General features: G+C 47.8%; 1 protein-coding gene across 1 annotated transcript; it reads right to left on the reverse strand.

The window, feature by feature from the left end:
- Positions 1-15,411: 15,411 nt before the first annotated feature.
- On the reverse strand, positions 15,412-53,402 carry Cmtm7 (CKLF like MARVEL transmembrane domain containing 7). Its single transcript, XM_042666564.1, has 5 exons — positions 53,208-53,402; positions 30,935-31,108; positions 25,321-25,419; positions 20,458-20,539; positions 15,412-15,935 (listed from the first exon to the last, which is right to left on the reverse strand). The coding sequence occupies exons 1-5, from the start codon at positions 53,349-53,351 to the stop codon at positions 15,922-15,924; spliced, it is 513 nt and encodes a 170-aa protein (XP_042522498.1). The 5' UTR covers positions 53,352-53,402; the 3' UTR covers positions 15,412-15,921.
- Positions 53,403-60,948: the final 7,546 nt, after the last annotated feature.

The following is a 60,948-nucleotide window of genomic DNA, read 5'->3' on the forward strand; positions in this document are numbered from 1 at the left end:
GAACTACAGGTGCACCCATTAAATCTCCCTGTACTTTGATAGGGGGTTCATAGGCTAGATTTTCTCTGAAATAATGGAATCATGTTTCCAGGGATACATTTTAATGTCCCCTTTAATATCATCTTTTTAGTTTTTCAGCTGTGTATTTTCACGCTTAAGAAGGGTTTCAGTTATATGCATGGCTCAGAAATGGGTCAGACATGGCTCTGTTCTGTGTTACTGAATCTATAACCAACTTGTGTCAGAATGTAAGTCCTGGTGTTAGTTTTGGCATCACTGTTGCCTGCTTGGGACATAATGAAACCAATGACAGATGTTTTTTACTGGGCTTGTCATTTAAGCAAGGAAGAAGAGCTGGGCCTTGGGAGCAGAGTAAAGACTGATTCAAAGGTAACCAGTTAACTGTAGGCACCTGTAAAATTTCACATCGAACTCTGCTGTTGGTCATTTTGAATGTCACTGACAGCCATTTAGATCTCACAGCAACTTACACGGGCTATCTCACTGTCTTCGTCTGTGACAGTTTTCTATTACCGCAACAATATACCCAGACAGCAAACTTAGGAAGAAAAGAAGATTTATCTTGGCTCAGAGTTTTGGGGATTTCTGTCCATGGTCACTTGCCCTGTTCCTTTTGGTGTTGTGGTGAGGTGTACCTCAGGTGGGGAGTGTGTGATAGAGGAAGTTGCTCACCTCATGGCATCCAAAAGCAAACAGAAAAAGTCAGAGACTAAGGCCCTCCAGTTGCCTCCAAGGGCCTAACACCTCCCACTAGCCCCACCAGGAAAAGTCTCCAGCACCTGCTAGCTGTGTCATTCTGGGGAAGAAGCCTTTGGGGGCTGTGGCAGCACCTGTGCTCTGGGCTTGGTGGGGATTGGCAGGCATTCCAGTAGCCGGCCTCGCTGCGGCAGCTGCTCGCTCAGGTTTCCTTAGAGCAGAAGAGGCTTCTTGTTTGCACACTCAGTCTTATCCTTCTAGAAAAGTACTTTGTTTACTTGTTTGTTTGTTTTTCCACTCTTAGAACCTTCCATTTATTCTGTTGTGAAAGGAGATGGATTACAAGGCCCACTGTAGTAATAAGCATGCTCTCCAGGACTTGGGACCAGAAGTGGGCAAACCTTAGTAAACTCAGATATCAAGTAATTTTTTTTTTATTAACAGCTGTGGTAAATTTGTTACATTTTATAGAAATATTTGTTTAGAATGCTTCTTAAGAATTATAAGGGAATATACTTACAGTATAAAGTTTTATAATTACTATACTTAAATTATGCTTTATTTGGGGACTGGGAAATGTATTTTTACATTGTTTATGGCCAATCATTTTTGTATTTGTCAATTTAAATCCTGTGGGTCTTTTTTTATTTCAATGTCAAATTTTGAAGTGTACTTTTAAATAAATCCATTTAATTAAAATGTTCTCTTTCTGTAGACATTTATTAGTCATTAATAAAATCATGACATTTAATAAAGCACTGTTTGTAGTTGTAGGAGCTGGCTGTACAACTTTCTCCTCCTTCTCCTCCCCCCCCTCCGCCCCCCCACCCTTCCTCCTCTTCCCACCCTTCCTCCTCCTCCTGGGCTTGAACTCAGAGTTTGGGAGTTCTCCCTTAGGTGTTTCACTCAGAGAGTGTGCTCTGTCACTTGAGCCACTTTACTTCTGGCTTTTTGGTGGTTAACTGGAGGTAAGAATCTCATGGACTTTTCTGCCTGGATTACCTTCAAACTGTGATCCTTAGATCTCAGTTTCCTAATTAGCCAGGATTACAGGTATGAGCCACCAACCCCTGGCTGTACAACTTTGTTGAGTGCCTGTGTAGAACGCTAAAGTGTGGGCCTACCTCCCGAGGTTAAGGGGAGAGGCTAGAAAAGAAAAAGTACGTTTTTATGATGAGCAGTTCCTCTTGTTGGGAGGTTACATTCACATTTACCAGTTTTCTTTTTCTTTTGTATTTTTTGCCTTTGTTTGTTTGTTTGTCCATCCTAGACTGGAACTCAAACTGTATCTGACACTTGTTGGCCGATGCTCTAACACCTGAACCATACTTCCAACCCTCACCTAACATTTTCAAACAATTTTTATTAGCTTCCATTTGTTACCTAGAGGGGGATTTCACTGTTACATTTCCACATATGTTTACAATATATGCTGATCAATTTCACCCCATCTGTCAACCAATGTAAAATAAACATTTTTACTGGGTGTGGTGGTAATAGGCTTATAAACTTAGCATTTAGAAGTTGAGGCAGGAGGGCCCTGTGAAGGTTGGAGCCTAGCCTTGGCTACATAATGACTGTCTCAGGAAACAAAAGCAAACCAAAAACCCAGAGTATTTTAGGGGGCCACACTCAAAGCTTTATGAAAGAATGTTACCATCTCAATGCCTTTAAATTTCAAAGAAGTGAATTTGGACTCAGGCACATTTCCAGACCTGGTTAAACAATGTAACGAACAAAACAGGCACATTCTGTTCACAACCAGTTAATGACTGTGTAAGGGGGAAACAAAGCTGGGGAGGCTCTGGTGAGGCTGGAACTATTTGTGCAGTCTGCAGAATTCCTGCCTACAGTGGGGTTGAGAATAACAAGGTCTTTATACTCATCAGGAACCCACTGACTTTGGTACATTCTTCCGAGTTTGCTGTTTGGTGTTGAGGGAGAGCATTGTGTCAATACACAGTGTGCTGTAAGGAACAGAAAACCTAACTCAATGTGTCTTAACCAGGAAGGAAAAGTTCTTTCACAAGCAGTCTAGGAAGGGCATCAGACTCAGTAGCATGGCCTTTATAGTTCAGCTACTTATGAGGCTAAGACAAGGGGATCACTTTTGAGCCCAACAAATTTACCAGGTCAACCTGGTAAATTCAGTAGCTCAACAAGGGTCACTGTGGACCCAAGTTGTTACTGTGATGTATTTTATTGTGGGGTTTGAACTAAGGGCATAGGCACTGTCTCTTGAGTTTTTGTGCGGAAGGCTAGCGCTCTACTACTTTGAGCCACAGCTCTACTTCTTTTGTGTATGTGTGTGTGTGTGTGTGTGTGTGCACGCGCACGTGTGTGTGTGTGTGCGGGCGTGCATGTGTGTTGGTGATTAATTGGAGAGTCTCACAAATTTTCCTGCCCACGCAGGCTTCAAACTGCAATCTTCAGATCTCAGCCTCCTGAGTAGTGAGGATTACAGGTGTGAGCCACCAGCACCTGCTGTTACTATGATTTCTGCCCATCATTTTCTGCTCTTAGCTGCTGCTGCTTTATCCTTTGTACAATGGTGACAATGTGTCCAGATTTCATTGGCTGGCCCAGGGTCCAAAGGAGAGAAAGAAATGTTTGGTCTCCTGTGTTTCCCTTAGGATGTTCTTTTTCACTGAATCTCAAAAATGTGTGTGTGTGTGTGTGAGAGAGAGAGAGAGAGAGAGAGAGTACTAAGTTGAATTCAGGACCTCATGATCTCACTTGGCTCTTTTGTTCAAGCCTGGCACTCTACCACTTGAACCACATCTCCACTTCCAATTCTTTGTTAGTGTGTGTGTGTTTTCTGCCCAGGTTGGCTTCAAGCCACAATCCTCCAGTCTCAGCCTCCTAAGTAGCTAATATCACAAGCATGAACCACCAGCACTAAGCTTATTGTCTGGATTTTTAGAAGTATCTGAGTATAGAATTCTAAGTTGATAAGTGTTCTTCCTCATGTGGGAAAAAAAATCTTTTCTATCAACTCAAAGTTGCCTTCATCTTATATATTGATATTTCCTGGAATGATTTGCTTTTTGACTTCAGTTGTAACTATTATCTGTACTGTTTATGACCTGTCAGCCATGTTAGGAAGATAAATCTTTACCAAAGAAGATGTAAGAATAAACTGTGTGCTGCTTGGGACCAGCTAATCATATTAGGAAAATAAACCTTTATCAATGGAGTTAAAAGGAATAAGAAGACCCCTTTGAGTGGGGGCTTTTTTTCCCCTTTCAGTTATAGACTTGAACTCTGGGCCTGGGTACTGTCCCTCTGCTCTTCAGCTCAAGGCTAGTGGTCTACCACTTGAGCCACAGCACCACTTCCAGTTTCCTGGTGGTTTATTGGAGGTAAGTTTCACAGACTTTCCTGCCCAGGCTGGATTTGAACCGTGTTCCTCAGATCTCAGCTTCCTGAGTAGCTAGGATTACAGGTGTGAGCCACTGGCGCCTGGCTGAGTGGGGGCTTTCTACTGACGCCATCAACCTCCTCCCACTCTGTCAGCACTCTGTTCCCAGTCCTGCTCCCAGCCAGCTGTGATGGGGAAAAATGTAAATACTTGATAATAATTACCTTTCTAACCTTGGTAATCAGTTGTTAGACAGTGAGCCTAACTTCTTGATAAGGAGGAGAGAATTTGGATTGGGATAAAAACCTAGCAGACTGCCTTATCTGGTGTGCATGTCTGGCTCTGGATAGAATAGTGGTATGACACCCTTTTGTATAAAAGTAGATTGCCTTGATGAAATCTGTATCTCTTGTGTGTCTATTCTTGATACTGGACAGGAGTTGTGTATTTCCAACGCTCATTCCTTCAGAGATGTTATTACGTAGTCATTTGGTCTCTGCCAGCCTGTGTTCAAAACTCGTGATCTCTGGTTCTTGTCAGATTTTACTTTTCATTTGCTGTTGAGTTTCACCAAGTGGACTTTGTTTTTTTCCCTTGAGATAGGATCTCACTGTGTAATCCAGGCTGGCCTCCAACACTTAATCCTCCTGCCTCAGCTTCCTACAATTGAGGAAGATGACAAATGTACACCTCTGTGCAAGGCTTGTATATATTTTTATGTTTCTTGCTGAGGCTGTGGAATGCTACTTTAGTTTGAAGATTGATGTGCTTCTCTTCTGGAAAATTCTCATCGGTTTGAAATTCCCTTCCTAGCCAGTGGCTCATAACCTAGCTACTCAGGAAGTTGAAATGTGAGGATCAAGGTTTGAAGTCAGTTTGTGAGCAGGGGCTGTAGGTTTCAGAGGCTCAGCCCTTTTTATTTGGTCCAAAGGTTTTGTCGTCACTGCTTATGCAACTTGCCCAGCCACTGTTAGCTGTCTGTCTCATCTGTGTTCAAGAGCATTAGCAGAGAGATGGTTCTACCAGTAATGCTAGCACTTTCCTCTCCAGGGCAGGAAGAAGTCTTTATTTATTTTGGTCCGGTCGTGGGGCCTGAACTCTGAGCTGTCCCTCAGCTCTTTAGCTCAAGGCTAGCGCTCTACCACTTGAGCCACAGCAACACTTTCAGCTTTTTTCTTTTTGCTTATGTGGTGCTGAGGAATCGAACCCAGGGCCTCGTGCATGCAAGGCAAGTGCTCTACCACTGAGCCACCTTCCCAGCCCAGGAACAAGTCTTGAGTTGAGGAGGTGGAAGACTCAGAAGAGCTGGAGTGTTCTAATTGGCTCTGTACCTAGTCACAGATGCCTGGAGTTACTTGAGGTGTGAAGGAAGTAGAGGGTCTCAAGCTGCTCCCTGGACTGTGTTTAAGATGATTTTTTTTCTTGCTGGGCACTGGTGGTTCACACCTGTAATCCTAGCTTCTCAGGAGGTTGAGATCTGAGGATCATAGGTCAAAGCCAGCTAAGTCAGAAAAGTCCAAGAGACTCTTAGAGCTCCAATAAACTACTCAGAAAAAGCTGCAACTGGAGCTATGCCTCAAGTGGTAACAAGCTAGCCTTGAGCAAAAGAAGCACAGAGACACTGTCTAGTCTCTGAGTTCAAGCCCCAGGACTGCTACCAAAAAAAATTGTCCTCACTCAGTCTGGTCATGATGATGACTTGGGATAGAGACCATAAGAATATCCCTGCTTTTAAGCCAAGACTAGTTGATGGCTCATACCTGTAATCCTAGTTCCTCAGGAGGCTGAGATATGAAGATCATGGTTCAAAGCCAGCCCAAGGCAAGAAAGTTTGTGAGACCTACCTCCAGTTAACCACCAAAAAGCCCAAGTATAGCTGTAGTTCAAGTGATAGAGTTCCAACCTTGAGCAAGAGAGCTAGGAGACAGTGCCTAGGCCTTTAATTCAAACCTTAGTAACAGAACAAAAAAAGGGGGGCACTGGGAATGAAGCCCTGGGTTCAATTCCTCAATACCACATAAGCAGAAAAAGCTGGAGGTGGCACTGTGGCTCAGTTGGTAGAGTGCTAGCTTTGAGCAAAAGAAGCTCAGGGACAGTGACGAGGACCTGAGTTCAACCACAACTAGCAACAACAAAAAAATTTTTTTTTTGCAGATTTGATGTAAGTGTCCAATATGTAGTCAGTCTGCTGTGGAAGTTTAAAGCCAGCTAAGAAGGACAAATTAGCTAGTAAAAAGTGCAAAGGGGAAATATGGCTCAGTAGAGCATCAGTTTTGAGTGAAAAAGCTAAGGGAGAGGTTCTTGATCCAGAGTTCAAGACCAGGACCAACACACACACACACACACACACACACACACACACACACAAACATACACACCCCAAGTTTACTGTAGGCCAGGCCAGGTGAAAGCAAACTCATATTCCTTCCACACAAGGACCATAATGCATCGGTGAGCTCCTAGACTGCAAACCTTGTAATACATCAATTGGCTTTTATGATGTCAGGCACTCTAGCAACAAAGACAGCTGTGTTTTGTGTATGCTTCCAAATGCACAGAAAGTGCCCAGCATCTGTTGGGCCAGACAGGATGTTCAACTTAAAAGAAGCTTTGCATGACACCCAGGAACATCACACCCCCTGGGAGAAGACCAGGTATTTCTAGGAAGATGCATTGTTCCGCTGGTTACCTTGTCAGGCTTAGTCCCTTGGCTATGCATCTGACCCTGACAGGAGCCACCGACAGGTCACCATAGTCTTCAAGGGCAGAGTGTCACCTGAGAGCAGCAGACACACAGAGAGACAGCCAGTCTCTAGTAACTGTGGATTTACTAGGTTTACTATCTGATTGGAGTGAATCAGTGACCCCATCCAGTCCTTGTCCCTCTGCTGTAATTTGGATTACAGACACAGGTCCTAGCTCTCCAGGAACTGTGGAGGCCACTGTTTTGTCTCTTTTTCTCTGAACTCAGGGCCTGAGTGCTGTTCCTGAGCTTATGGAACCTCACCCATTGGGAGAACAGTTGGTCTTCTGTCTGTGGGTTCTCCATGTGTGGATTCAATTGAGGTGGGAAAATGCTCAGGAAAAAAGTGCATTTGTTTTGAGCATATACAGACTTTTCCCCTACTATTCCCTAAACAATACAGCACGACAACTATTGATGTAGCATTGATATTATATTGGGTATTGTAAGTAATCTAGAGGTGATTTAAACATAGGATGTATAGCTGATGGCTCACACCTATAAGCTACTTGGAAGGCTGAGATCTGAGAATCTTGGTTCGAAGTCAGCCTATGTAGAAAAGTCTGATGCTCTTTTTTTTTTTTTTTTGCCAGTCCTGAGGCTTGAACTCAGGGCCTGGGCACTGTCCCTGAGCTGCTTTTTGTCAAGGCTAATATGCTTCCACTTGAGCCACAGCACCAACTTGTGGCTTTTTTTGCTTATGTGGGACTGAGGAATCGAACCTAGGGCTTCATGCAAGCTAAGCAAGCACTCTACCACTAAACTACATTCCCAGCCAGTCTGGTGTTCTTATCTCCAATTAATCACCCCAAATCTACAAATGTAGTTGTGGCTCAAGTGGTAAGAGTACTAGGAAGAGTACCCAGGCCCTGAGTTTAAGTCCCAGTACCAACATAATAAAATATATAAATGAAAAATGTGGGAGGATATACAAAAGCCATGTGTATGCAAATATGACACTTTTATGTAAGGGACTTGAGCGTTAGGAGTATTAGGGGACAACTATTTCTCTTTGTTTTTGTCTTTCAAGTCCAGCCTTGAGTAAGGCTGTTGCACACGCCACACCTGTTCAGCTTGACCCAACCTGTTCAGGTTGGTCCAGCTCAACTTCCTTGTCAGGTACGAAGCAGGGAAGAAAGTGAGCCAATCGAGAAGGCCTTTCCCAGCTGGCTTTTATGGACTGGCCTCTAAGAAGCTGTGTGTGTGTGTGCCTCTTTCTGTTCTAGGAAAGCGTAGACAATGGCTGTTTGGCAGTCTCACAAGCTGTCAAGCTCCTGCATGGCAGATTGCATATGCGTGGATGCCAAGCAGGTCCAGGACAGTGTCTCCAAGCCAGATAAGCCAGGTGCTGGTGGCTCACACCTGTAATCATAGCTATTCAGAGGCTACGATCTGAGGATCACAGTTCAAAGCCAGGAAAGGCCATGAGACTCTTATCTTCAATTAACTACTGAAAAGCCAGGCATGAAACTGAGATAGAGCACTAGCCCTGAGCAAAAAAGTTGATAACAGTGCCCAGGCCCTGAGTTCAAGTCCCAGTCCCAGTTCACACACACACACACACACACACACACACACACACACACACGCCCTGAGTTCAAGTCCCAGTCCCAGTACACACACACACACACACACACACACACACACTGCACCCAGATGTCAGGTGAGAAAAGTGAATGGATTCCAGGAAGTGGCGCTGTGGCTCAAATGGTAGAGCACTTGCCTTGAGCTGAAGAGTTCAGGGACAGCATCCGAGCCCAGAGTTCAAGCCCCATGACCGACAAAAAAATTGTTATAGTGAATGGATTCCAGCATGCTGTCAGGTGACATTGACATGAAATGGCCAAAGCCCTTGACAGCCTGGCACTTGATCCAGTGATGCCTGGGTTAAGGGAAAGGTGATGCTGGGTGTCTGTGGCTCACATGTATAATCCTAGCTACACAGGAGGCTGAAATATGAGAATCATAATTTGAGGCCAGCCCAGACAAAAAAGATCTTGAAACTGCATTTCCAATTGATGAGCAAAATGCCATAATGGAGGCATGACTTGAGTTGTACAATTCTATCCATGAATGAAAAAGTTGAGCAAGAATGCAAGGCCATGAGTCCAAGCTCCAGTTCTGGACACCCCTACCTCCCCTCCAAAAAAGAAGAGACCAATAGGATGAAAGTATTGCCTAGTGGTAAGTGAATAATAAGTCTTCCAGGATGACACAGCATGGTATCTTCAATTAAATACAAACTCAGAATTACATGTGCTTTTAGAGCAATCAATACAGCTACAATTGGATTCGAATAAGAAAAGCAAATAGGTGATAAGTGGGGAGTTTGAGAGGTGAACTTGGGAGAGGACAAGATGGAGAAGCAAGCAATTACATTTAAGTGTAGGTTCCTTCTATCCAGATTCTTGCTTCAGTGCTGCCTACATTAAAAGAAACAACTAGATGAAAGGGCAGCGGCCAGGAACTGACCAATCTTCAAAGAGTGTGCCATGAACAAAAGGGACGATGATGAATCTGTGCACTTAAGACTCACCATGAAATGTTCAAGTGCTGCCTTGATTCTGAGCCCTGGGAAGACAAAACATCTTTTCTAATATTACTCTGGCAGGACCAGGGTGGCAGTGCGCCCTGCTGGCCGCCAGAGGGCGCGCGCTGCTTGGAATGGATACGTAGGGCCCCACCTCGGCCACCTCTCCCAGTAGGGTTTGGTTTTGGCAACGAAAGCAGCACCCAGCTGGGACCAGAGGGGACAGGACGGCACACAGATGCAGATATTGGCAGGGGACTCCGGGGTTCCCCAGGGAGAGCTGGCCCGCTACCGGAAGCAGCTGGCAGACCAGCGGGCCCTGACTTTTGCTGACTTCCCCACTTTGCCCTTAGAACTGCTAGGACCTTGAACGTTGTTGTTTGAGGTCCCTGCTTGGGTAGGGGGACACACTGATGCTCCCTGCTGGCTCCGTCTACTTCAGACAGGGTTTTCGTTTAGTTTTTGGATGAGAGGGTATCTTTAGAAAGTTCATTCGGCAACGTTTATAAATTGGGAGATATGTAGGTAGAAAAAAAAACCCAAGTTTCCTTTTTTTCTGGGTCACTGGGGCACCTGGCAACGGTGCCGGGCTGACAGGTGGCCGGCGCCCCTCCCAGCACCCAGCTGATAGGCTGCGGCCTCGGTCACAGCAGTGCTCAAGCGCCCTTGCTGAGGCTCTTTCCACCCTTCCCAGCCTGATCTGATGACATATAGTTCCTTTTTTTCTTTGCATAACTCTGGGGAGTTAATTCTGTTTTTGTGTGTGTGTGTGTGTGTCTCCTTCCCTTCTCCTAGTTTTCTACTAACAAAGAAATGTCAATAAGAGCCTGACAACCACCAGCTGTCTCCATCTTCTTAGGAGGTCTAGAGGCATCAGGTGTCTCTGGTGGTCTTTGTCAGGAAGATCCTGTGTCTCCAGCCTCTTCCATCTGGACCACTGCCCTGGGCATCTTCCTGGTGCCTAGTGACAGCTTGACTGTCTGGAAATGTCTTATAGGCCAGTGGTTTCTAGACATTTATTTATTTTATTGCCAGTCTTGGGGATTGATCTCAGGGTATGTTTGGGTGTTGTCTCTGAATTATTATTATTTTTTAGTCATGGGCTTGAACTCTGGGCCTGGGTGCTGTCCCTCAGCTCTTTAGCTCAAAGCTAGTGCTCTACCACTTGAGCCATAACACCACTTCCAGTTTTCTGAGTGGTTTATTGGAGATAAGAGTTTCATGGACTTTCCTGCCCTGGCTGGCTTTGAACCATGATCCTCAGATCTCAGCCTCCTGAGTAGCTAGGATTATAGGCATGAGGCACCGGCACCCAGCCTGTCTCTGAGTTTTTCACTCAAGCCTAACCCTCTACCCCTGGATCCAAATCTTCACTTCCAGCTTTTTGTTGGTTAATCAAAGATAAGAGTCTCCTAGACTTCCCTGTCCAACCTGACTTTGAACCAGGATCCTCAGATCTCAGACTCCTATGTAGCTAGCATTACAGGCTACTGGCACACAGCTATTGTTTTTCCTCAGACAAGATCTCACTATGTAACCCAGGTTAGTCTAGAATTCATGATCTTCCTTAATGCTGAGATTACAACTATATACTCCTCACTACATCTGTTTGTAAACTTCAATTTGTGTGTCAGTACTGAGGCTTGAACACAGAACTTCATGCTCTTACTTGGCTTTTTCCTCTCAAGGCTAGTGCTCTACCACTTGAGCCACAGCGCCACTTCTGGCTTTTTTCTGCTTATGTGGTGCTGAGGAATTGAACCCAGGTCCTCATGCATGCAAGGCAAGCACTCTACCACTGAGCTACCTTCCTAGCCACCACTTCTGGATTTTTTGGTAGTTTTAATTGGATATGAAGAATCTCCAAGGGGGGGCTGGGAAGAGCTGAAGAGCTGAGGGACATCGCCCAGACTCAGAGTTCAGGCCCCACGACCGGACCCCCCCCCCAAAAAAAAAAAATCTCCAAGGGACTTTCCCACTGGGCCAGCTTTGAACTGCGATCCTCAGATCTCAGCCTCCTGAGTAACTAGGATTATAGGTGTGAGCCACCAGTGCCAGGGACTGTTTCATTTTTTTAGGCAGAGAAATCCTCTTTTCTATGTAAACTGTACATGAAAAAGCAATGTTACTATAAATATAAAACAGGAACTCTGTCACAAATAGCCATGGTTACTTTATAACAGTAAAATATTGATTTGTTGTAAAGATCGGTTCCTAAGAACTAAGCCTACAGTGTGGAGTGAGGCGATCACAGCCCAGTTGCAGCCAAGGCCAGTGCCAATTGCTTCCTTCACAGGCCCTGTGCCTGCACAGGCCCAGGGTTGATCCATCCCCTCTTCCAATGCTTCTAATATATAGACAGACTTCTGCGCATGCGTGAAATGTATGTTCACACCTTACCTGAGTGATGCCTGGTACAATGCAGGGATCACTAAGAAATGGCCAGTGCTGGCAACCACATCTCAAGGCACCTCACCTCGTAGACCTCCTTGGAAGCCCGCAACCGAGGGAGCCGATTTCTCCCTGCTGCTGCAGGACCATCATGGTGCTGGGACACAGCTCCAGCCCTGTCCTATCCCAGAGATCCCAGGCAGGGTAGACCAGGAGAGGCCCAGGCTCAAGCTCCAGCTCCATCACCAACCTCCCTTCCATTTGCTTTTCTTCCTAGATCTTCCCACCATATAGGTAGCTCCTCACATGGCCCAGAGTGACAAGGGTAGCTGCGTCTCTACCGAGACTCAGCCTGCACCTTCAGCACGCACTGACAGGCAGCGTCTCTGTTCTCTGCTGGGTGCTGAGAACACACCCTGGGCTGAGGCTTGCTAGTGAGGAGACCCTGTCATCCGTCCTTCCACCTTGGGGCTCAACCAGGCTGAAGGAGGCTCTGCTGGCCAGGCTGGCTGCTCGGATGTGTGCTATAGACAGATCAGTTGAGAACTTCCCTTGGGCTGCAAAGATAGGTTGGGGAGCCTCCTGGAGCAGTACCCATGCCCAGAGTTCAAGCCTCCCAACTCAAACAACAACAAAGCCAATATTTACTGGGTTAGGAGGGAGCCAGTAGGCCTCAGAATGACCATGACACACCCAACCCCATTCCAGCACGGCCTCCCTTCCTCCCAGCTGTCCCCTAGTTCAGTCCTTCCCCTCCCCACTCCACCCTCTCAGTCAGATGCTTCTGTAACATTTAAGGTGTTCCTTTTCCTGCAGGGTGCTGGCTGTTCACATCTGCAATCTGAGATTGCAGGCTGAGATCTAAGGATAGAGGTTCAAAACCAGCCCAGGCAGAATCAATTACCAAAAAAATCTGGAGGTGGAGCTATGAGTCAACTGGGAGCATGCTAGCCTTGAGCACTAAAGCTCAGGGATAGCACCCAGGCCCTGAGTTCAAGCCCCAGGACTCCCGTACTTCTCCCTCCCCACAAGAAGTTCTGGCACCTCTTTGGGGACTAAGGTTGGAGAGGCCACTAATTTAAGTACATTAGTACGTTGTTGAATTCCAAGAGTTCAAGGCTGGCAGTATGGCTGATTCTTTCTGGCACACACACACACACACACACACACACACACACACACACACATACACACACACACACACACACACACACACACACACACACACACACCAGCCTGTTTTTTTCCCATGACTTTTAGCTCTATTTGTTTGAACATTAGTGCTCTGACGCTGGTGGCATGACCCCCTTTATAAACAGCTGGCAGCCTGGAGCCTATAATCCTAGTTATTGAAGAAACTAAAATCTAGAGGATAACAGTTCAAAGCCAGCCAGGGCAGAAAAGCCCATGAGACTGGAGGAGTGGCTCAAATGGAAGAGTACTGGCCAAGTAAGCCAAACGAGAACAAGAGGTCCTGAGTTCAAGCCCATAAAAACAGAAAACAGACGATTTATCAGACAGTTCACTGGGAGGTGGTGGAAACCTCAGATCCCACAAAGGCCTTGTGTCCCCTGCAGCCACCCCTGCTGCCCCACCTCCCACCCCAGCCCTTGGGTCCAGCTGCTTCCTCCTCAGCCAAGTTCGTCAGCCAGTCACGCTGCTGCACCAGATCTGGAGATCTCACCCAGCCCGGCACTCTCTACTTCCCTTCCTCACTGAGCACGTCTGGCTCTGTGTGTGTGTGTGTGTGTGTGTGTGTGTGTGTGTGTGTGTGTGCGCGCGTGCGCGCGCATACTCATGTACCAGACCTGTGATTTGAACTTATTGAATTCAGGACTGGTATGATATCCTTGTTTATTTTATTTTAATTTTTATTCCACCCTCCCTCCTCCCCGCAGGGCTAGCCCTCTACACTTGAGTCATACCTCCATTTCTGGCTTTTTAAAAAAATTTTTTGTAATTACTTGAAGATAAGAGTCACACTGCTTTCCTGCCTGGGCTGGCTTCAAACCGTGATCCTCAGATCTCAGGATCCTGAGCAGCTATGATTACAATCATGAGCAACTGGTGTCTGTCTCTCTCTTCTTTTTTTGTACCAGTATTGAGGCTTGAACTCAGGGACAGGGCTCTCTCTTAGCAAAAAAGCTTTTTTGCTCAAGTCTACCACTTGAGCCACGGTTCCGCTTGTGGCCTTTTGTTGGTTAATTGGAGATAAGAGTCTCTTGGGTTTGTCTGCTTGGGCTAGTTTGAACCTTGATCCTCAGATCTCTGCATCCTGAGTAGCTAAGATTACAGGCATGAGTCACCAGAGCCTGGCTTTGTGCTTTCTGTGTGTGTGTTTGTGTGTGTGTGTGACCTGAATGGTCAAACCAGGCTCCTCATCCCTTGGTCAAACCTGGCCCCTTTGTGCATGGTTCCTAATAGCCAACCAAGCTGGGGCTGCCCAACCAGCTCCTGTTCCAGAGCCACGGTGCCCTCGTGGGTGCCCTGTGGTCATCACAACCCTGGACACAGCAGGGCGCTGCTTCCCCAGCTACTGCACACGCATCTCTGCCCCATGACCGGCACCAAAGAGAGCAGCCAGAGGCCAGGGCTGCATGAAGCAGCCCTGGGCACAGGAAAGGATGGCAGGGTGGGGCTGGGGGTGGGAGCTAATCTCCCCCTCTGTGGAAGAGGGTGCTTCAGCCTGCCCAGAGGCGCTGTAGTACAGTCTCCATTGCCTTTACCTTCCTCGTTCTAGCCAACAGAACAGCCCAAGTCTAGGGAAGGTGCAAATTTAGGACAAGATGAGCTGCCACTGTGTGACCACAGCCCTGAGCTTCTCCTTTCAAGATGAGCAAGTCCATACTACAGAAAAATAAGGGTGCAAACACCGTCTACAGGCTCACGCCTGTAATCCTAACCCCTCAGGAGGGCTGACACCTGAGGATGGAAGTTTGAAACCAGTCTGGAAAGAAAAGTCCATGAAACTCTTTAACTAACCAGCAAAACGTTAGAAGTGAGGCTGTGGTTCAAGTGATAGAGCACTAGCTTTGAGTGAAAAAGCGAAGAGACAGTGCCCAGTGCTCTAAATACAAGTCCTAGTGCTGGCACAAATATAAATTAAAAAACAAGCAAACCAACCACAAGCCGGATGCAGGTGGCTCACGCCTGTAATCCTAGCTACTCAGGAGGCTGAGATCTAAGGGTCGTGGCTCAAAGCCAGCCCAGGCAAGAAAGTCCGTGAGACTCTTACCTCCCAGAAACCACTAGAAAACCAGAAGTGGCGCTGTGGCTCAAGTGGTAGAGCACATGCCTTGAGCTGAAGAGCTCAGGGACAGCACCCAAGCTGAGTTCAAGCCTCACAATCAACAAAAACAAAAACCCCACAAAAACCTGAACATGGTTACCTTAAACACATCCTATTGCCATCTCCCCCCACCGCCAACACAAAAGAAAAAACAGAAAAGAGAACATAAGTCTCACCGGTAAGGCACAGACACAGCATGGAGTTGAGGGCATATTTGGATACAAAGTTCTTCCAGTGGAATAAGAGAGCTCTCCAATGGAAGCAGAGCTGCGGCTCAAGTGGGAGAATCCTAGCCTTGAGCAAAAAAGCCCAGGGACAGGCACAACAAAAGAAAACAAGAGCTTTCTGCAATTGGACAATGTTTTATTAAAAACCACACACACACACACACACACACACACACACACACACACACACACACACAGTGGTGACAAAGGTGGACAGGGAAGGAGGGAACAACAGGCTGATCACATGGGGTTTCTGTATGTACCCTGGCCAGAGGACCAGATGACGAGTTGGGGGAATCAGGGTGGCTGCTTCTGGGAGCACTTGGGAGCACGGAGGAGCCGAGGTCCTGTCTGCAGAGTGCAGAAACGCCTTGGTTGTGCTTAGTAGGGTCATCAGTACCTGAGGCGCCACTAAGAGCAGGAAGTGGGGAGGTCCCCAAAAGGGAAATGTTCTTCAAGGAAGATTGCAAAAACAATCTCTTGCAGACTCAGGAGCTCCGCAGACCTGCATGTTGGTAAAGTAGGTGGTTAGGGGGTCTTCTTGGCACCCACCAGCCTGTGCAGGACTTGGCGTAGGACTTTTCCAGAAGCCATGCTTGGTGTGCTTCAGTGTGGCAGGTCCTGCACCCACAGGTTGTCTTCAGAGGCCTGGGGGCCGCCCCCTCAGGCAGATGCATCTTGGGAAGGAAATGGCCACGTCAGGTCAGCTTGCCAGGAACAGAGACCATCCAGAAGGCACAGGCTGGACCCAAGTCCTGATCCATGCTCTCCTCAACCTGGCAATAACTTGTTAGAATATTTCATGCTTTTTTTGGGGGGGGGGGGCGGGGAGGGGTGCCAGTCCTGGAGCTTGAACTCAGGGCCTGGCCATGGGCCCTGACTTCTTTTGCTCAAGGCTAGCGCTCTACCACTTGAGCCACAGTGCCATTTCTGTTTTTTCTGTGTATATGATACTGAGGAATGGAACCCAGGGCTTCATGCATGCTAGGCAAGCACTCTACCACTAAGCCACCTTCCCAGCCCTATTTTATGCTTCTTAAATACATCTCTACAAAAGGTAAGTAGTGGAGAGGGGCTTCCTGTCCCTCCCCTGCCCTGCTGGAGACCATTCCCTGAAGGTGGTAACCCTCTAACTCCATTAGCTGCTATTTTCTCTTTTTTGCTCCCTCCCTCCCTCCCTCCCTTCCTTTCTTCCTTCCTTCCGGAGCCATTGGCCTAATTTTATTTTATAATTTTTGTGGGGTTTTTTTTTGCCAGTCCTGGGGCTTGAACTCAGATCTTGGGCACTGTCCCTGAGCCTCTCTGTGCGCAAGACTAGTGCTCTACGACTTGGGCCACAGAGCCACTTCCGGCTTTTTCTGAGTAGTTTATTGGAGATTAAGAGTTGCACGGACTTTCCAGTCTCGAATCGTGATCCTCAGATCTCAGCCACCTGAATAGCTAGGATTTTAGGTGTGAGCCACCAGTGCCTGGCTTTTCTTTTTTCCTTCTGTTATTGGTACTTGAACTCCAGGTGCTGTTCCTTGGCTTTTTTTTTTTTTTCACTTAAGGCTGGTACTCTACCATTTGACTCTAACTTTTAGGAAATTATTTAGAGATAAGCGTCTCACAAGATTTTTCTGTCTGGGCTGGCTTCTAATGCCATCCTCAGACCCCAGCCTCCTGAGCTACTGCGCCAGCTTCTCCATCTTTTTTTTTTTTGGTTGGTCATGGGCCTTGAATTCAGGGCCTGGGCGCTGTCCCTCAGCTCTTCAGCTTAAGGTTAGCGCTCTACCATTTGAGCCACAGTGCCACTTCTGGCTTTTTTCTGCTTATGTGGTGCTGAGGAATTGAACCCAGGGCCTCATGCATGTGAGGTAAGCACTCTACCACTGAACCATCTTCCCAGTCCCATCATATATATTTTTTTTGGTGGGTCGTGGGCTTGAACTCTGGGCTTGGGCACTGTCCCTGAGCTCTTCAGCTCAAGGCGAGCACTCTACCGCTTGAGCCACAGCGCCACTTCCAGTTTTCTAGTGGCTTATTGGAGATAAGAGTCTCCGGACTTTCCTGCCCGGGCTGGCTTTGAACTGCAGTCCTCAGATCTCAGCCTACTGAGTAGCTAGGATTACAGGTGTGAGCCACTGGCGCCCGGCTAGCCTCATGGTTTTTACATTGAGTCCTTGCATGACCATGTAACAATTTATACAATTAGTCTCCTTTTATAAGGGCATGAAGGTTGAGGTTGTTTTCTTGTTCTTTATTTATTTTTGGCAAGTCCTGGGGCTTAAACTCACAGCCTGGGTACTGTCCCTGAGCTTCTTTTGCTCAAGGGTAGCACTCTACCACTTGAGCCACAGTGCCACTTCCAGCTTTTTCTGTTTATGTGGTACTGAGGAATGGAACCCACAGCTTCATGCATGCTAGGCAAGCACTCTACCACTAAGCCACATTCCAGCCCATCTTTTTCTTTCTTAAATTACTATTATTATTAATGTGACTTTAGCTAAGTATCACCATTCCACAATACTGTGAAATTTATGTAATCACTTACTCTCAATAAAGGAATAAAAATAAGAAAATAAGTTACTAAACAATGCTGTAATGAACACTCTTGAAAATAGACTTTTACATACATTTCTACGGGTTTGTATCTCTTTTTTTGCCAGTCCTGGTGCTTGAACTCAGGGCCTGGGCACTGTCTCTGAGCTTCTTTTTGCTCAAAGCTTGCACTCTGCCACTTGAGCCACAGCACCACTTCTGGTCTTTTCTGTTTATGTGGTACTGAGGAATCGGACCCCGGGGCTTCATGCATGCTAGGCAAGCACTCTACCATGTAGCCACGTTCTCAGCCCTGGTTTTTATCTTTAAAATGAGTTCTTAGAAGTAGACTGTTAGGAGAGCTTGAGTCAACTGTTCTAATTTGTATCTTTCTTTGAGCCAGAACGTTTTTTCTTTGTTCTTTTTTAAAAACCACATTAGAAACAGCAAAGTCTAGCTGGGGGGCTAGAAAGGTGGCTCAGCGGTAGAGTGCTTGCCTTGCCTTGCCCTGTGTTCAATTCCTCAGCACCACATAAGCAGAAAAAGCCGGAAGTTGTGCTGTGGCTCAAGTGGTAGAGCGCTAGCCTTGAGCTGAAGAACTGAGGGACAGCGCCCAGGCCCAGAGTTCAGGGCCCACGACCGGCAAAAAGGAAAAAAAGAAAAGAAAAAAAGAAGAAAGTCAAAGTCTGGCTGGATGCCGGTGGCTCACACCTGTAATCCTAGCTACTCAGGAGGCTGAGCTCATCTGAGGATCATGGTTCAAGCCAGCCAGGGCAGGAAAGTCCATGAAATTCTTATCTCTAATTAACCATCAAAAAGATTGGGAGTGTAGCTGTGGCTCAAGTGGTAAAGTGTTAGCCTTGTGCAAAAGAACTCAGAAACAATGCCCAGGCCCTGAGTTCAAGCCTGGCACATATACACACACACATCACCACCACCACCACCAGAAATATAAAAGCCTGTGTGTTGTGATGAGTTGCTACAGAAGGTAGCCCGACAACTGACTCCTCCCAGCCCTCACCTCAAAACTCCTTCTGGTGGAAGTGGCGCTGTAGCTCAAGCAGCAGAGCACTCGCCTTATGCTGAAGAGCTCAGGGACAGCACCCAAGCCCAGAGTTCAAGCCCCATGACAAAAAACAAACAAACAAAAAATCTCCTTCTGGCTACAGGAAGCCCGAAGCCAAAATATCCAAAAATATCCAGAGCAGGCGATTCCACAAGGCAGAGCACAGACCAGTGTTTGCCCAGAATTGCAGCAGGTTGGTTTTGGATGAGTATTAATGGATATAGGGTTTCTTTCTGAGGTGATGAAAATGTTTTAAAATTGTAGTGATGTTTGCATAATTCTGTGAATATCCTGAAAACCACTAACTTGTACACTTTAGGTGAGTGAACTATGTGCGGTATGTGATTTATTTCCCAGTAAAGCTAGTTTAGAGAAAAGAAACATGAATGAAGCAGGACACTGGTAGCTCATGCCCGGAAACCTAGCTAACCAGAGGCTGAGAGCTGAGGATGGTGGTTCAAAGCTAGCTCTGGCAGAAAAGTCTATGAGAATCTTTTCTATAGCTAACTGGCAAAAAGCCAGAAGTGGAAGTATGGCTCAAGTGGTAGAATGCTAGCCTTAAACAAAAAAGAACAGCACCTAGGCCTTGAATTCAAGCCTGCTATTGACACAATTATAGGGGGCGGGGTGGGGGGGGGAATGCTGGGAAGGTGGCTCAGTGGTAGAGCGCTTGCCTTGCATGAATGAGGCCCTGTGTTCGATTCCTCAGCACCACATAAGCAGAAAAAGTCAGAAGTGGTACTGTGGCTCAAGTGGTAGAGCACTAGCCTTAAGTGAAATAAAACTCAGACATAGTGCCCAAGCACTGAGTTCAAGCCTCAGGACCAGCACCAGAAAGAAAAGAAAGAAAGAATCTGGGTGCTGGTGGCTCACACCTGCAATCCTAGCTACCCAGGAGGCTGAGATCTGAGGATCATGGTTCAAATCCAGCCCGGGCAAGAATGTCTGTGAAACTCTTATCTCCAATCAACCCCCAGAAAACTGGAAGTGGTGCTGTGGCTCAAGTGGTGGAGTGCTAGCCTTGAGCTGAAGAGCTGAGGGACAGCGCCCAGGCCCAGAGTTTAAGCCCCATGACTGACCAAAAAGAAAAAAGAAAAAAAGAGGTGGGGAGGGAGGGAGGGAGAAAGGAGAAAGGAAGGAAGGGAAAAGAAAAATGGGATGAAAATGTACAATGTATGTCTCTGTGCCAGTAGCTCATACCTGTGATCCTAGCTATTCAGGAGGCTGAGAGCTAGAGGATCACAGTTGGAAGCTAGCCTGGACAAAAAAGTTCCAGCTCCAAAATAACTAGCAAAAACCATCTGGAAGTGTAGCTCATGTGGTAGAGGGCCTAGCAAATACAAGGTCATAAGTTCAACCCCAGTACCACCAAAACAACAAAAAAAGAGCATGTAGAAGGGTTCATTAATATATAATGTCTAAAAATCATAAGTCTGTGTTTGTATAAATGCATTGGTTAAAGTTGTGGAGGAGTTACCAAAAGAAGCAGCTAATCCTTTCTTGCTCTACCTTGCTCTGAGCTGTCCGTGGGCCCGCTTCCTGGGGCAAAGGCCTACTTTTGAGTTGCTCCTGCTCCTTGCAGGAGGTGCTGGAGTACAGATGACAGAACTCACCTGCTGACTGCGTTCCGCAGGAGATCTTATAGGACAGCCACAAGCTTGCCAGGCACAGAAAAGTGGCCAGGAACCCAAAGATCTGCAAAGACAGGAGAGGAAGGCCACGGGCCTCGAGTCTATCACCACATCCTATCTGATGCTCATCTGTGTTGTGCTTCCCGTTCTTTCTGTGGCCGGAAGAAGACTTGGGAGTCATCTGACACAACCACCTTCTCCCAGCTCAGCTGAAGCCCACAGAGGCCCGATTACCAGCTTCGTGTCCTCCTGTGCCCTGGTCAGGCCTGGAAGCTGTGTCTCTGTTTCCACTCTAGGCAACCACTGGGTCTGGGCTCACATTTAGATTTATAACTGAGTTGGACTTTATTCTGGACCAAGAACTAAGGAAAAAATAGAACTGGATATTTTAATGTAGAATTAAAGTTTGTAGTGCTCCACTGGGATTTCGTGATGTGGTGGCAGTGTTAACATTTCTCTGGCTCTGCAGCCACGCACAAGGCAAAGGTGGAGGCCTGGGCATCTACTTTCATATTTGTACTTTACTGTGACACATTCAAAACTTTATTCCTAAGCTGCTTTTAGAACAAAGTTACATATCATTAGTCTTTTAATTATAGCGTATAAGCACACCATGAGTTATAAAGAAGACATGTTTGAGCCAGGGTGCTTGTGGCTCACGCCTGCAATCCTAGTGACTCAGGAGGCTGAGATCGAGGATCATGGTTCAAAGCCAGCTAGGGCAAGAAAAGTCCGTGAGACTCTTATCTCCAATAAACCACTCAGAAAACTGGAAGTGGTGCTGTGGCTCAAGTGGTAGAGCACTAACCTTGAGCTGAAGAGCTCAGGGACAGCACCCAGACCCCCCCCCCAAAAAAAAAAGATATTTATAAAAGAAAAAGCCAGCTGCATTCTGGTAGCTCATGCCTGTAATCCTAGCTACTCAAGGAGGTGGAGATTTGAAGATCACAGTTCAAAGCCAGCCCAGGCAGGAAAAGTTTGTGAGATTCTTATCTCCAATTAACCTCCAGAAAACCGGAAGTGGCACTGTGGCTCAAAGTGGTAGAGCGCTAGCCTTGAGCAAAAGAGCTTAGGGATGAGGGTGAACGGGGGTGTGGGGGGGTGAGATGGGAAGGAATGGTAAAGGGAAACAAAGGAGGCCACAATGCTTGATAAGAAATGCACTCATTACCTTGCCCATGTAATTGTAACCCCTCTCTATGGTATTTTCACAATTAAAAAAAAAAAAAAAGAGCTTAGAGACAGTGCCCAGGCCCTCAGTTTAAGCCCCATGACTGACGAGAGAGAGAGAGAGAGAGAGAGAGAGAGAGAGAGAGAGAGAGAGAGAGAGAGAGAGAGAAAGAGAAAGAACGAACCATGAGGACAGTTTAATAAGGTATCAAACCCAGCGTTAATTCTTGGGCTGGAACACTGCTCCACATTCTATATCTTGTTCCTACCCTGATTTTAGAATAGCAGTTATATGCCCCCCCCCCCCCCCTCTTCTTCTCCTCTTCATGCTGATACTAAGAATTGAATTCAGGGCCTGAACACTGTCCCTTCGCTTTTTTGCTTATGTCTGGCACTCTGCCACTTGAGGTACACCTCCACTTACAACTTTTTGTTGGTTAACTGGAGATGAGTCTTGAGTATTTGTCTTGCCTGGGCTGGCTTTGAACTGGAATCCTCAGTTCTCAGCCTCCTCAGTAGCTAGGATCACAGGCGTGAGTCCCCAGCGCCCAGCTGCATGCTTCTTTAATTGCAGCATGGAAGCTTGTGTCACAGTGCAGCGAGGATGGCGCTGTCTTCTCTTCTCCAGGCCCACCCAGGGCCTGAGCATGAGGAGGCCAGGCTGGGGCTCTTCATTCAGGGCGGGCCTGGGGCCTGGGAGAGAGCTCAGTGGATGGCCAAGGGCAGGTGGGGTGGGGGGTGGGGTGGGCAGAGGACTGGAACCACATTTCTTACATGGGACCACCACTGGCAGTAGGGCAGACATTAAGCACCTGCCAGGATCTAAGCCTTCAGGTGAATGGACTCCTTGGCCCTCACAGCTCTGTGTGGGGGAAGCTAGTGTTACTCTCAGCCCCTTTTTATGTCCAAGCTAAACAAATGGAGACACAGGAAGTCAACTATTTAGCCTAAAGCCACAGAGCCAGCCAGGGCTGGGTGCAGGGTTCCCAGACCCACACAGAGACCTCAGGGTCTCCATGCCACCACAGTGCAGGGCAAGTCTCCAGACTTATGGAAACAGTTCAGGGAGCTGCCAGAAAGGCTGCCTTTTCAACAAGAGTTGCTTTCCTTTTTCAGGCTGACTGCTGGTTAACATTGCTCTCCCCGTGGCACCCCACCCCAGCCTGTTACCCCCCCCCCCCCCAGAGCCTTTTCCCCTCAGCTCCCAATTGTACCAATTGTCTAGAGCACATAATTAGCCCATTAGAGCCTGGCCTGGCTGGGCTGACATTGTCTCTTTTGCACAATTAGCACATTACATACCATCCCGGGCTCCAACTGTCTGCACTACATAATTAAACAGTTTATTATTATATCAGTAGAGCATGCTATTCTAGGAGACAAAGCCTTTTGTACTAACTGTCATTCATGTGTACCCTGTCCTCATGTCCTAAGTCAAATGAACATTTCTTTTTGTTTGTTTGCTTGTTTTATTTCTTCTGACTGTCGTGACCAGGTTTGGCCTTAGGTCCAAAGCTGGTAGATGACAAATGTTAGCTGTTAGTTGAGCCAGGCATCAGTGGCACTAAAAAAACAAGTTAATGGGCACTTGGGGGCCTCACTGTAATAATCCTAGCTGCTAAGGAGTCTGAGATCTGATGATCATGGTTCAACATCGACTCAGGCAGATGACTCGAAGAGACTCTTATCTCCAAGTAACCAGCAAAAAAGCAGAAGTAGAGGTATGGCGCAAGTGGTAAAGTGCCACCATGAGTAAAAAAAGCCAAGTGAGACTGCACCTTGAGTTCAAGCCCCAGTAGTGGCATGCACCCGCGCACACGTTAGCTGTAAGGACTCTAGGACTGACCATTATGTGAAACCTGATTATAAAGCCCACTGGGAATCTCTTCATGTCTGCCCGCAGCACACTGGGCAGGAGTCCAGCTGTGCCCTTTCACCTTGCACTGTTGTTGGGCAGTTCCTCACCTGCAGCTGCCCCTCACCCTGCTCAGAGACTGCAGAGTAGGCGTCAGCTATGGGATTATGGGATGATCATTTAGGGGGTGTTAGGATTGAGGCGAGGTTGGCCATCTCTCAGAGTGATGTTCATTTCCTATGTGACCTTCAAAGAAACACTCTATCTCTTAGTGAAATTTCAGGAGCACACCTACCCCCAGGCCTGGAGAATTTTGAAGTATAACAATAAAACCATCACAGATTTGAGCTTTTCTTTCTTTCTTTCTTTCTTTTTTTTTTTTTTTGTCGGTTGTGGGGCTTGAACTCTGGGCCTGGGTGCTGTCCCTGCACTCTTCAGCTCAAGGCAAGCACTCTACTGCTTGAGCCACAGCACCACTTCTGATTTTCTAGTGGTTAATTGAAGATAAGAGTCTCCTGGACTTTTCTGCACAGGCTGGCTTTGAACTATGATCCTCAGATCTCAGCCTCCTCTGTAGCTAGGATTACAGGCGTGAGCCATGGGCACCAGGCTTGAGATTTTCTTTTCTCTTCTGTCTGGTATTGGGGCTTGAACTCAGGGTCTAGTCCACTGTCCTTTAGCTTTTTTTTTTTTTTTTTTGGTTTGTTTGTTGGTTGGTTGTGGGGCTTGAACTCTGGGTCTGGGCGCTGTCCCTCAGCTCCTCAGCTCAAGGCTAGTGCTCTACCAGTTGAGCCACAGTGACACTTCCGGTTTTCTGGTGGTTTATTGGAGATAAGAGTCTCATGGACTTTCCTGCTCAGGCTGGCTTTGAACCATGATCTGATCTCAGCCTCCTGAGTAGCTAGGATTACAGGCGTGAGCCACTAGAGCCTGGCTTCCTTTAGCTTTTTTTGCTCAAGGTTAATGCTGTACCACTTGAGTCACAGCTCCATTTCTGGCTTTTTGGTAGTTAATTAGAAATAAGAGTATCACAGGGCTTTCCTGCCAGGGCTGACTTTGAACCATGATCCTCAGATCTCAGTAGCTGGGATCATAAGGATGAGCTACTAGTGCTTAGCAGAGCTTTTCTTAAAACTTTACAATTCTCAGTTGGGTGCAGGTGGCTCATACCTGTAATCCTAGTGATTCAGGAGGCTGAGATCTGAGGATCGGATTCAAAGCCAGCCTGGGCAATAAAGTCCTGTGAGACTCCAATAAACTACTCAAAAAAAATGCTGGAAGGGCTTGGGACAACATCCAGATCCTGAGTTCAAGCCCAAGCCCATCCAAAAAAAAAAGAAGAAAGGAAGGAAGGAAGGAAGGAAGGAAGGAAGGAAGGAAGGAAGGGAAAGAAAAGAAAAGAAAAGAAAGGCTTAAGCTTGGTGGCAGGGGCTCATGCCTGTAATTCTAGCTACTCAGGAGGCTGAGATCTAAGGGTCAGGATTTGAAGCCAGCCCAGGCAGAAAAGTCCATAAGACTCTTTATCTTCAGTTAACCACCAAAAAGGCTGTAAGAGGAGCTGAAACTCAAGTGGTAGAATTCTAGCACTGAGCACAAAAACTCAAGGACAGTGCCCAGGCCCTGAGTTCAAGTCCTAGTACTGGCGCGCGTGCACGCACACACACACACACACACACACACACACACACACACACACACACGTAAAAAAGGTCCCCAAACTACCACTGTGTTCCAGAAGTCACCCCCTTTTCTTCCCCCTCCAGGAGGAAAGTGAGCACGAAGTCAAGAACTTGTTCCTAAGGGCTCAAGGACATCCTCACCGCTCCAGCTATCAGTCCGCTCTGGTTGTAACTCTTGGAGGCTGCCACGATGGAGGCAATGAGGAGAAGCAGGGTACCGATCACATAGTGCAGAAGTTCCTGAGGGAAAACAAAGCCAAGAAATGGGTTGCGTGGTTACTCCTGGTTCTAGGGAACAACTGGGCATCAGAAAAGGTAGTAAGTTGGGTGCCAGTGGTCCCACACCTATAATCCTAGCTACTCAGGAAGCTGAGATCTGAGGATTGCTGTTCAAAGCCAACTTGAGCCCATGAGATTCTTTTTTTTTTTTTGGGTCCGGTCGTGGGGCCTGAACTCTGGGCCCGGGTGCTGTCCCTCAGCTCTTCAGTTCAAGGCTAGCACTCTACCACTTGAGCTACAGCACCACTTCCGGCTTTTTTTCTTATGTGGTGCTGAGGAATTGAACCCAGGGCCTCAGGCATGCAAGGCAAACGCTCTACCACTGAGCCACCTTCCCAGCCCCGCCCATGAGATTCTTATCTCCAGTTAACCACCAGAAAGCTAGAAGTGATGCCCAAGTGGCAGAGCAGGAGCCTTGAGTGAAAAAGCTAAGATATAGTGCCCAGGCTCTGAGTTCAAGCTCCAGGACTGGAATAATAATAATAATAATAATGGCATCCAGGTCCTGGTGGCTCATGTTGTAATCCTAGCTACTCAGGAGGATGAACTCTAAGGATCATGGTTCAAATCCAGCCTGGATAGAAAATTCATGAGACTTTTTTTTTTGTCGGTCATGGGGCTTGAACTCTGGGCCTGGGCACTGTCCCTCAGCTCTTCAGCTCAAGGTGAGCACTCTACCACTTGAGCTACAGTGCCACTTCCGGTTTTCTGGTGGTTTACTGGAGATAGGAGTCTCACAGTCTTTCCTGTCCGGGCTGGCTTTGAACCGTGATTCTCAGATCTCAGCCTCCTGAGCAGCTAGGATTACAGGCATGAGCCACCAGCACCCGGCTTCATAAGACTCTTATTTCCAATAAACTACTCAGAAAAAGCTGGAAGTGACACTGTGGCTCAAGTAATAGAATGCTAGCCTTGAGCACAAAGATATCACCCAGGCCCCACGTTCAACCCCAGCACTAGGAAAAAAAATGGCTAAAAGGGAATAGATGTAGTCTCCTCTTCTCCCTGCAGTTTAGCCGTGGGAGCTGCACAGCCGGCAGGTAACCAGTATAGAAAGTAGACTATGAAGAAGCTATGAACTACAAAGAATGATGCCAGGGGCTGGGAAGGTGGCTCAGTGGTAGAGCGCTTGCATTGCATGCCTGAGGCCCTGGGTTCGATTCCTCAACACCACATAAGCAAAAAGAAAAAAGCCAGGAGTGGCGCTGTGGCTCAAGTGGTAGAGTGCTAGCCTTGAGCTGAAGAGCTGAGGGACAGGGCCCAGGCCCAGAGTTCAGGCCCTAAAAGAAAAAAAAAAAAAAGAATGATGCCAAAGCCAGACACTGGTCACACCTATAATCCTAGCTACCCAGGAATCTGGTATCTGAGGATTACGATTGTTAGTCTGTGACACTCATCCCCAATTTAATCACCAAAAAGTGGGAAGTGGAATTGTGGCTCCAATAGTAGAATTCCAGCCTTGAACACAAAAGCTCAGGGATAGCATCCAGACCCTGAGTTCAAGCCCTAGGATCAGCACTTAAAAAACAAAAAACAAAACAAAACAACAACAAAAAACAGAGGCTGGGAAGGTGGCTCAGTGGTAGAGTGTTTGCCTTGCATGCATGAGGCCCTGGGTTCGATTCCTCAACACCACATAAGCAGAAAAATCCAGAAGTGGCACTGTGGCTCAAGTGGTAGAGCGCTAGCCTTGAGCTGAAGAGCTGAGGGACAGTGCCCAGGCCCAGAGTTCAGGCCCCATGACTGGACCCAAAAAAAAAAAAAAAAGAAGAAGGCAGGCTTGCAGGTAGATTCACCAGCTGAGTGGTACAGATCTCAGCAATAGAGCAGTTTTTTAATGGGTCTCTTTTTTTCTCAGGGTCCCCGTCACCTTCTGCCTGCTCAACATCAAGTTCAAAGCCTGGGCTGGCTTTGAACTACGATCCTCAGGTTTCAGCCTCCTGAGTATCCAGGAGTGCCAATGCCCTCTAGCTACTTTTTGTTTATGTATGCTGGTTCTGGGGCTTCACCTCAGGGCCTGGGCCTTGTCCCTGAGCTTTGGTACTCCAGGCTAGAGTTCTACCACTTGAGCCATATCTCCACTTCCAGCTTTTTGGTAGTTAATTGGAGATAAGAATCTCATGGGTTTTTCTATCTGGGTTGTTGTTGTTGTTGTTGTTTTTTAAATTGATCTTGGGGCTTGAACTCTGGGCCTGGGCACTGTCCCTCAGCTCTTCAGCTCAAGGCAGGCATTCCACTACTTGAGCCACAGTGCCACTTCTGATTTTCTGGTAGTTTATCAGAGATAAGAGTCTCATGGATTTTCCTGCCTGGGCTGGCTTTGAACCACAATCCTCAGATCTCAGCCTGCTAAGTAGCTAGGATTACAGGCATGAGCCACCAGTGTTCGGCTGGGTTGGCTTCTAAAAGTGATCCTCAGATCTCAGCCTCCTGAGTAACTAGGATTATAGGTGTGAGCCACTTGGGCCTGGCTTTCTTTTTGTTTTTCAGTGTTGGGGACTGAGCCCAGGGCTTTGAAGTACTAGGAGCTGCCACTGAGCTATATCCCTTGCTGTGAAGGGCCTTAGAATACACTGACAAAACAAACACAATCACTAATCCCAGTCTTTAATGGCTGACATCTGTAATCCTAAACTACTTTGGGGGCTGAGATGTGAGGATCATGAAGCCAGCCCAGGCAAGAAAATCCATGAGACTGTTATTTCCAGTTAACCAGCAAAAAGTTGAAAGAAGGTGTGGCTCAAGTGGGAGAGCACCAGCCTTAAGTGAAAAAGCAAAGGGACAATGCCCAGGCTCTAAATTCAAACCCTAGTACTGGCATACACACACACACATACAAGAAGCAGCAGCAGCAGCAGCCTTAGCAAGCAGATGAGACACTGTAACTCTTGGAAAATAGCTAAGAAGACAGGACTACTTTGGCCTGCAACCTGGCAGTTCCTCAAACAATTAAACATACAGTGTAATTCCACTCTTAGATATATCCCCAAGAAAAATGAAGCCAGGAGCTGGTGGCTCATGCCTGTAATCTCAGCTACTTAGGAGGCTGAGATCTGAAGATCATGGTTCAAAGCCAGTCCCGACAGGAAAGTCTCTGAGACTTTTATCTTTAATTAGCCACCTGAAAACTGAAGTAGTTCTGTGGCTTGAAGTGGTAGAGCACTAGTGAGCAGAAAAATGCAGGGACAGTTCAAGCCCATGACTAGAAAAAAAAAAAATGAGAATACAACTCAGCATAGTGGTACACACCTGAAATACCAGTACTCGGGAGGCTAAAGCAAAGGAGGATCCTAAAGTTAAGGTCTAACAAGACTGTTTCAAAACACAAAACTTGCTACGTGCTGGTGGCTCATGCCTGTAATCCTAGCTACTCAGGAGGCTGAGAAATAAGGATCATGGTTCAAAGCCAGCTCTGATCGGTAAGTCCTTGAGACTCTTCAAGTAACCACCAAAAAGCCAGAAGTGAAGCTGTGACTCAAGTGGTAGAGTGCTAGTCTTGAACAAAAAAGCTTAGGGACAGTGCTCAGGCCCTGAGTTCAAGCCCCAGGACTGACATTAAAAAACAAAAAACATGCCCGCAAACTAAAAATAAAAATAATAAATAATAAAACCTCAAAACTCAAAAAAGAAGGAAAAGAAAATGAAAACAAGTCCACACAAAAACCTTGTACATGAATGTTTTCTGTCACATTCATTGTAGCCAAATGGTGAAAACAACCCAAGGATACTCATGATAAAAATATAAGAGCCGTGCTTGGGGGCCCAAGCCTGCATCACAGCTACTTAGGAGACAGAGATAAGGGGATCAAAGTTTAAGGCCAGCCAAGGCAAGAAGTCTAGGAGACCTTATCTAAAACACAAGCTGGGCTGAGTGACTGCTAATTTGTCTGTGATCTCAGCTAGGCTGGAGGGATAGGTAGGAAGATCAAGGGCGATCGCCCCAGCAACATCTGGAAAGCCCTTCTGAAAAAGAACTAAAACAAAGGGTTAGGAGTATGACTGAAGGAGATGGAGTGCCTGCCTAAATTCAAACCCCAGTACCAGTGAAAACAAGAAAAAGAAAAGAGGAGCCGGGTGCTGGTGGCTCAGGAGGCTGAGATCTGAGGTTGATGGTTCAAAACCAGCCCACAAAGGAAAGTCTGTGAGACTCTTATTTCCAATTAACCACCAGAAAACCAGAAGTGGAGCTGTGGCTCAAAGTCGTAGAGCACTAGCCTTGAGCAAAAAGATCTCAGTGACAAAGTGAGAAAAGCCAGACAAAAAGATTACACACACATGATTTCATTTACATAAAATGCCCAGAATGGGAAACTTGTTAAGACAGGAAGTAGATTGGAGGCTGCTTAGGGCTGGGGATGAAAGGTAGCGAGATTATAGCCAAAGGGGATAGAATTTCTTTCTTTCTCCTTTCTTGTTCTTTTCCTTCCTTCCTTCCTTCCTTCCTTCCTTCCTTCCTTCCTTCCTTCCTTCCTTCCTTCCTTCCTTCCTTCCTTCCTTCCTTCTTTTCTTTCCTTTTTGTTGTTGTTGGTTGTGGAATTTGAACTCAGAACCTGGGTGCTGTCTCTGAGCTTTTTCACTCAAGATTAGCACTCAACCACTTTGAGCCATAGCTCCACTACTGGTTTTCTGGTGGTTAATTGGAAATAAGAGTCTCACAGACTTTCCTTTGTGGGCTGGTTTTGAACCATCAACCTCAGATCTCAGCCTCCTGAGCCACCAGCACCCGGCTCCTCTTTTCTTTTTCTTGTTTTCACTGGTACTGGGGTTTGAATTTAGGCAGGCACTCCATCTCCTTCAGTCATACCCCTAACCCTTTGTTTTAGTCCTTTTTCAGAAGGGCTTTCCAGATTTTGCTGGGGCAGTCCACCTTGATCTTCCTACCTATCCCTCCAGCCTAGCTGAGATCACAGACAAATTAGCAGTCACTCTACCCAGCTTATGTTTTAGATAAGGTCTCCTAGACTTCTTGCCTTGGTTGGCCTTAAACTTTGATCTCATGGACTTTCGTGCTTGGGCTGGCTTTGACCCTTGATCTTAGATCCCAGCCTCCTGAGTAGCTAGGATTACAGTCATGAGCCACCAGTGCCTGGCTAAAATTTCTTTTTGAGATGATTAAATATTTTAACATTGACTCTAGTGATGATTGCACAACTCTGGACTTCTATGCCACCCTTTGAATTATGTACTTTAAATGAGTGGCTGGGTCAGGTGCTGGTTCTCATTCTTGTAATCATGGATACTTCTGTGTTCCTCCTCCAACTTACATTGCTACTCTCTGTCACCTGAGAAAAATTGACTTTGAAGTGAGAGCCATGAACTTCTTGCCACGGAAAAATGTTTTAGAAATTGGTAAGACATCAGGCAGAATCCCAAACTCAGCTGAAGTAGAAAAGGATGTTCTGAAAGAAGGAATGAGTGGACAGGAAGAATTTGAGCCAATGTGGAGGCACACTGGGAACACGGCAGGTTCTCTTACCGACAGGGGCCAGCTGATGCAAGTGAGCACGCGGTAGAAACGGAAGAGGTGCACCAGGTAGAAGGCGAGGATCATGATCAAGTCACATATGGTAACAACTTCAAAGTAGCTGTAGGCACTGTAGTCAGTCCATGGAGAGCTCCGCACGCAGATGAAGGCAATCAGCAGAGTGACCTGAGACAAATAGACAGAGGCATTAGCTGGGGCCAGGGACTCACGCCTGTAATCCTAGGCATTCAGACTATCTGAGGATCACAGTTCAAAACCAGCCCAGCAGAAAATGCCATGAGACTCCAATTAGCCAGCAAGAGTTTAACCAGCAAAAAGCCAGTAGAGATGTGGTTCAAATGGTAGAGCACCAGCCTTGAGCAGAAAAAACTAAGGGAAAGCACAAGGCCCTGAGTTCAAGTCCCAGTATCAGCACAAACAAACAAATAAATAAATAAATACAGAGACATCAGAGAAAAGCCTAAGACAAGCACCAAGGAACAAACAATAGAGAAACAACCAAGTGTCTCCTGCAGGTTGGAACTGATACATTGACTCAGGTCAGGTTATTTCCAAATAAGATGGATCAGAAGGGTGACAGAATTTCATTTCATGGGCTGGGAAGGTGGCTCAGTGGTAAGAGCACTTGGCTTGCATGCCTGAGGCCCTGGGTTCGATTCCCAGCACCACATAAGCAAAAAGAAAAAAAGCCAGAAGTGGTGCTGTGGCTCAAGTGGTAGAGCGCTAGCCTCGAGCTGAAGAGCTGAAGGACAGCGCCCAGGCCCAGAGTTCAGGCCCCACGACAGGAACAAAAAAAAAAAAAAATTTCATTTCATATAGGACAAGCTTTTCAACTAGTGAACACTGACTGCCACAACCACAAACTTCGCATCTAAAGTTTATTACATTGTACCAGCAGGATGGCTTCTCAGAAGGGAGCAAGGATGCCAGAAATTACAACGGTCATTTATTTGCCAGACTTCCACAGAGCAAAGAACAGAGGACAAGCCAGGCAGGCACTGATGGCTCTTGCCTGGCATCCAAGCTACTCCTAGGAGGCTGAAATTTAGAGGATCGAGGTTGGAAGTCTACTTAACAGAAAAGTCCTCAAGATTCTAGCTCCAAAATAACCAGCAAAGGCTGGAAGGTGGCTCAGTGGCGGGTGCTTGCCTTGCACGCATGAGGCTCTGGATTCAATAACAGCACCAAATACACAGAAAAGGCCGTTAGTGGTGCTGTGGCTCAAGTGGTAGAGCACTAGCCTTGAGCTGAAGAGCTGAGGGACAGCGCCGAGGACCATAGTTCAAAACCCATGACCGGAAAAAAAAATAGCCAGCAAAAAGGTAGGCCTGAGGTGTGGCTCAAGTAATAGAACACCAGACAGAAGCAAGAAATCATAGCAAAGCTGGTTGCTGGTGATTCTTGCCTGTCATCCTAGCTACTCCAAGGCTGAGATCTGAGGATCACAGGTCAAAAACCAGCATGGGCAATTAAATCCATGGAATTCTAATCTCTTATTAATCATGAAAAAGCTAGAAGTAGAGCTGTGGCTCTACTGGTAGAGCAAAAAAGCTCAGGGATAGCATCCAGGTCCTGAGGTCAAGACCAGTATCATCTGGAGGAGGGAGAGAGACAGATAGAGAGACAGAGATAGAGATACAGAGAGAGGGAAAGGAGGGAGGGAGGGAAGGAAGGAAGGAAAGAAGGAAGGAAGGAAGGAAGGAAGGAAGGAAGGAAGGAAGGAAGGAAGGAAGGAAGGAAGGAAGGAAGGAAGGAAGGAAAGAATTTGAGTGTGAGAGTGAGACCCTAAGTTAAAGCAACCGTATCATGAAAAATACTGGACAGTGAATATCCAAGTGTGTGTGTGTGTGGGGGGGGGCTCTTCAGCAATTTCACATGAGATGCACTATACAAATGAATATATTTAAGAGCAAATAAAAGCCTACCCCACACTGACAGTGAGGGACATATCTTCTGAAGTCAAGTCAGTCTGTAAGGCCTCCCTAATCTAACAGAGTCTACTCAATTCTTCAGAACTAAAGCATTTCTTTTTTGTAATTGCCAGTTTAAAATGTGTTTTATCTTTAGGTAATTTTATTTAAGGACACAGAAAATCAACTAAGCAATGACAAATTCACACTTTTCCACAACAACAAGCAGGAAAAACAAATTTAAAAAGGAAAAATATGAAGCACGTTATTCTTTAACTTTGACTAATAAACTTGAACAAATGAACGTTAGCCAGAGGCTGAGTACCCCCACTTGCCAACTCATTTGAGCTGCGACCCATGTGCGCAGAACCTAGTCACAAGTGTAAAATACATTTCATAGTATTTATTTGTTGACATCTAGAATCCTTCTTCGATAAAAAAAATAAACCTACATACAAGGACACTTACAAGTGTTCATTTGGGTGAATTACGCTCCATTAGTTGGGTAAGTTTTAGGGGTTGAAAATCTGTATGATGGCCTATAAAACAGCTAGGATTGTTCCCACACGTTTGTTTGTTTGTTTTGCCAGTTGTGGGACTTGAACTCTGGGCCTAGGTGCTGTCCCTCAGCTCTTCAGCTTAAGGCCACTTCCACTTCTCTGAGTGGTTTATTGGAGATAAAAGTCTCAGGGACTTTCCTGCCCAGGCTGGTTTTGAACTGAGCTCTTCAGATCTCAGCCTCCTGAGTAGCTAGGATTATAGGCGTGAGCCACTGGAACCAGGCTCCACATTATTAAAGGTGAAAAATATATATGATTTGAAGAGAAACCAGATTTGTTTTGTTTTGTTGGTGGTACTAAAGGCAGACAAGTGCTCAACCACTTGAGCCTCTCTCCAGCCCTGCTTCACCTTCCATATTTTAATGCTGAGGTTGGGATGTAACTGACAACAGATGGGCTCTTCCTCCAATACTTGGATTATATAGTCAGTGTACCAGCACTTGTGTATGGGCAGGCACACACACACACACACACACACACACACACACACACACACACACACACTTGGCAGGAAACTGAGAGGAAATACAGCATACAAGTAGGGCAAACACAGACAGTCTATTAAACGTGCTCTTTTTCTCTCAAGTCATGATTCTAAAACCTAGAAAACTGAATGAACTCAGATAAGTCCTTTATTTGCAAGTAGGGTGTTACTGGGATCAGGAGCTAATTAATAGTCCCTAATGAGGTGATTAAATCATGACTGCGATTCCAGCAGAGGTTCCAGCTAAGAGGGAGACAGAGAGGAAGGATCACAGTATGAGGCCATTCTAGGGGAAAACTCCAGACCTTCACTAATGCAAAAAATAAGGCTAGAGGTGTTACTCAAATAGTAGAGCACCTGCTTAGCAAGACAAGATCCTGAATTCAATGCTCAGTACTGCACCCCCAAAACAGCAATGACAACTCCTAAAACAGCAATGGACATAATAGCTCAAGCCTGTAATCTTAACTACTTAGGGGGCTAAGATCTGGAGGACTGTGGCTCAAGACCAGCCTGGGCAAAACGTTTTTGAGACTCAGCCAATTAGTTGCGTGTGGTGGTATGTGCTGTGATGCAGGGAAACAGAAATAGGATTGTAGTCCAGACTGGCCTGGGCATACTGCAAAACGCTATCTGGAAAAATAACCAAAGCAAAAAGATCTGGAGGCATAGCTCAAGTGGTAAAGCCTTTGCCTAGCAAGGGCAAGGCCCTGAGTTCAAACTCCAGTACTAAGACAACAAACAAAAGACAAAAACAAAAAATGTGATGGTTCCCTGATGAATGACCCACAGTACCTGCTGTGATATGAGCTTTTTTACTACGTGCTTGAAATTAGATACTCACAACCATCAGTAATTATTTCCAGGAATGGTTAATATTTGTTCGGCCCTTTCCATGTGCCAGGTGTAAGGTTGTTGAATGATTCTACCTCTGCAGCACTATTCTGCCCTTCATTCTATAGATGGTGAGACTGAGGCAGGGAGGGATGGCCCAAGACCTCAGGGCACACACCTCACACGGGCCCGGTCTGCTTCTCACCCCCGTACCTTGTGCACTGCTTCCTGTCTTGTTTGTAGTCAAGGCATGGGATATGTGCAGATCAGCAAAGCTAGAATTAGAAAACTTCTGGGGGCTCAAACCAACTTCCTGCAGCCATAAATGCTGGTTCCCTGGGCCTTAGTAAGAAGCCCCCACCCCTGCTGATGGCACTGTGGTACACTTTCCAAAATCTCTCTCTCTCTCTCTCTCGTTGGTAGTAGGGATTGAAGTAGGGCCTCATGTTCTTGCTTAGCTTTTTCCTCTCAATGCTGAGGCTCCTGAGCCACAGCTCTACTCCCGGCTTCTTGCTGGCTAATGGAGATAAAAGCCTTATGGAGTTTCCTGCCTGGGATGGCTTTGAACTGCTATCCTCAGATCTCAGCCTCCTGAGCTGCTAGTATTACAGGCCTGAGCCACTGGCACCTGGACATTTATAGTTTTCTATGCTCTTGCAGAACTGTGTGATTCCCCATGGGGAAGCAGAATTGATTTCATCTCTCTTTGAACCTGAACAGACTGCAGTTGGAATATGCTAGAAGTGACAAGGTATGACTTGCAAAGCTGGGTCAGAGGTGGAGATACAAGTTCCTTCTGGTCCTCTCTCACTTCCCCTGGGACCCATGCCAGAATGTGGAGAGAAGGGTTTGCCACCGGTAGAGGCTGACCAAGAGTTCCAGCACAGCTCTGGCTACAGCCTAGTCAACATCACTAACATAGGTAATGGTGAAATGCAGAGGATGCTGGTCTCTGCTGTCACGGCTGTGACGGCTAGGTTTTATGATATCTGTTATGCAGCAAAAGCTAACTGCTACATCTGTTTTCAGAATTTCCTTGGCTTCCTGGCCAAGGAAAACCTTCCTTCCTTCCTTCCGTCCTTTCTTTCTTTCTTTCCTTCTTTCTTCCTTCCTTCCCTTCTTCTATCCATCCCTTCCTCCTTCCTTCTCTTCTTCTCTCTCTCTTTCTTCTTTTTTTCTTTCATTCTTTCTTTGGCAGTACTAGGGACCGAATTCAGGGTTTCAAGTAATCTACTTCCTGAGATGCTCTCCTAGCTCTATTGCCTTTAGTTGGCTTTTTTTTTTACACGACAGATTCCTGAACTTCTGCCTGACTGGCCTTGGACTACAATCCTCCTACCTCTGTCTCCCAAGTAACTGACATTATAGGCATGAACCACATGTCAGACCACAACTCTAATTTTGAAAAAGGAAACAAGAATACAGTTATTTATCTGATAATTATTTATCAAGTGCCAGCCACACATGCTAGCCTTGTGCCTGTTACCAGGGTTACCAATGAGACACGGAGGACACTTTCCCTGCCCAGTCCCTTTGGCTGCTATCCTGGGACAATAATGACAGTACTTGGAGGCCAGTCGGTCGCTGCAAGAGGCCTGGCATCCAGCCCTGGGCACAGGCCAGAAGCAAGTGATGGCAGAGTTCTACAATGTGGCTGCAGGATGTTTTGATTAAAAACTAAAACAGCTGGTGCCAAACAAGAACTAGCCAGGAGAAGAGATGAAAAAGACAAAAACAACAACTCCAGTGCACAAAAACCATGTGTGAGGGGGAAGGGTGGCAGCATGTGTCATCATGGAAAGTCACTACTATTCAGGAAGTGAGTTCACCAGAAGAGACCCTGAGAAGGACTGGTTAAGGGGCCTGAGTACCACCAAAGGCCATCAGAACATGTAGAGCCAAGGGGAGCCACGAAGCTGCCACGTCCAACATCCAAAATCCTTTAACAAACATAATTACCTAAGGGATCTCAATTTCACAATTACCGAGGGCCTCAGTTTCACAACTTTTGCATAGGGTCAATAATAAAACCACATGTGCTAGGCACTGGTGGTTCAGGCCTGTAATTCTAGCGACTCAGGAGGTTAAGATCTGAGGATCACAGTTTGAAACCAGTCCAGGCAGGAAAGTTCAAGAGACATTTATTTCTAATGAACCAGCAAAAAGAGCTGAAAAATGGAGCTGTGGCTCATGTGGTAGAACACTTGCCTTAAGCAAAAAACCTCAAGGATAGGATAGCACTCAGACCCTGAGGTCAAGTCCCAGGACCAGCACACACACACACACAAAGGAACAAATACATAAAACCGTGTGTGTTAAGGTAAGGGAACTGATCCAGGTAGGCCTGGTGCTGCTGTAGGAAACTGATAAATGCCATTCATCAGAGCTCCACCAGGGCGCATGTAGATGACGCTTCCTCTATGTGCAGCGCATTTTCTCATCTGTCTGAATGTTCCCAATGGCCTCATTCCTGCAGGCCTTTAGCATGCTGTCCCCTCTCTCCTACAGTCTAGCTTTTTTTTTTTTTTTTCAGTTATGGGGCTTAAACTCTGGGCCTGGGTGCTGTCCCCCAGTTCTTCGGCTCAAGGCACGGCTCTACCACTTGAGCCACAACACCACTTCTGATTTTCTGGTGGTTAATTGGAGATGAGTCTCATGGGGCTGGGTGCTGTGCCCAGGCTCAGAGTTCAAGCCACAAGACCGACAGGGGCAGGGGAAGGGGTTGCGGGAGGGAGTTGGAGGGGGGAATCTCACGGAATTTTTCTGCCCGGGCTGGCTTTGAACCGCGATCCTCAGATCTCAGCCTCCTGAATAGTTAAGATTATAGGTGTGAGCCACCAGCTAGCTGCTAGTCCCCCCCCCCCCCCCCCCCATCAGTCCTAGGGCCTGTGTGCGGTCTCTGAGCTCTTTTGCTCCAGGCTAGCACTCTAACACTTTGAGCCACAGAGCCACTTTCAGTTTTCTGGTGAGTAACTGGGGATAAGAGTCTCACAGCCTTCCCAGCTTCCAGCATCCAGCTCTTGCAGTCTAGCTAAGGAGAGGTAGCTCCCAAGGGCCCTTACTGGGGAGCAGGAAGCCTGCATTTGACCTCTTCAGGTAGGGGAGAGGAGGGCTGGGCCTGGACATTTTATCCGTCTTCTTTCTTTTCCAGATCACAGGCTGTGTTGTCACCTGTGGCTCTGGCGACCAGAAGCATCTGGGAAGGCAGGCATTATGTGTGTGTTTGGGGAGGAGGGTTCCTCCCTCCCTCTGTTTCGGTGAGTCATCTAGAAACAAAAGCCTTCCTTCAGAAAGTTCCCCATTCCCTTGGCCTCACCTATTAAAAATAACCTGAGAAGGTAGAACCAGATCTGACAACTCCCCCACATGCCCCCCCCCCCATCACCACACCCCAGCCTTGCAGGGTCACTCTGGGGCCTCCTTGCCCTAGTCAAACTAGCAGGGAGACAAAGAAGGCCATTTAGTCCCCTTGGGCTGGCCTGGCCCTGGCCTGGCCTGGGTGCCAGTGAAGGAAGCAGGGAGGCCACAAAAGAGCCTAAACAAATCTCATTCACCTGCCACAGAAGACCTGGGCCACTCAGGTGAGCCAAACAAACTGTTCTCTGAGGGCCACAGGGTAGCTGGGCAGTCCCTTGGCCCCCAGTGATACCAAGAATAGGAGATTGTCTTGGGTCTGGCTACTGGATGCAAATGTGTCTTCCTAAATCCTGATTCAAAGCTAAGTACTTGTGGCTCAAGCCTCTAATCCTTGCTACTCAGGAGGCTGAGAGCGGAAGATCACAGTTTGTAGCCAGACCTGGCAGGAAAGTCTATGAGACTCTTATGTCCAATTGACCACCAAAAAGCTAGAAGTGGAGGTGTGGCTCATGTGGCAGGTGCCAGCCTTGAGTGAAAAAGCTAAGGGACAGTGCCCAGGCCCTGAGTTTGAGCCTCAGTACCAGCACACACACATACACATGCATCTCTCTCTGTCTCTTTATCTCAGTCTCTTTCTTTCTTTTCTTTTCTTTTTGATCGGTTAGGGGCTTGAACTCTGGGCCTGGGTGCTGTCCCTGCACTCTTCAGAAGGCAAGCATTCTACCGCTTGAGCCACAGCACCACTCTGGTTTTCTAGTGGTTTATTGGAGATAAGAGTCTCAAGGCCTTTCCTGCCAGGGCTAGCTTTGAAATGTGATCCCCAGATCTCAGCCTCCTGAGTAGCTAGGATTACAGTCGTGAGCCATCAGCGCCCAGCTGTATCTCAGTCTCTTTCTCTGTCTCTCTAATAAAGGGACTTGGGCTAGATGCTGGTGATTAATGCTGAGAACCCTAGCTATTCAGGAAGCAGATATTTGAGGATAATGGTTCAAAGCCAGCATAGACAGATAAATCCACACTGCAATTAGCCAGCAAAGAACTAGAGGTGGAAATGTGGCTCTAGCAATAGAGCACCAGCCACAAGAAAAAAACAAACCACAATGGAATAAAGATGTTAGTGAGTTTAAGACCGTTAGATAAGATACTGTAAGCACTGGTATCATTAATTCCTTATCTGGGTAACTATATGCAGTCACATGAGAGAGCCCCCAGAGTTGGACACCTATAATCCTAGCTACTCAGGAGGGTGAGATTAGAGGATTGCAGTTTGAAGCCAGCCCAGGCAGGACAGGCCATGAGACTCTTATTTCCAATTAATCATCAAAAAAAGCTGGAAGTGGCACTCTTTCAAGTGGAAGAGTGCTAGTTCTTTTTTTTTTTTTTCTTCTTGCCAATCCTGGGGCTTGAACTCTGGGCCTGGGCACTGTCCCTGAGCCTCTCCGTGCTCAAGGCTAGCACTCTGTCACTTGAGCCACAGCGCCACTTCTGGCTTTTTCTGTGTGAGAAATTGAATCCGGGGCTTTATGCATGTTAGGCAAGCACTCTACCACTAAACCACATTCCTAGCCCAAGAGTACTAGTCTTAAGCAAAAAGCCCAGGCCCTGTGTTCAGCTTCTAGTGGATGCCCTGGCGCGTCTGAGCACATGACCACAATACTCCCCTTCATATCAACATCACACACTCCTCTTCTGAATTTGTCTCATTCAGATATTTGTCACTGGATTTGGGGCTTACTGAAATAATGCAAGATGATCTCTTCATTTCAAGATTCATAACTCAGGAGTGGCACTGAATGCCTGTAGTCCCACCTATGTGGGAAACAGAGATAGAAGGATCACAGTTTGAGGCCAGTCTAGACAAAAATGCTAGGCAGACTCTATCTCAAAAACCAAGCCAAGCCAGGTGCTGTTGGCTTGTGTCTCTAATCTTAGCTAATCAGGAGGCTGAGACCTGAGGATCACATTTCAAAGCTAGCCCTGGCAGGAAAGTCCATGAGACTCTTATCTCCAACTAACCACCAGAGAACCGAAGTGGTGCTGTGGCTTTAGTGGTAGAGTACTAGCCTTGAGCTGAAGAGCTGCAGGACAGCGCCAAGCCCAGAGTTCAAGTCCCATGACTGACAAACAAACAAACTAACAAAAAACAAGCCAAGCTGGGTGCTGGTGGCTCATACCTGTAATCCTAGCTACTCAGAGGCTAAGATCTGAGGATCTTGATTTGAAAGCCACTTTCCTGGGTAGGAATGTCCATGAGCTCCTATCTCCAATTAACCACTAGAAAACTGGAAGTGGCGCTGTGGCTCAAAATGGTAGAGCACTAATCTTGACTCAAAAAGCTCAGAGACGGTGCCCAGGCCCCAGGTTCAAGTCCCAGGACTGACAAAACAACAGCAATAACAAGACAAGTGTGGTGGTGCACTTCTTTAACTAGTATTTGAGTGGCAGAACTCAATCCGAAGCCAGTGGTGGAACAATTTAAGACTCCATCTGAGAAATTAAAGCAGAAAGGTCTAGAGCACGGCTCCAGTGGTGGATGTTTGCTCAGCAAGCATAAGGCCCTGAGTTTAAAAAAAATCCAAGTGCTTAAAAAAAAAAAAACACAAAAAGAAACCCTTCACTTAATTACATGAGAAGACCTTGTTTCCCAATGAGGTAGCATTACAGGTTCTGATTAGGACATGGATATATATATATTTTGGTGGAAGCCACCGTGCAATCCACCATATTTGGAAAGTAACTTTCATTGCTTAGCGCAGTAAGACAATGTTATGCTAAACAGCAATCATTGCTGGGTGCTGGTGGCTCACGCCTGTAATCCTAGCTACTCAGAAGGCTGAGATCTGAGGATTGCGGTTCAAAGCTAGCCCAGGCAGGAAACTCCTTGAGACTCTTATCTCCAATAAATCACTAGAAAACCAGAAGTGGCGCTGTCACTCAAGTGGTAGAGTGCTTGCCTTGAGCTTAAGAGCTGAGGAACAGCGCAGGCCCAGAATTCAAGCCCCATAACTGACCAAAAAAAAAAAAAGGCTGCAGTAATAATTTTGCTGCCTATTGCTTTTGTTTGTTTGTTTGTTTTTGTTTTGCCAGTCCTAGGGCTTGCACTCTGGGTCTGGGCACTGTCCCTGAGCTTCTTTTACTCACAGCGAGCACTCTACCACTTAAGTCACAGCATCACTTCTAGCTTTTTCTGTTTATGTGGTACTGAGGAATCGAACCTAGGGCTTCATGAATGCTAGGCAAGCACTCTACCACTGAGCCACATTCCCAGCCCCTGCCTATTGATTTTTACTTTTCACTTGGTAAACATGGATTTTTTTTTCCTTTCCTCCAGCTTGTTTCAAATTAGAGTTAAAAAACAAAACAAAACACAGCACAACTCTTTAAGGGGACAGCAGGAGGTAACAAGGATAATCCTGTGAAGTAGATTGTCAATGCCTTGGCTGCAGAGGCCCACCCAGCAGGAAGGTGGAGGAAAACTGGGACTACAGGTGGGAGGAACAGGATACACAGCTACCTTTGTCCACAAAGAGCATCAGCTTAGAGCCTCAGCAGAGATCAGAAACAGAGGGCAAACATGGCAGGCTAGGTGTAGTGGTACATGCTGCTTATAATCCCAGACAAGTGTAAGACTTGGAAAAACTAAAAACCAAAGGACTAGAAGTGTGGATCAAGTGGTAGAGCTACTCAGGTCCCCTGAGTGCTCTCTCTCTCCCTCTTTCTCTCTTTTTTTAGGGTCAAGGCAACCCTACCCAGCTGCTAGGGTGCTGTTGCTAACTCCTCTAACTTCTGCTAGTAACTTCCTTTGGACCACCGGAGGAAATGGCTCAGACGTCTTTGGGAGTTCATTATTCAATTCTGATTTGTACCCAGACAGGAGCCAGTGGAAGCCCACTTCCTTGCTTCAAAGGACAGTAGTTGTGGTGCTGCTTGTCTAGAACTCCTTCTAGAGTCAGGTTGATGACAGGCTTGACACTCACCTATGTCTAGCTAGGCCTACCTAGATACAGATTGGATAAGCTGATAAGCCAAAACCTACAGGACTTCAAAAAGGGGCAAGGGCTACAAAAGGGAGGACTGAGATAGATACACTGGAGGAGCAATGCCCAAGAACGGAAAAGTGATAAGAATGTGGTCTGGGAATTTATGGCCTAGGGCATGTCGAGCAAACTTTTCCAGCAACAACAAAGTAGGTACAGAGTGAAAACAAAAGCTTGTAGTCGAAACCTACCTGGGGGCAGGGATTATAGAAGAAAGACTGAGCACTGAACTTTACAGGAAACAGAAAGGAGACCCACCTATCTGAAAGCCCACCTAATTCGCAAGCTGTATAGCTAATTCTAAGGCTTCAATTTGGGGCCTGACCCTGTCCCTTAGATTTTTTGCTCAAGGCTGGCACTTGAACCTCAGCTGCACCTCTGGCTTTTTGCGGGTAAGAGATAAGAGTCTTATGGACTTTCCTATCTGGGCTGGCTTTGAACTGTGATCCTCAGATCTCAGCTTCCTGAGTATGTAGGATTACAGGTATGAGCCACCTGCACCTGGCAGTATGTCTTTTTCTAACTTGGACTCGTTGACTGGTTGGTCACATTTTGATCGACTGAGTAAAGCAGCTTCCTAGGAATCCCACTGGGCTGGCTACAAGACAAGCTAGCTTCAGCTCATGGGTGAAGTTCTAAGGCAAATGAAAGCCCCTCAAGTCTCCTTGCTTCCTGCATCATTTATCTGGTTCCTAATAACTCAAAGCAAGTGGCATCCTGGGCAGTGGACTTTGTCAGTGATGGTGCACGGAAGTTCCCTGGGCCCTCTGGGGCAGATCACAAGGGGATGGGCTGGATCAGGAGGCAGAGAGCATGTGGCCCCAAAACTAAAGGTCAGAGAATGTCCATCAGACATTTACAAGCTGTGAGCCAAGAAAGCAGTAACTTGATTCCTTCTAGAAGCAGGGCAAGAATCACTGGTAGGCCTTGTTTCTAAGCAGCCATGTCCTCATCCCTGAACGGGTCATGGACTCTGTGGCTCTGTGGGGACAGGGAGGAGGGAGGGGCCTCTGGCACTGCAGGGGGGGGGCAGGGGAGGGCTCTGGTCTCTTCTCACTCTGGCATCCTAGGATTGCAGCTGCTGTAATGCCTTGGAAGGTGGATGCCCTGGAGCTGAGCTTTGCACTGGGGTGCGGGGAGCCCCTGGAGGGGGGTAGGGTGGTGAAGAGCAGGAAGGTCGGAGAGGCTCTTGCTTGAGCTAACAAGCCTGCTTTGGGAGAAAATCCTGAAAGGAAACAGTCCTGGAAACACAAGCCTGTAACTTCCTCTACCCTAGGGAGGCTGAAGCAGGAGGGTCAGAAGTCCAGGCTCAGCTTGGGCTGCAGAAGCAAGAGACTTGGCAGGCCTAGGGAATTTTCCAGAAGAGCGGCTGTGACAACCAGCCCTCCCACTTTGTGGGACTGTCCACCTGGCCATGATGACCACGGGAGCCCATCCCTAAGACACCAACTGTAAGGGAGGAAGTGCAGGCTGTGGGGCTTTTGAGCCTGTGTGCCAACACAGAGCCACGGTGGACAGTGCAGGGTCCAGGGAGAGAGAGCTGGGACAGGTGCGAGGTGGCCACAGAGCGCCTTTACATAATAGATGAAAACAGTGCAAACCCAGGAACCTAGCAACAAGCTGTGAACCCGCGGAGCGGGAGGGCACTTGTTTATTTGAGACTGGACCTTGAGGGGCGGGGAGCAAAATGGAGAGGAGAGGAAGGGAAGGGGAGGGGGGACAGGGGAAGGAAAAAGAGGAGAAGAAAGTGATTGGGAGTTTAGAGGAAGGGAAGAGAGAAGAGGAAGGGAGTAGAGTGGAGAGGGAAGGGGTGGGAGGGTAGGAGGAGGGAAAAGAGGGGAGGAGCAGAAAGGCCAGGGGGTAGGGAAAGGAGGGGGAGGGGAAGGGGAAGGAAAGGAAGGAGCAAGGAGACGTAGACGAGGGGAGGGGAGAGGGAAGGGGGTGCGGCTGCAGGGGAGGGCAGCAGAGGGGAAGGGGAGCCCCTGCTCCTAGTCTCAGAACTCACCCCTGCCTGGCTGAACACCGCGATCTCCAGCCCTGGTCTCCCCAGGTTCTGCCCCGGAGCTGGGGAGGGGCGCAGGCTGGGTGCCCAGCCGGCACGGGGCGGGGCGGGCGGAGGGGGCCGCTGCCACCGATCGGCGAGACCCGGGCTGCCCCGGGCTGCGGCCGGCACTGCCCCGGGCCGGAAACAGATGAGCGCTGGCGAGGAAGCCGGGAGGGAGGCCGAGGAGGGCGGCCGCCACCGCTCCCCGCAGAATGTGCAGAAACCCACCGTCCCCCATAAGGTCTCTGGGTGCCATAGAACTGTGCAGCCTCTCCAGAGACCTCCCCTGCCCTGCCCTCAAGAATGGATCCCCTCAATCCCGGCTGGGTTCCCACCCCGGGTGGGGGGGTACTTAGCTGGGCCAGGCCTCTCCAGTGCACACACCGGCCCACATCTAATGACCAGAGCAGCTAAAGGCCGTCACTGACTTTTCTCAAAATACTGTTACCCTTAGTGCCTGGAACTCCTGGGTGAGTAAAGGACACCCCTTAATGTCCACACATTAGACTTCTAGAAAGTTGCTCCATGCCAACCACACCTTAAAAGAGCTGAAAATCTCCTCTGCAAAAAGTTCAGGCCATTTTTTAAAATTTTATTTTACTTTTATTCAATTTAAATTTGTTCCAGCACTGGGGCTTGAGCCACACTTAGGGCTTTTTGGTGGTAATTGAAGAGTTTTGGGGACTTCTTTCTTGTCATTATCCCTTCCCTAAACAATACAGTAAACCAACTACTTATGTAACATTTACATTGTACCAGGTATAATAATAAACCTGGAAAGCTGGGGCACCAGTGGCTTACGCCTGTAATCTTAGCTACTCAGGAGGCTGAGACCTGAGGATCAGATTCCAAGCCAGCCCAGGAAGGAAAGTCCAGGAGACTTATATCTCCAGAAAACCAGAAGTAGAGCTGTGGCTCAATGTGGTAGAGCACTAGCCTTGAGCAAAAGACGTGTAGGGACTGGGCTCAGATCCTGAGTTCAAGTGCCACAAGAAACAAAACAAAGAACCTGGAGATAACTTTAGGTATACAGGAGGAAGTGGGTAAGTGTGGTGGGATATCAAATATTTATTGACCCTGGTGTGTGTTGACACCACTGGGGTCTTGGTCCTTTTTCTACTGGAACAGAAGGAAAGGACTGGTCGGTCCTGTTCAGCCCTCTTTCTACAGGGCTCTAGCACCCAGAAGGTATGCAACAAACATTTGTCAAATCAATGAACTTCCTGAGATGCACTTAGGTGTTCATCTTTGCTACTTTTGAACTACATTCTGAATCTTCTTTGTATCTCAGCTTTGCAAAGGCCACCAAGAAAGGGTGTCGCCCATTGATTCTACCTTGCACCAGCCTATAAGACACCTAAGAGCATATGATGAAATGCACTGGATCATACCTGATATAATGTAAATACCGCCCACACTAAGATGCTCAATCAGTGAGATGAAGCCAATTTCTAAATGTCTGAGGTGAGAAGACTATAAATTATGTTCTACAAAGAAATGACAAACATCCAAGATGATAGAACATTGCTTCTGATCATTATGCATTTTTTTTTTGGGGGGGTGGGGGTCCGGTTGTGGGCCTGAACTCTGGGCCTGGGTGCTGTCCCTCAGCTCTTCAGCTCAAGGCTAGTGCTCTACCACTTGAGCCACAGCGCCACTTCCGGCTTTTTTCTTTTTGCTTATGTGGTGCTGAGGAATGGAACCCAGGGCCTCAGGCATGCAAGGCAAGGGCTCTACCACTGAGCCACCTTCCCAGCCCATTATGCATTGTTTGCATGTACTGAATGATCACTTTTTTTTTTGGTCAGTTGTGGGACTTGAATTCAGGGCCTGGACATTATCCCTGAGCCTTTTTTTTTTTTTTTTTTTTAACTCAAGACTAGCACTCCACCCCTTTGAGCCACAGTACCACTTCTGTTTTCTGTGGTAAATTGGAGATAAGAATCTCACAGACTTTTCTGCCTGGGCTGGCTTTGAACCTTGATGCCCAGATCTCAGCCTCCTGAGAAGCTGCGACTATAGGCATGTGCCACTGGTGCCTGGCCAATTATCAGATTTTTTTTTTTAAATGGAAGTAGCTCAAGTAGTAGAGGGCCAGCCTTGAGTGAAAAAGCCAAAGGAGAGCACAAGGTCCTGAGTTCAAGCTTCATTCTTGAAATGCATAAGAATATCCTGCTGGGCACAGGTGGCTTATGTCTGCAATCCTAGCTACTCAGAAAGCTGAGATCTGAGGATCAAGATTTGAAGACAGACTGAGCTGGCTTAGAGCCGTGGCTTAAGTGGTAGAGGGCTTGTCTTGAGGAAAAAAGCTCCGAGAGACAGTCAGGCCTGAGGGCAAACTCCAGGATAGACAAAAAAAACCAAAAAACATTTTTTACCCCAATCTTGGCGCCGATGACTCACAACTATAATCCTAGTTACTCAGGAGGCTGAGACTTCAGGATTGCAGTTGGAAGCCAGCCTAGCAGAAGAGTCCTTGAGACTCTTATCTCCAGTTAGTCAGCAAAAAGCCAGAATTGGTGGTATGGTTGACATGGTAGAGTTCCAGCCAGTGTGAAAAATCCAGGCCTTGAGTCCAAGCCCCAATACCTGAACAAAAAGAACATTTACCCTAATACTGCCTTGTCTCTTGCTTCATTTTCTTCCTTCCCATCATCTCTAAATACATCCAAATTAAACATACAGAATAAAGGCGGTGCAAGTTCCAGGGGAACTCAACCTGATAAAGTCATGCTCGTCTGTCAAAACTTACCTCTCCTCCTCTCCTCTAGCATGGCCAACTCTCAGGTCTTGATCTTCCTGCTCAAGAAAAGTGTGGTTGTGGTCAACCGTTTCTGCAGAAGCTGAGATGATTCACAAGTGTCTGCTCAATGAGCAAGTGGGTGAAGAGCATGTGGAGACCACAAGCCACATCCTGCTACTCCTTGACACCAGGCATCCCTTCCACTTGGGCCTTTGGGCACCCAGGTGATGCCAGATGGGTCCTATGGTCCATACTCTGAGGCCTTCAGGGGTATGGAAGGCACACTAAAGTGTAGCTGTGCTCCCCCACAGCCTGTGCTACATGCATAGCACCTTGCCCTGCAAACTCTTCTCTAAAACTATTTTTAGAGCTACTACCTCTTCTTTTTTTTTGGTCAGTCTGGGCTGAACTCAGGGCCTGGGCACTGTTGCTGAACTCTTTCGCTCAAGGCTAGTGCTCCATCACTTTGAGCCACAGCTCCACTCCCGGTTTTCTAGTGGTAATTGGAGATGAGTCTCATGGACTTCCCTGCTTGGGCTGGCTTTTTTTTTGACTGGCTGTTTTCACTGAGCACAATATATATATATTTTTTATGTATTTTTATTGTGAAAATACTGTACAGAGGGGTTACATGGGTAAGATAATGAGCACATTTCTTATCAAGCATTGTAGCCTCCTGCTTTGTTTCCCCTTCCCATTCCTTCGTATCCTCTCCCCCCACACACCCGTCTCCCCCCACCAAAGTTGTAAAGTTCATTTTTCGACATAACAACTTGTACATCTCATTGTTGCAATGGGTCTTCCTGTATCCCTGTTTTAACATTTGTTTTTTCCCTTCCCCTCCACATATACCAACATCATATATAGTAAAAACAGGGGTTATACCATGGGGGAGGGACATACAAGGCAACAAAGACATAATCTTATAAATATGTTAGAAACAAATGCATGAAAGATCTCTCTCTTTTTTATGTCAGTCATGAGCACAACATTTTTAAAGTTCATCCATAAAATGCATATATCTGACCATTCCCTACCTTTCTTTGGCTATGTAATATTCCACTGAACATACCACCTTCTGTAGTCATGAATTCATGATCATTTGGCAGACATTGGTGCTGTTCTCACTTTCTGATTATACTATGCATATGTACAAACATACAAGGTTTTCTGTGGACACGTCTCACTTCTGCAGAGGATAGTTTAGGGTAGAAGTGCAGGGTAATGTAACTTTTGAGTTACCACCAAATACATTCCCAAAGTGACTGCACCAGTCTACAGTCCCAGCATCAGTGTCCTAGACTTGCGATTTCTTTCCTTATCACTGGAACTATTGTCTTTGTGGTTTGGAGTTATCTCATTAGGGTTTCAATTCCCTGTTTCTGTTAACAAGGCCCTTAGTTCAAGTCCAAGTACCATCTTTCTCCCCACCCCCCCCCCCCCCCCCCCCCCCCCCCCCCCGTCTCTCACACACACACATTAAACACAAAGACAGTGGGATGACATATACATAACATATACAATTCCTTGAGCATTACTGAAAGTAACTGTAGAGCTCAAACAATAAAGTTTGTTGTTGTTTTAAGGTGGTGTTCCAGTGGCTTGAACTCAGGGCCCAGGCACTGTCCCTGAGGTTTTTTTGCTCAAGGCTAACATTCTATCACTTCTGTTTTTTAGGTAGTTAATTAGATAAATGTATCACATTTTTGTTTGTTTGTTTGTTGCTGGTCGTGGGGCCTGGACTCTGGGTCTGGGGGCTTTCCCTAAGCTCTTCAGCTCAAGGCTAGCGCTCTACCACTTGAGCCACAGCGCCATTTCCACCCTTTTCTGCTTATGTGGTGCTGAGGAATCCAACCCAAGGCCTTATGCATGCAAGGCAGGCACTCTACCACTGAGCTACCTTCCCAGCCCACATTTTTGTCATGCTTCCTGTCTCCTGACTCTCCTCAGGTCACCATAGTGTCCCTCTTTAGCTCTCCATTAGAGTTGATCTGGTTTGTTGAGGTTGTTTTTCTGCTCTTTCTTTACTACCTTCATGGCTCAATTTATCAGTATTAAGCATATTCGAGGCTATTCGTTTTGGGGGACATGTGTCCACTTGCAGTTACCAGCTTTCTAATAAAGACTACAGATTCAACCTCTCAAAAAAAAAAAAAAGCTAGGTGCCAGTGGTGGTTCATGCCTGTAATCCTAGCTACTCAGGAGGCTGAGATCTGAGAATCGAGGTCCAAAGCCAGCCCGGGCAGGAAAAGTCCGTGGGACTCTTATCTCCAATAAACCGCTAGAAAACTGGAAGTAACGCTATGGCTCTAAGCGGTAGAGCACTCTCCTTGAGCAGAAAAGCACAGGGACAGCGGCCAGGCTCAGAGTTCAAGCTCCATGACTGACCAAAAAGAAAAAAAAAAGTCTCACAGACTTTTTTGCCTGGGGTTGGCTTTGAATGGAGATCCTCAAATTTCAGCCTCCCGAGTAGCTAGGATTACCGGTGTGAGCCACTGTGCCTGGCTAGAGCAACTTTTTTTCCTCTGGTTGGTCATGGGCACGAACTCAGGGCCTGGACGCTGTTCCTGAGCTCTTTTGCTCAAGGCTAGCACTCTACCAGTTTGAGTCACAGCTCCACTTCCTGTTTTTGAGTGGTTAATTGGAGATAAGAGTCTTCCAGACTTTCCTCCAGGGACTGGCTTTGAACTATGATCCTCAGATCTCAGCCTTCTGAGTAGCTAGGATTACAGGCATGAACCACTGACACTTGGCTTAGAGCTCCTTTATCTAAAATTAAAAAAAAAAATTTGAGTGAGGGAAAGGGTGACATTTTCCAAAAAGAAATGTACTCTTTACCTAACATGTAAATGTTACCCTTCTGTACATCACCTTTTTTTTTAAATTTTTTTTTTTTTGGGTCCGGTCGTGGGGCCTGAACTCTGGGCCTGGGCGCTGTCCCTCAGCTCTTCAGCTCAAGGCTAGTGCTCTACCACTTGAGCCATAGCGCCACTTCCGGCTTTTTTCTTTTTGCTTATGTGGTGCTGGGGAATCGAACCCAGGGCCTCAGGCATGCAAGGCAAGCGCTCTACCACTGAGCCACCTTCCCAGCCCCTGTACATCACCTTTTTAATAACAATAAATTTTTAAATTTTTTTTCAAGGTCTCTAGTCTCCAGTCTGTGTAGTCTAATAAAGATGAAGGAAACCAAGGCCTTGCAGCCACAGGATTATAAGAATTCCAGGTGGAGAAATGACATGCCGAGTTCCAGAACTCAGTCTTTCTATTTTCTCCCCTTTTCATTTTTGGGATACCCAGAGAAGGCCCAAGTAAAGAACCTATACCCCCAATAAAAAGCATCTTCAATAATAGTAACAACAACAACAACAATAATAGGGTTTTTGGCTAGGGGTGGTTCTGAGGTGTGACCCTTGTGTTCTACTACTTGAGTCACACCTATTCCAGTCCTTTTTGCTCTGGTTATTTTTTAAAATTGTTATTATAAAGATGATCTACAGATGGGTTACAGTTACATATCTCAGGTAAAGAGTACATATCTTGGGCTGGGAAGGTGGCTCAACTGGTAGAGCGCTAGCCTTGAGCTGAAGAGCTGAGGGACAGCGTCCAGGCCCAGAGTTCAGGCCCCATGACCAGACCCCCCCCCCAAAAAAAAAAAAAGAGTACATATGTTTTTGGACAATGTTACCACTTCCCTCTAGCTCTCTCTCCTCCTGAGCTGGTTATTTTTGAGACAGGGTCTTGCTTTCTGTCCAGAGCTGGCCTGGATTTGATCCTCCTATTTCAGTTTACCCACCATAACTGAGATAACAGGTATGTATCACCATGCTCCATTTCTTCGGTTAAGATATGGATTCATAAACCCTTTTCCCTGGGCTGGTTGGGAATTGTAATCCTCCTGATTTCAGTTCTCCAAGTAGCTGAACTATGGAAGAGAATCCCCAAGAAGCAGCTGTTATTTCTTAAGGTCTGATGATCCGATCACGGTGAAAACACATGATGGGAAGTCCTGGACAGAAGGGCCTAAATGCAGCGGTGACACCCACAGTCAGAATGAGAGAGCAGCAGAGCCACCTTCCAAAGGGTGGAATCACTTCCTTCCCCGAAGCTAAAACTAGGCTCAACAAGTGTTTTCTAGCAGCAAAGAGCAGACGCTGGAGAACAGGGAGGAGGCAGACCAGCGTTGTAGGCAGGCAGCTGTAAACGGTGGCTCAGTTAGATTATGAACTCTAGGCCCCGGAACTTCAGTCCCTGAGGGGCTGGTCACACTAGCTGGCAGCTGCTAGGTGTCCTGCAGAGAACACAGAAAAAAAAAATCCCTGTGTGGTTTTCTTTTTCTTTATTTTTCTTATTGGCTGGTGCTCTATCACTGAAGCCACGCCCCCAACCCCGCTCCCTAAAGTGGTTTTAAGAGGAGCACACTGGGATGATAGAGTAAGTGTTCAAGTTTTCCTTCTCTTCTTTTGAACATCACACCTCCTCCCTGGCACCTGCAGCTGGCACAGGGACTACAGACAAGAAACCATATGAGAAGGTTAAAGTAAGAGGTGGAAGAGGATGGTGGAGTGGGTTGGGAAGGTGGGGTTGATGGCTCATGCCTGTAATCCTAGCTACTCAGAAGGCTGAGATCTGAGGGTCCAGGTTCAAAGGCAGCTTAAGCAGGGAACTCTGTGAGCCTTCTCTCCAATGAACCACCAAAAAGCTGGAACTGGCACAAGTGGTAGAGCACCAGCCTTGAATGGAAAAAGCCAAGCAGGAGTGTGAGGCCTTGAGTTCAATCCCCAGGGCCAGCACAAAACAAAAACACAGAAACAAAGTGAGAGGCGGAGGGTTTTCATCCCCAAACATCTTTGTTCCTCATACTCTTAAACCAGCACACCATGGCCTTTGACTTCCAAACCACAGACCAAAGACACTTTTCTTTCCCTAGCATTTGTCCACCAAAAGGCTGGATCAAGATGGAGGCATCTTATGCCAATCTCTGTTTAGCAGTTTCTGGGCTTCCCGTGTGTGTGTGTGTGTGTGGTATGTGTGTGTGTGTGTGGTGTGTGTGTGTGGTGTGTGTGTGGTGTGTGTGTGTGTGTGGTGTGTGTGTGTGTGGTGTGTGTGGTGTGTGTGTGTGGTGTGTGTGTGGTGTGTGTGTGTGTGTGTGTGTGGTGTGTGTGTGTGTGGTGTGTGTGTGGTGTGTGTGTGTGGTGTGTGTGTGGTGTGTGTGTGTGTGTGGTGTATGTGTGTGTGGTGTGTGTGTGTGTGTGGTGTGTGTGTGGTGTGTGTGTGTGGTGTGTGTGTGTGTGTGTGTGTGTGTGTAACTATCCACTCTATTCCATTCATCAACTCAGGCTGAGTCCCGTACCCGCCCAGCTCAAGTCCTCTGCGGCCGCGCACCAAACTCCTTTGTTCCTGCCTAAAACGCTGCTTCTGCAACACTGCCTCAACTCCCGGCGCCCTCCTTCCCGAGAAGGACCCTGCGTGCCCCGCTCCAGGAGCACTAGGAACGGCAGCGTGCGTGGTGGGCGCTGGCCGGGCCCCGTCCCCCCCCGCCCCCGGCCCCGGGAGCGCCCGGCGCCCACCTGACCCTCGGTTCCCCGGGCGCGCGCGGCGCTGCCCCTCCCCGCCCCACCCCGCGGCGGCCACCGACGAGCCACGGAGCGGAGCGGCACAAAGAGCCCAAGTTTCAAAACATCGCCCCGGCGGAAAGCCGGCTCCGAGCCGAGCACTGTCAGAGAAGTCGCAGAAACAGAGCTCCGCGCGGAGGGGCCGAGGCGCGTGGAGAGGGCGCGCACAGGCCGGGCCCGGGAGCTGCGGCCGTGGGGGGCCCCGCGCGGGTGTGTGTGCGTGTGTGCGTGTGTGTGTGCGCGCGTGTGTGTGTGTGCGCGCGCCTGCGGGCTGCCCCCCCCCCCCCAGCCCAGCCGCGCCTTCCGGGGAGATGTCCCGGGGAGTCCCCGCCTCCCCCCTCGGGGAGCCTCCCGGCGGCCCGGGGAGCACCGCAAGCGGCGCACGGAGCCGGGAGCCCCGCAGGGGGACCTCGGGGCTCTGACCCCCCGGCCAGCAGCTGTCCCGGCCCCAGCTCGGGGTCGGAGGAAGAGGAAGGAAGGAAGAGGGTGCCTCCGCTCTCCGACAGGACGCGGGCCAGGCCCCGCAAGGGCGGCGTCTGGGAAGACTTGGGACCCTGGGGTTCCCCCCTCCACCCCTCCCCGCCCCGTCCCCCGAATCCCGCGGCTCTCGGGACGGCGCTGGCTCGCGCGGCCCCGGCCGGTGGCTGCTTCCCCTCCCTCCTCGCCGGGCCCCGCGCCCTTACCATCTGCGCCACCTTCAGCGTGGCCCCCTGCGTGCGGGGGTACGCGGGGTCCAGCAGCCCCTCCGAGCTCTGCGGCCCGGGCGCGGGCGCGCCGCCGCCGCTGCTGCTGCACGTGGTGCGGACGAGCCCCGCTCCGTGCGACATCCTGCGGCCCAGCCCGCCGGCCGCCTCGGCCCTGGGACCAAGGGGCCAGAGGAGCCGGGGGGGGGGGGAAGGGGGCCGGGCCGACGGGGCGGGGCGGGGCGGGGCCCAGACAGCTGCGGGCGCACGGGGCCGAGAGGCGGCTGCTGCGCCTGCCCTCGAGACCAGATGCGCGGAAGTAGGGCTGGCAGGAGAAGGGAACCAGCCGCCTGGGGCCCAGGTCTCTCCTAAGTGGGCACGACCGAGCCAGCTGGGCCAGGCCTCCTGGGACTGAGTGGGGTGCGGCTAGAAAGGCGTCCCAGAGCCCTCAAATGCAACTGAGGGACGCGTCCACGCGGCACCCCGCCACCCCTGCGCGCTCGCACCTGCACCTGCGCTGCCACCGCCCGGCAACCCGCTGTGGTGCCACCAGCGTGTCGGGAGCCCCTGGCGCCGTCCCCCCTGTCCCCCCAACCTCTGGGAGCCTTGGGGAGACGGTGCTGAGTGTTTCTGCGTGGTGTGGCCCGCTGGCCAGCCCACTCCGATGGGGAAGCATCTCGAGAGCCGGTTATTGCGTGCATCACTTCACCATCACGTGCATCAGCAAGACGCTGGCTATGCAAGAACACATGCTAGCCTGGTGTACAGGAAAAGGCTGCAGGGATCAGACCTTACCAGGCCACGGATGTGCTGCCTGCTGGGTGAATGAATGGCTGCTCCTGTCGGGGAGCAAGGATTGAGGTAAAGAACTTCACAGCTCTTTAATAATTTCACACCTAACCTGGGGTCGGTGGTGCACGCCTGTAATCCTAGCTACTCAGTAGGCTGAGATCTGAGGATTGCGGTTCAAAGCCAGCCTGGGCAAGAAAGTCTGTGGAGACTCTTAGCTCCAATAACTACCAAAGAAGTCAGAAATGGAACTGTGGGCTGAAGTGGTAGAGCACTAGCATTGAGCACCAAAGTTCAGGGACAATGCCCAGGCTCTTAAGTACAAGCCCCAGGACCCGCACAAAATAAGTAAATAAATAAAACTTTTCACACCTGTCATTCCAGCTACTTAGGAGGCGAAGGGAGAAAAATCACTGTCTGCGACCAGCCTGGGTAAAAATAAAATCTAACAGAATAAACAAAGCAAAAGGGCTAGAGGTTGTGGCTCAGGTGGTAGAATGCTTGAGGCAAGTATAAGGCCCTGAGTTCAAACCCTACCACCACCAAAGTAACAACAAAAATCTCACTTTACAAGGTAGTCAGGGTGAGAATTCACGAATTTCCAGGATCCTCTCATTCCCTCTTCTCTGAGAAGTGCAGGTATTTACTCAACAGTTTCAAAGTTTCAGTTGGTATGTCATTGGCCAAAGCCTTTTTTTTTTTTTTTTTTGCCTGTCCTGTGGCTTGAACTCAGGGCCTGGGTACTGTTCCTGAGCTTCTTTTGCTCAAGGCTACCACTTGAGCCACAGCACCACTTCCCACCTTTTCTGTGTATGTGGTACTGAGGAATCAAACCCAGGGCTTCCGGCAGCTGGGCAAGCACTCTGCCACTAAGCCACATTCCCAGCCAGTTTTTTTTTTTTTTTTTTTTTTTTGGTGGTTGACTTTGGGGCTCAAGGCTAGCCCTCTATCACTGGAGCAACAGCTCTACTTCTGGTATTCTGGTGGTTAATTAGAGATAAGAGTCTCACAGACTTTCTTGCCTCGGCTGGCTTTAAATCAAGATCCTCAGATCTCAGCCTCCTGAGTAGCTAGGATTACAGGCAGTAGCCACTGGCACCCAGCCTAGGCTATAATTCTTTTTTTCGGGGGTCTGGTCTTGGGGCCTGAGCTCTGGGCCTGGGCACTGTCCCCCAGCTCTTCAGCTAAGGCTAGCGCTCTACCACTTGAGCCACAGCACCACTTCTGGCTTTTTTCTTTTTGCTTATGTGGTGCTGAGGAATCGAACCCAGGGCCTCAGGCATGCAAGGCAAGCGCTCTACCACTGAGCCACCTTCCCAGCCCGGCCATAATTCTTTTACCCCAATGGAAGGATATGTCTGATCAGATATAATAAGGAAAATAATGAAATGACTAATGGTTACTCTGCATTCATCACAGTGCTTTTGTTGCAGTGACAGAAACTGAAGTTGAGCCAGAAGGAGAATCGATTAGCACGTGTAGCTGTGATAGGCAGAGGCGAGACTGTGTTTCAGGTACGGCTGCATTTGGATACTCTCAAATCAGGCGTGGGTTGGCCTGTCTCTTGGCAGTTCTCTCCTCTGTGCTGGCATTGCTGTCCCACAGGCTCTGTCGGGACCACTGGAAGCTCAGGCTTACATAATAAGCCTGCCTCTCGGTAACTTCACCCCTTCAGTTCTGGTCCTGTATTCATCAACTGTATGGTGCTATGAGCTGTAGTAACACCACTGACTAGGTGGCCCAAGCAAACAGCAATTTTAGTGCTGAAGTTTATGATCAAGGGGTTCCTTGGACTGGTGTCTGGTAAGGCTTATCTTTCTGGTTTACACATAGCATTCTTTCCTATTATGTCATCTCTTTCTGTATGTGCAAAGAAAATGAGAGAGATTGAGATTGGGGGGGGGGGGATTTGGCATCTCTTGTTTTTCTAAGGATACCAGGCTTGGGGCTGTGCAGGTAGCTCAGTGGTAGAGTGCTTGCCTTACATGCATGAGGCCCTGGGTTCGATTCCTCAGTACCACATAAACAGAAAAAGCCAGAAGTGGGCACTGTGGCTCAAATGGTAGAGCGCTAGCCTTGAGCTAAAGAGCTGAGAGACAGCACCCAGGCCCAGAGTTCAAGCTCCACAACCAAAAAAAAAAAAAAAAAAAGATACAAGGCCTTCTCAAAAATAAATAAACATAGATCTTCCCCACAACCCAGCCATACCATCCTGTGCTTCTACCCAGAACATCATGAGCCTGGATACCTTAAAGACACTAGTACGACCATGTTCATTGCTGCACTACTCACAATATCCAAGTAGTGGAAAAGACCCAGATGCCCTACAATGGATAAGTGGATCCAAAAACTGTGGAACCTACACACAATGGAATTTTACACAGTTATTAGAAAGAATAATATTATCTCATTTGCAGGGAAATGGCTGGACATAGAACAAATCATGTTTAGTGAGGTAAGCCAAGCTCAGAGACACAAAAGGTACTTGTTTCTCTCATATGCAGAAGCTAGATCTAAAATACTGGGACATGTAAGGCATTCACACATAGTGAGACCAGAGGAGGATACTCTTAGGAGAGAAATACAAGGCACAATGCCTATGTGCATCTGATCATACAAAATAATAGTTATTGGAATGAACTCTAGGAAATGAAAACAAGGTTTTTTGTCTTTGTTGCTGTTTTGGTTTTCTTTCCTTTTTGTTCTGTTTGTTCATTTATATGTCTTTGGGAGGTAAGGGGAGGCATAGAAATGGAGGGACAAAGGGTGAACAAATGCAGTAATATTACTCACTGGATACATATTGAAAATGAATTATACAGCTTGTGGGTGGGGATGGGAGGGAAAAACTGGGAGAGCAGGAGGAAAGGGGTGACACTGTCTAAAAAGAAATGTACTCTTTACCTGACTTATGATACTGTAACCTCTCTGTAAATCACCTTTATAATAACAATTTTAAAAATTAAAAAATAGGCTGGGCACTGGTGGCTCATGCCTGTAATCCTAGCTAGTCAGGAGGCTGAGATCTGAGGATCTCGGGTTCAAAGCCAGCCCAGGCAGGAAACTCCGTGAGACTTTTTTTGGGGGAGGGATCTGGTTGTGGGGCCTGAACTCTGGGCCTGGGCGCTGTCCCTCAGCTCTTCAGCTCAAGGCTAGCGCTCTACCCGTTGAACCACAGCGCCACTTCTGGCTTTTTTCTTTTTGCTTATGTGGTGCTGGGGAATCGAACCCAGGGCCTCATGCATGCAAGGCAAGAGCTCTACCACTGAGCCACCTTCCCAGCCCCATCTGTGAGACTTTTATCTCCAATAAACCTCTAGAAAACTGGAAGTGGCGCTGTGGCTCACGTAGTAGAGCCACAAGGTGAAGAGCGCAGGGACAGTGCCCAAGCCCAGAGTTCAAGTCCACGAGACAAAAAACAACAACAACAACAACAAAAAACCTGGCCTAAAAGAGTAGAACCAATGTTATGACCTCATCCAACCTTAATTATCTACCTAAAGGGCTTATCTTGAAATACAGTCACATTGATTTGTACATTAGAATGACCTTTGAAACCTATGAAAAATACACCTGTTTCACTTTAGCCTTGGAGATTCTGATTCGGGGTGTGCGGGTGGTATCTGGACATCTATGTTGGGAAGTTCACCAGTGATTTTAATGCATTAGGGATCCCTGCCAACAACTGCTGATCTGGCAAGTTCTCTTCAATCCAATAAAGTCTTGCTGACATATCACAGACTTAGTGAGGCCTTCAACCCCATCCTCCCTCACCTGCCCCCCCTTTCCTCCCCCCCCAGCCCCAGCCATGCCATTGGTTTTGGCATAGGTATGAAGTGTCCCCAAATACTCATCAGTGTTCAGAGGTGACTAAATCATGAGCTGATGAAGTCCCATCAATGAATCCATCGGTGGACTCACAGTTTGACAGCACTGTTGGGAGGTGGTGGAATCTGGGAGGTGTGGTCTAGTTGGAAATAGGTTCTAGCAGGGCATGTCTTCTTTACCTGGAGCCTTTCTCTCTCCCTCTCCTCTCTGCCCTACTGTCTCCTTCCTGGCCTCCCAGAAGTGAGTCTGTTTGCTTCCCCATGCTCTTTGTTCTGTCTTATTCAGGCCTAGAAATCAACGGAGCCAAGTGTGAATGGACTGAAACTTTTGAAGCCACAAGCCAAGAGTCTTTCTCCTTTTATTTTTCCTTGGGTATTTTTTTTTTTCTTTTTGTGTCAGTTCTGCATTGCAGGCATGAGTTCCCAGTGCCAGGTTAAATTCATTATCTTCTACTGAATGTCAAGACACCACAAAGGCTAGTTAGTGGTTTAGATATTTGTTGTCATCTCTCATGGCTCTGGAATTTGACTGGGCTCTGCTGGATGGTTCTATTCGGAGTCCTTCAGGCTGCTGAGGTCAGAGGGCAGCAGAGCTGGTCATCTGAAACTCAGCCAGGCTGAACACCCACACTGGCTCTCTCACGAGGCGACTGGCTGGAGCTCAGCAGCGCTTCAACTGCAGTGCTGGCATGTGGCCTGCTCTCATGGCTTGGGCTACTCAGAGCATAGCTGGGCTCTGACAAGGGAGCACTGCAGCCAGTATTCTAGGAAGCAGGAAGAGGAAGCTGCCAGACAGCAAAGTGCTCAGCTGGAAACATCATGATTCCTCTGTGTTCTGCCACGTGAAGCATTCAGACGGCCTCCTGCATTCAAGTGTATGCATCTATGTCTGTGTAACCAACTCCATTGCCTTAATTAGGAAGGCGTATGGTGGTAGCATTGGATCATCTTTGGAGAACAAAATCTGCCACATCTCCTGTGCAGATTGAATAAATGAAGGCCCTGGAAGCTCTCAGCATAGTACCTGGCACATCTATTTTTTTTTAAAAAAAAGTTTTCTGGGGACCGGGAAGGTGGCTTAGTGGTAGCATGCTTGTCTAGCATGCATGAAGCCCTGGATTCGGTTTCTCAGTACCACACCAGAAGTGGTGCTGTGGCTCAAGTGGTAGAGTGCTAGCCTTGGGCAAAAGCAGCTCAGGGACAGTGCCCAGGCCCTGAGTTCAAGCCCCAGGACTGGAAAAAAAAAAGTTTTCTGGCTCATTGTGGCCTTCATCCTGCCATCCTCAGCATAAGCTGCAGTTTCTGGAATGTAGGTGTGTGTGTGTGTGTCTGTGCACGTGTGCACACATGCGTGTGCTTGCACACATGTGCCAGTACTGGGGCTTGCGCTCAAAGCCTGTGTTTTTGCCTGGCATTTTTTGTTCAAGGTTGGCACGCTACTACGTGATCCAGTTTTTGTGTGTGTCGGTGCCGGTCCTGGGGGTTGAACTCAGGTCCTGAGCACTATCATTGAGCATTAGTGTTTTGTTTTGTTTTTGGTTTTTTTTTCCCTCAAGGCTAGCACACTACTACTTGAGCTACATTTCCCCTTCTGGCTTTTTTGATAGACTTTCCTCTCTGGGCTGGCTTAGAACCTTGATCCTCAGCCGCCAGAGTAGGTAGGATTACAGGTGTGAATCACTGGTGTAGGGCTTCATATTGCTAAGTAGGTCATTGCCAATGTTGCTCCATCCTGTCCTCAACCCCTGCAGATGTGTTCAGCAGACACAGCTGGAGGAATCAGGGTCAGAAGTGAGAAAACTCAGCAGCCCAAGCTATTCTAGTTGCTTGCTGTGTAACCTTGAGCAAGTCATGGGCCACTCACTGGGGACTTGGCTGTCTCTGTCAGACAGAGTTGTGCATACTTGCCTAACTGGAAACTATTACTGTTTTATTATTTACTATGTGATTGATTCAGTTAGTGGTGCTGGGGACTGAAACCCAGTTTCTCATGCCAGGGAGCACTCTCTAACTGAGTTACTTTCCCAGCCTAAGGGGAGCAACTCACACTTGATACAGAAGTGACTTGTCAGGCAGAAGGTTGTAGGTTGAATCATACAAAATTGCCATTCTTGTAGGTCAAAGAGTTTAATAGTGGTAATTTCACATGGTTCAGCCTAATAATCTATCATTAATGAGTGAAAATTATTAGCCCCTACAGCTCATAAACGAAGAGCCATTCACATATTCTAGAAGCTGTCAGTAGTTGTATTTGCTTGGATGTTCCGCTCATTTACCACTTGGTAGCTGTCATTGTTAAGCACTTTTCTGCCAGATTATTTCCTAGCACCATACATGCTTCCGCAGACATCGCTCTGCTTCCAGGGTCCCTGCTGAAGCTGCCTGGTGCTGGCTCCCCAGGGATCCATGGGGACCTTGTGACCTAGATTTTTTTCACCTTCTGAATCCCTCAGCAGGCTCCCAGTCTTGTGTCTCAGGCTTCACAGGCCCTCTCTGGGGGTTCCTTGTTTCAGACTTGCTGGTACTGTGTGGGCTCCCAGGATTCTTCATGTACTTCCTGGGGCCTTCAGCATCAGCAGACACTTGTGGACACAAACTGCGTTCCAGGCGCTGTGCTGACCTGGTGGAGGTATGGGATGTGGGGGGGTGGGGGGAGGAGATGTAGCAGGTGGGGGATAGGGATGAAAACCCACCATCTCCAAAAGATCCTTGTTAGGTTTTTAAAAAGAGGTAGCCGAGTAAGAACAGCAGCAGCACGCACGTGGTATTCAGGTAAGGGGTAGGTTTATTCAGTAGACCTGCTGGGACCAGGCAAGGTTGGCACTCCACATGGCTGGGAAAGAGAGGAAAGAGCTAGAAAAGAGCAGAGAGAACTAGAAAAGAGTAGCAAGAGAGCTAAAAAAGAGCAGCGAGAGAACAGAGAGCGCAGAGAGAGCTAGAAAAGAACAGAGAGAGAGCTTCTGGGCCTGCGCTAGGCCTTATGTAGGGTATGGGCGGAGAAAGGTGTGGCCCCATCAAATTCAGATGTGACCTCAGCAGATGCAGATGTGATGTGACCTCTTCCAGGTGTCCCAGTTGCCTAGGTAACGCAGGTACTGGGTAGACTTTGCTGCAAGGAGGGTGGA

This window comes from Dipodomys spectabilis, unplaced genomic scaffold, assembly GCF_019054845.1.
Source record: "Dipodomys spectabilis isolate Male_0828 unplaced genomic scaffold, ASM1905484v1 ptg000365l, whole genome shotgun sequence".
Lineage (NCBI taxonomy): Eukaryota > Metazoa > Chordata > Mammalia > Rodentia > Heteromyidae > Dipodomys > Dipodomys spectabilis.

Coding starts and splice junctions, on each gene's coding strand:
- Cmtm7 (XM_042666564.1), bottom strand. CDS start 53,351: ATGTCGCACGGAGCGGGGCTCGTCCGCACCACGTGCAGCAGCAGCGGC. Junction 31,109..53,207: donor CGCTGAAGGTGGCGCAGATG/GTAAGGGCGCGG, acceptor TATTTGTCTCAG/GTCACTCTGCTGATTGCCTT. Junction 25,420..30,934: donor GCATCAGCTGGCCCCTGTCG/GTAAGAGAACCT, acceptor GTTTTCCCTCAG/GAACTTCTGCACTATGTGAT.